We start from the raw sequence: 60,948 nt of genomic DNA on the forward strand, positions 1-60,948 counted from the left end.
CACCATCCCCACCGTCAAACATGGAGGTGGAAACATTATGCTTTGGGGGTGTTTTTCTGCTAAGGGGACAGGACAACTTCACCGCATCAAAGGGACGATGGACGGGGCCATGTACCGTCAAATCTTGGGTGAGAACCTCCTTCCCTCAGCCAGGGCATTGAAAATGGGTCGTGGATGGGTATTCCAGCATGACAATGACCCAAAACACACGGCCAAGGCAACAAAGGAGTGGCTCAAGAAGAAGCACATTAAGGTCCTGGAGTGGCCTAGCCAGTCTCCAGACCTTATTCCCATAGAAAATCTGTGGAGGGAGCTGAAGGTTCGAGTTGCCAAATGTCAGCCTCGAAACCTTAATGACTTTAAGAAGATCTGCAAAGAGGAGTGGGACAAAATCCCTCCTGAGATGTGTGCAAACCTGGTGGCCAACTACAAGAAACGTCTGACCTCTGTGATTGCCAACAAGGGTTTTGCCACCAAGTACTAAGTCATGTTTTTCAGAGGGGTCAAATACTTATTTCCCTCACTGTATATGCATAGCCTTAACAGACTGTTGGGGCAAGTGATGTTCGCGAGAACCGATGAAGACCGAGACCCGTATACAAGGGGGTGGGTGGCCAACACCACGCTCGACTGTCTTTGTCTCCCCAATGGCGATGTTTACACACCGCACCAGGTACTCATTTGAGCCTGTGTCGATCTAGGGGAGGCCCCCCGCGCACACCGGAGTGAGCAGAGTGAGCAGTGTTGACCGCCGGTGAGAGAGGGGCAGCAGACAGCGTTGTTGTTACCGGCACCCCCCTCTCTCTCTCGGGCTTGGAGCTAAATATGGCAACTTGCAGGGGCTGTTCTGAAAGTGTGGACTAAAAATAACGGCGCGGGCCGTCAGCTACAAGTTGTGTGAAGGCACCAGAAACCTGCATGGAGCTCTGTTGGCTTTTGACAACTGTGTAGCGAACCACACAGTTATGTATTATCCAGACGAGGGTGAGTACTTGTGGCTGAGACGACACACACGGAATCACGCACGTCTGTCTTTGGCAGGCGTCGTGGGGTGTTAAACAAGATGTGTGTGTGTGTATGTCCGTGACCTTACACTTGACGTTACTGACTGAGCTTCCTCCTAAAAACCGTTTTACACACGCGAGGGTAGCTACACATTACAAACAAATACATTCTGTTAAAATTGAACACATTGTTGGGTGATGCTGCTGTGTTGAGTGTTAATTATGCAACGCACAATAAACACTCAACACGTTCCGTGTCAATTACACTCTGTACTTGTGTGGCCTTAATAGGAAAACATAATAGGCGACGTTTCGGGCAATGGCCCTTCTTCATCCATGTACTATGAAGAATGTCCGATGCCCGAAACAGGCCACTGGCAAATGTGGTGAGCTTTTTTTGTTTATTTTGTTCAAAAGTTAAGTTTACGCGAACACACACACGTGTACTGGGTGAAGGCCGTTTCGGTCATGGGGCCTGTTTGACCATACTTCACCACCGGTACGGGTTGGACCGGATTAAGGCTATGAGGGGCCTAAGGCTAATATGAGGGAAAAGCCTAAGTATAAATTTTGATTTAAAGCTTCCGTGACTGCAGTGATTCATATTCTTAGCTCTTTCGGTAAAGTCACGTTAAAGGGAACAACAAAATAATAAAATATATATAAAACAATAAAAATTCTCACGACGTTTCGACCATAACACAAACGGTCGTCTTCAGGTGTGTTGGTTTGCAAACGTGACTTTACCGAAAGAACTAAGAATAAGCCTAAGAATGTTATATTTATTGCCAAAAACAATTCTGAAATCATCAAAATATGTGTTTGCCTATTTAAAATGTACATATTTATTCGACTCGGTAAAGTCATCAAACATAAATCACTCACTGCACTTATTTATCAAACTTTATTTTCTTCCGAGCTTTAGCTGCGTGGCATATTAATGGTATATCGCCTCAATATCATTATCACTGTTAACACGTGTACACGATTAGCCAGACTGCCCTAGCAGGATACAATATCATATACAACGCCATACACAACAGCATGCTATACATAATACATTCACGTATCAAACTTTATTTTCATCCGAGCTGCGTGGCATATTAATGGTATATCTCCCCAATATCATTATCACTGTTAACACGTGTACACGCTGTACTCTACATAACACATTCACATAGACAACCTGCGACTCCGGAGCCGCGTGCGGCTTCCTTAATGACTGCTTGGTGACGTCATTTATTAAGGACCAGCACCGTCTCGTGTTCACGCGCATTGCGGCCCCTTGAAATATTGAGGTTTTGTTTTGCCCAATTTGAAAAAAATGGGTCTTCTTGGTATTTTGGTTTGCCGATTCCTGATAATAGACAACGCGAGCCGTGGTGGCTGCACACGTGGCATGTAATCCCGAACTGTGGAGGCAACATCGAGAGTTGATGGATCACACAAATGTTGTGAAACTCCCTTCCCGAGGGCATCATAGGTACCACAACCTGGCTTTCTAGAAAGGCAGTACATAAAAAACATGAACTCCACTTGTTCCATCTGCACGGGACAGAGTGTCGTCCTCTCGCAAGAGTGGTTTTCTCCCACACGCAAACACTCTTAAATTGGTTTAACACGTAGGCTTGCGCGACCAATGTCATGCATAATTTCGGGTTTTTGGGTTGGATCGCGTAAAAGTAAATATGCCGTTAAACCCGCCACCACCCGACACAGCCAATTAGTAAGGTTAGGTTTGTCACGTAAACAGAACGTGCCAATTCGTTACTAGTACAGCACAGTGGCTTGCTGGAGAGCAAAGCCACAACATTTACATCCTGAGCACGACGTTTCGCCAGTAATTACATTTGTGGAGAAATGCAGTCGAGGGATAGATGCAATGACGTCACTTGTGAGCCCTTCACATGCGAAGGGGGGGGGGGGCGGGATTAATGAGTTTATATAAATTACAATGGGTATCCATTGCCGGTTGGGTAATTCACAATTACAGGCTTCGTGCTGCTTGGAAGCGAATCATCAAATAATGCATTGTTTAAATGCATGCCTACACAGGTCACCATACGTAAATGGGAATTACCTATACGCAGACAATAACAGTTGCTGCTTATTTCATCCACACAAACGACAGGAGGTACAACAATGTACATGCATAATGTACGTTGATTATCATGTGAATACCCAACCAGCAATGGATACCCATTGTAATTCATATGAACTCATGAATCTCCCCCCCTTCTTCGCACGTGAAGGGCTCACCGGTGACATCATCACATCTACCCCTCTATTTAAGGAACGAAACAGGAGGATTTCTCCACAAATCTGGCTCTCCGCCTGATGATGCTAGTTGTAATTGCTGGCGAAACGTCGTACTCAGATTGTGAATGATGTAGATTTGCTCTCTGCTGTACTACTGACGAATTGGCACGTTCTGTTTACGTGACAACCCTTACCAGTTGGCTGTGCCGGGTGGTGGCGGGTTTAACGACACATTTATATTTACGCGATCTAACACAAAAAAACCTATATTACGGATTCTGAAATAGGGCAATTATACCTTAATATATAGAGAACCGCAGAACTTTAGAATTTGTTGGTAGCACAGGTTCATCGTGTGGTGGCTGCTGCCTTCCCGCTCGTCTGTGGTTCATCCTGGCGATTCTGAGTCGTCCTGTCTCCACAAGAGGGAGCAAGTAGTTCAGTTCAGTTTCAGTTTATTTTGGTATAGCCCTGTGAGCCATCCGGCTCTTGAATCGGGTGCAACCACAACAAACAAAAAAACAAAAACACGAACAAGAAAAAACATCTTAAAGTGACTGTGTGTGACTGTGCAAACAGAAAATCCATGGAAAAAAAACAGCAAAATATTCCTGAAAAAAGCACCGTACACCAACGCTGTGTGCAAAAAAATCCCAGTGGGATGCAAGTCAAACAACAACAACAACCACAAAAACTTAGATTAAGGCCATCAGTCTGACTCCGTGCTACAACAAAACAAACATGTCCAAACCAAAAAACTTTTCCAAATCACCAAAAAATAAAGCCATAATTGCAACGTAACAGTGATCACAAGGACTGTGACCGAATTTTTACAATAAACTACATAAATAACATGTAATACCAAACCCTAGAGCCATAGCTGGCTGCATGAGTTACTCCACAACAACAGAAGCATCGTTCGGAGTATCAGATTTTTCAATGCACCTTTAAGATCAGCACGCTAAATCAAAATACAGATAATACTTTGCAGCGTCATCCGGAGCGAAACATTTTATTTTATTTTACGCCAATGAATAGCAGTGGCAGCTTGGGGTGTACAACTCCTCTAGAGCAGTTTTGAGAGAATATCTCATTGGTAGCGATTCAAGTTGCAGTTTATTGGCAAAAGCATTCCAGACTCTGGGGGCGTCAAAAGCAAAGGCCCTTCCTCCAGTTTTTGTACGGCAATAGGGAATGTGAAGCTGGTAAATGAGTGAAGACCTGAGGTCAAATTTGTTCTTTGAAACAGAGAGGAGATCCAGCAGCAGGTAGTCTGCGGATTTTTTTGTAAGTACATCGTGAATAAATAAGATCTGGTGCACAAGCAGTCGAACATTAAGAGATGTTAAGTTTGACCCAATGTAGAGATCACAGTGGTGAGTCCTATATGGGCAGTTCAATGTAAATCTTAAGGCCGAGTGATAGATGGAATCAAGCTTCTTCAGTACAGTACTTGGGGCTAATTTATACACGATGTCACAGTAGTCAAGTGGAGTAGTGTGCTGCGTCACAAGACGATATTGATTTGAGAAGTTCAAGATGGTTTGTCGCATATCGCTTGTACGCTACATAACTGGAAAACTGGAAAATAGAATCGAATTATGTAAAACGCAGCTGCCAAACGACTACATAAGCGATCTGGATTTACAGGTATTCCTGTTATTGACCACATTATATTCTGGAAAACAAATATTAATGGAACATCTGACTGTTACTCAATGGATACGTATAGTTGCTGTACATTTGTCAAGGCTCATAAAAAATGTAATTTTTATCAGGCAACGTGGTGTAAACCAGTGTAGTGTTTCATATGCAGTGGGACTCCTTCATGGGATTGGTGGTCAGTCTGTAACAGACACGATCACGTATAGTTCACAGTGAGTCTGTTTTGATCATATTTATTGTCTTTAGTACAACTTTAAGTACCAAACAAGAGACGAAAAAATGTGTAAAGAGGCCGTCCATAAATGACGTCACGCGATTTTGGACGATTTTTGCCCCCCCCCCCTTCGTCACACGACGTCACAAAAAGTCAGACCCGCCCTCAAATATGACGTCACAAAGCTCTGCCCCCCCCCCCTCCCAAAAAATAAAACATGCTTCAAATCGCTTTAAACTATTGTCATTGTAGTGCGTATTTAATGTGGCGCTGCACTCTGATGTTGTAGGAGACAACATTTATTGAAAAGTCTATCTAATTAAGTAGAACGTGTTGTCTATATTTATTTAAAGTTGCGCATTTTGATGTGACGTCACATTTGTCAAACCCCCCCCCTCGTCACAAATCGTCACAAATGTCTGACCGCCCCCCCCCCCCCCTAGGTGCGTGACGTCATTTATAGACGGCCCCGTAGGTTAAGGAATAAACTGCGTCTATTTAGTTTGCTCCACCCGCTTAGTTATTACTTTAATACAGTTTGACTGTACATTCTGTTGTCACCAAGGCATTCGCGTTTAATTAATCATATTAACGTCAAAATACGATTAACGATTTATGTTTTAAAAAAAAAACGGGCTGCCCGCAAGATCTGCATGCGACTCCAGTGTCGCGGGTTGCCTCCCCTCGTACTAAGAGGACACATTAAGTCCACGGTTGGCACGACACGTGCGGCGAGAAGCACGCGGAGAGACGACAGACGTCGAGACACTTCTTGAGAGGCGCTGGAGCTTGTGGCTGCCTGATTTGTTGTGCCTGCATCGACGGTCCAGGGAAAGCTTCTATACCCAGTTTCGAGATTCTTTCAGCAGGATCCTGCATTGGTGATAATTGTCCAATTCCTTGTGCACGAGTCTTTTAAAAAAAAAAAAAAATTGGTCATTAAATTAGCGCACTTAGATGTTTTTTTGGCGCTGTGGTTCTCGTAGGGCAAAGGGAGTTTCATCAAAAAAGAAAGGATCTCTGGTTACAGACACGCTCTGCATGCAGTTGTTTCACAGTAGGCGGGGCGATGTTGCTATGCGTGCCCAGTAAACATGCCGACGTTGAACGAACGTCGGCACGTTCTTGTAAACGTTTGGCCAATGTCGACCCAATGTTGGTTCAACATTGACCCAACGTAATTTGAAAATGTTGGACCGTGACACCGGCATACGGGATCTCTTCAAAGTCTACTGAGCAGTGGCACATTATAGGGGGCGCGTCTGCCCCGGTGAATGCGGTAATACACCGGCGATGTTAACCAGGGCGTCCTGCCCGGCTGTCTGAGTTCGGATTTCAGAGGTGCGGTGTGATGAGGAGGATGAAGAAATCACGCCGGATTTATGGCAGGAGGCGTGCTGGATTGTCATTAGGTAACCCACGCACCACGACAGCATCCACAATCGACATCTCACGGTGGGAATTGCCAGACAGCACAGCCTTATTAAACTCAACTAAACTTTTTTTTTACTATTTTACCAGGTAAGAGCCACTGAGCTACGCAGCTATTTTTTTCAGACGCGACCTGGCCACAAGTGGTAAGTGCGACGAAGCGGCTTGTCGTCACGTGGACATTTATAGCGGCCAAATACTCCAAATGCGTGTTGTTGGTTCTAAACGTGGAGAGAAACACCGCAGGACCCGGAGGCAAATCCACGCCACCACGGGGAGAGAGACACGCAAACTCCACATATACAGGCGTCAGGGTATATACAGGCGTCAGGGTCGGGATAGAACCCACGAACCTCCTGCACATCAGGCGAGGTCGTTAACATCTCAACATCGCGGCGCATCACAATTTATTTTACATTTATTATAATCTAGCCGGGCGGTTAGGTTTGGCTACGTTGCACGTGGCTGTTCGTAATTCAGCATTCAAAGAGGGTTGGTGGATCACCGCATAAATGTTGCGAAACTCCCCTTGCAGTGGGTGGGCGTGGAAGATGAGCCGTACCCTGGCTCGGCCAGGAGAAGACGTTCCAGCACCTGTTCCATCTGTACGGGATCGAGCGTTGCCCCCACACATACATGAGTTGTCTCCGGGTGCGCCGGTTTCCTCCCACATGTGTGGTGACCGATAACACTTTGATATATAGAGGACCGCAGAGCTTGGGGGGGGGGGATTTGTCTCGGGCTCCTCGCCGCGTGCCGCTCAATGCGTGCCCGTTTTGTGCTCCCTGCGCGTCGCAGCTCGTACTTTGATGAGAAGGGGTTGGTGCGGCAGCAGCTGGACTCGTTCGACGAGTTCATCCAGATGTCCGTGCAGCGCATCGTGGAGGACTCGCCCCCCATCGAGCTGCAGGCCGAGGCTCAGCACGCGTCCGGCCAGATCGAGACTCCGGTGACAACGCGCGCACAACAACGCACACACAACAACGCACAACAACGCGCGCACAACAACGCGCGCACAACAACGCGCGCACAACAACGCGCGCACAACAACGCGCGCACAACAACGCGGGCACAACAACACACAACAACGCACGCACAACAACGCGCTCGCAACAACGCACAACAACGCGCGCACAACAACGCGCGCACAAGAACGTGCGCACAACAACGCGCGCACAACAACGCGCGCACAACAACGCGCGCACAACAACGCGCGCACAACAACGCGCGCACAACAACGCGCGCACAACAACACACAACAACGCGCGCACAACAACGCGCGCACAACAACGCGCGCACAACAACGCACAACAACGCACGCACAACAACGCGCGCACAACAACGCGCGCACAACAACGCACAACAACGCACACACAACAACGCACAACAACGCACGCACAACAACGCACACACAACAACGCACAACAACGCACACATAACAACGCACAACAACGCACACACAACAACGCACAACAACGCACGCACAACAACGCGGGCACAACAACGCGCGCACAACAACGCGCGCACTCGCGTTACCGAGCACCGACAGATTTGGAATCACGGGATTGACCAACCCGAGTGAGCTCGGATGTCCCCGAGTTTTCAGAACGTATGTATTATCTGTTGAACTTCTTTCACACCGTACATAGGCAACCGTCCTAAGCGGAGGTGCAGCCGTGCTAATCGGAATGCCCTTGTCCTTGGAAGTCCCCGGGTTTTCAGGCTGCGTTGTCCTTTGGATTCACAAGGCAAATTGAGTTCAGCTGTCCCCCAGGTTTCAGGATGCGTTCTCTTAACCATCGTGTTCCACCATGCGTCACGAATATTTGAACGCGTTTAGTATATTGAGATAATGTCAATGTGTTGCTCGCCGTCTCAAAATCGGAGCGGGTTCGTCGACGTCAAAAGTTAGATTCCCGTGGCCGCCCTGGTTAATACAACGTAAAAATGCTACTGCGCAGTATCCTCAGATTCTTCTAAACATCATGGTCACTGAAACATGAGATCTGATCAATAGATACAAAATCCTTTGATAATTATAAAACAGTGGACGTCCCTTTGCCAGTCCACTGCTTGATAAAGGTTTATCCACACCCATATTACTTGTGGACATTGTTCGCCCATACTGCACCACACCGGTGAGTACACAATTTGGTGAAGGAGGGGTCCAGGACCAGTTCACATTTACTCGCAACCTCCTTCTCCTCTCGAAACCAAGGACCTGGGCCATGGCCACTGCCGGGCGTTGTTTCTCCGTGGCAACCCTCGCCGTGTGAAACGCAGCCATCATCATCGTGCCCAATGCTGCACATTAACAGCAGCAGCGATCAGTCTGCACCGACTTCGAAGAGCGTACCTAAAGACCCCGCCTCTCTCTCTTAAAGCCCCCACTCTCTCTTCATTTGAAGCTTTCGTGACTGCAGGAATCCATACTCTTCGGTTCTTTCGGTTAAAGTCACGTGGGTATAAAATAAAATGAATCACGACGTTTCGGGCGCAACACCAGCGTCCATTCATCAGGTGGGAAAGCGTGCACTGCTGAATGAAGCAGACTGTTTGAAAAGGTTTGAAATGGGCGTAGCCCAAGGGTCATAAAGAAGTGGCCGGGCGAGTGATGTTAAAGTGAGAAATTAGCTTGTAACTGTAAGATAGGAAAGCGGCCTCCTCGCCTCTGTTCGAGGACCCCCTCTCTCTTAAAGGCCCCCCTCTCTCTTAAAGGACCCCCTCTCTCTTAAAGGCCCCCTTCTCTCTTAAAGCCCCCCTCCCTCTTAAATGCCCCGCCTCTCTCTTAAAGGCCCCCCTCTCTCTTAAACCCACCTCTCGCTTAAAGGCCCCCCTCTCTCTTAAAGGCCCCCCTCTCTCTTAAAGGCCCCCCTCTCTCTTAAAGCCCCCCTTTCTCGTAAAGCCCCCCTCTCTCTAAAAGCACCCCTCTCTCTTAAACCCCCCTCTCTCTTAAAGCCCCCCTCTCTCTTAAAGGCCCCCCTCTCTCTTAAAGGCCCCCCTCTCTCTTAAAGGCCCCCTCTCTCTTAAAGCCCCCCTCCCTCTTAAATGTCCCCCTCTCTCTTAAAGGCCCCCCTCTCTCTTAAACCCCCTCTCTCTTAAAGGCCCCCCTCTCTCTTAAAGCCCCCCTTTCTCGTAAAGCCCCCTCTCTCTAAAAGCACCCCTCTCTCTTAAACCCCCCTCTCTCTTAAAGCCCCCCTCTCTCTTAAAGGCCCCCCTCTCTCTTAAAGGCCCCCCTCTCTCATAAAGGCCCACTCTCTCTTAAAGCCCCCCTCCCTCTTAAATGTCCCCCTCTCTCTTAAAGGCCCCCCTCTCTCTTAAACCCCCCTCTCTCTTAAAGGCCCCCCTCTATCTTAAAGGCCCCCTCTCTCTTAAAGGCCCTCTCTCTCTTAAAGGCCCCCCTCTCTCTTAAAGGCCCCCCTCTCTCTTAAAGGCCCCCCTCTCTCTTAAAGCCCCCCTCTCTCTTAAAGCCCCCCTCTCTCTGAACAGCCCCCCTCTCTCTTAAAGCCCCCCTCTCTCTTAAAGCCCCCCTCTCTCTTAAAGACCCCCCTCTCTCTTAAAGGCCCCCCTCTCTCTGAACAGCCCCACGTCTCTCGCCTGGCTTTCCAGCGACACTGAGCTGGGCTTCGCACCTCAGCGTCACGGTCAGGTATATCCGTGCCATTGTGCGCGTTCTCATTCTTATTATTCCTCTTCTGGGTCACCGCCACGACAGCGCTCCGCCAACAGCGGCCGTATTGCCTCCACCCGTCCGCGTGGTTTTGGTGAGATGTCGAGGGAGAGTGGCGACGTTTCTCCTCCGCATTGTGAGCGTGTCGCCGTTGTGAGTGTGTCGTTGTTGTGTGTTGTTGTTGTTGTGTTGTTGTTGTGTGTCGTTGTTGTGTGTCGTTGTTGCGAGTTGTTGTTGTGTGTCGTTGTTGTTATGTTGCTGTTGTTGTTGTGTGTCGTTGTTGTGTGTCGTTGTTGTCTGTCGTTGTTGTTGTTGTTGTGAGTGTGTCGTTGTTGTGTGTCGTTGTTGTGAGTGTGTCGTTGTTGTTGTGTTGTTGTTGTTGTGTGTCGTTGTTGTGTGTCGTTGTTGCGAGTTGTTGTTGTGTGTCGTTGTTGTTATGTTGCTGTTGTTGTTGTGTGTCGTTGTTGTGTGTCGTTGTTGTCTGTCGTTGTTGTTGTGAGTGTGTCGTTGTTGTGTGTCGTTGTTGTGAGTGTGTCGTTGTTGTGTGTTGTTGTTGTTGTGTGTTGTTGTTGTGTGTTGTTGTTGTGAGTTATTGTTGTTGTGTGTCGTTGTTGTTGTGTTGTTGTTGTGTGTCGTTGTTATTGTGTGTCGTTGTTGTGAGTTGTTGTTGTGTGTTGTTGTTGTGAGTGTGTTGTTGTTGTGTGTCGTTGTTGTGAGTGTGTTGTTGTTGTGTGTCGTTGTTGTGAGTGTGTCGTTGTTGTGAGTCGTTGTTGTGTGTCGTTGTTGTGTTGTTGTTGTGTGTCGTTGTTATGAGTTGTTGTTGTGTGTCGTTGTTATGAGTTGTTGTTGTGTGTCGTTGTTGTTGTGTGTCGTTGTTGTGAGTGTGTTGTTATTGTGTGTCGTTGTTGTGAGTGTGTCGTTGTTGTTGTGTGTCGTTGTTGTGAGTGTGTTGTTGTGAGTTGTTGTTGTTTGTCGTTGTTGTGTGTTGTTGTTGTGTGTCGTTGTTGTGAGTTGTTGTTGTGTCGTTGTTGTATGTCGTTGTTGTGTTGTTGTGTCGTTGTTGTGAGTTGTTGTTGTGTGTCGTTGTTGTGAGTGTGTCGTTGTTGTTGTGTGTTGTTGTTGTGTGTTGTTGTTGTTGTGTGTTGTTGTTGTGTGTCGTTGTTGTTGTGTTGTTGTTGTGTGTCGTTGTTATTGTGTGTCGTTGTTGTGAGTTGTTGTGTGTTGTTGTGAGTGTGTTGTTGTTGTGTGTCGTTGTTGTGAGTGTGTTGTTGTTGTGTGTCGTTGTTGTGAGTGTGTCGTTGTTGTGAGTGTGTTGTTGTTGTGTGTCGTTGTTGTGAGTGTGTCGTTGTTGTGAGTTGTTGTTGTGTGTCGTTGTTGTGTGTTGTTGTTGTGTGTCGTTGTTGTGAGTTGTTGTTGTGTGTCGTTGTTGTGAGTATGTTGTTATTGTGTGTCGTTGTTGTGAGTGTGTCGTTGTTGTTGTTGTTGTTGTGTGTCGTTGTTGTGAGTGTGTTGTTGTTGTGAGTTGTTGTTGTTGTGTGTCGTTGTTGTGTGTTGTTGTTGTGTGTCGTTGCTGTGAGTTGTTGTTGTGTCGTAGTTGTGTGTCGTTGTTGTGTTGTTGTTGTTGTGTCGTTGGTGTGAGTGTGTCGTTGTTGTGAGTTGTTGTTGTGTGTCGTTGTTGTGAGTGTGTTGTTGTTGTGTCTCGTTGTTGTGAGTGTGTCGTTGTTGTGAGTCGTTATTGTGTGTCGTTGTTGTGTGTTGTTGTTGTGTGTCGTTGTTGTGAGTTGTTGTGTGTCGTTGTTGTGTGTCGTTGCTGTGTGTCGTTGTTGTGAGTGTGTTGTTGTTGTGTGTCGTTGTTGTGTGTCATTGTTGTTGTTGTGTGTCGTTGTTGTGAGTGTGTTGTTGTTGTGAGTTGTTGTTGTGTGTCGTTGTTGTGTGTTGTTGTGTGTCGTTGCTGTGAGTTGTTGTTGTGTCGTAGTTGTGTGTCGTTGTTGTGTTGTTGTTGTTGTGTCGTTGGTGTGAGTGTGTCGTTGTTGTGAGTTGTTGTTGTGTGTCGTTGTTGTGAGTGTGTTGTTGTTGTGTCTCGTTGTTGTGAGTGTGTCGTTGTTGTGAGTCGTTATTGTGTGTCGTTGTTGTGTGTTGTTGTTGTGTGTCGTTGTTGTGAGTTGTTGTGTGTCGTTGTTGTGTGTCGTTGCTGTGTGTCGTTGTTGTGAGTGTGTTATTGTTGTGTGTCGTTGTTGTGTGTCATTGTTGTTGTTGTGTGTCGTTGTTGTGAGTGTGTTGTTGTTGTGAGTTGTTGTTGTTGTGTGTCGTTGTTGTGTGTTGTTGTTGTGTGTCGTTGTTGTGAGTTGTTGTGTCGTTGCTGTGTGTCGTTGTTGTGTTGTTGTTGTGTGTCGTTGTTGTGAGTGTGTTGTTGTTGTTGTGAGTGTGTTGTTGTTGTTGTGAGTGTGTTGTTGTTGTGTGTTGTTGTTGTGTGTCGTTGTTGTTGTCGTTGTTGTTGTGTGTCGTTGTTGTTGTGAATGTGTTGTTGTTGTGTGTCGTCGTCGTGCGCGTGTCACAGCCGCGGTACAGCGTCCGCTTCGAGCAGATCTACCTCTCCAAGCCCACGCACTGGGAACGCGACGGGGCCCCCGCCCCCATGATGCCCAACGAGGCGAGACTCCGCAACCTCACGTAAGCGCAACAATAACAACACGAACAAAAGTAACAACAATGACGACAATACTAATAATCACTAGGATGGTGGTTTGTTATTGAATGAGCAGATTGTTTGGTGATGCTGCCGCTGCTGATGCGTTGGCAGTGATGCACAAACATGCACGATTAACACAAATCAACTCGACATACCCATCAATAACTCCGTGTGTGGCCTGAAAAATATATGACAGATGACGTTTCGGGCTCTTCATAGGATATGGAGGGAAACGTCGCCTATTATACATTTTATTCGTGTAATTTCGCCTATTCTATGCTTTGAAGGTCACACGGCGTGATTATTGGGGGACGAGTTGAGTTGACCATTGACGGAGCTGCCCTGCTTTACACCGGGGCATCCCACGGCTCTTTAGACGCACCAAGCGACTTGAGTCGGATCTCAAATGCACGTATTTGGAAGGGCACCCCCAATGGCAGCTGTCCCTGTGTTGCATATGATGAGTCAGTACCTGGCCAGCGAGCGGGCTTCAGGCTGCTAGCAGGGGGGGCGATGACTGCTGCGATGTGAAATCCCTCTTGAATATTTTTTTTGCGGTGTAATTTTTCTATTTGGAAGAAATGTGGAGGCTGACGTCCGCACACAGTGGGCGACTCGTGTCGAATCATGTCAGCAGAGGTTTTTAACACCCGCTGTGAAGCAGCCGGCGTGCAGTATTGCTATGGGTCATGCTCACCGCAGGAATAACCAGGGCGGCTTGCCGTGTTGGAACCGCGAACCTCTGCCACAATCATCAAATATGCTACTGATTGGTCGTGTCACCGCCAATTCGTCTACAACAGGGGTTATAATATCTTATACAACATGTCTTGCAACAGTCTCGAAATTATTCAGGAATGTAACCCGCCGGACTAATCGGAGGTACAGAAGAATTTTTACTTTTGGGTTTGTAATTTGTGTTCATTAAGATGCCTTATCTGCTCCTGGTAAGGCTCCAATTTAAATAACGCTTAAAACATTAAAATAAATCACATTGCTCCTTCCAAAGTAGAAGGCCTTGAAAAAAAATGTGTACAGCGTATGTAAACCAGCTCAAGCCTCCCATAAATCACGTGACCTGTGTGGCCGCTCCTCCTCAGTGCAGCAGCAGCATCGAGACCCTGATGCAGCCTCTCCTGACCCTGTGCTCCCGATTCTCCGTTCCTTTTCCACTGTTTTCCTTTCAATCCCCATTCCTTCTCTTTTCTCTCTCTTCCATTTGCTTTCTCTATTTCCACGCATTGAATCCTTGACTCCCCTTCCAATGAGGACTACAAAGTTGCTGGTTACTCCATCGAATCTCGGTGACTCTGGAAATGGTTAAATAAAGGGTGTGCATCTCGATGGTCTTACCCCTGATCAATAAAGCACAAGCAATACAACATCAACACGAGCCTTAGTTTTTTAAATAAATGGCATCATGAATAACAAATCTCAGCAGAGGGCTTACCCAAGGATCAATAAAGCACATCCCAAAAGTCCGACGATACGAAATGCCACATCGACATCGATTGGTGCCCTGAAATAAACCAGCGAAGCATGGATGCCGCCCGTTGTGGATATTGTTCATATTGTATTAATTGTTAAAACAATGTTTGCTGGCTGGCTGGCGCATCCCACAGGGTTGAGCCGGTTCGTACGCCGCGCTGCCGTCACGACTCCCCACCCACAATCCACCTGGGCCGTGATGCGCTATCATACTGTCAAACCATATTTGAAATGAAGTTTTGCTCACTGGCTGCCAGGATGGAGGGCAGGACGGACGGTCACCATCAAGGGACGCCCCGTGCTGCTACTTTTGTGCGAAAACCAAGAATTTCCAACACCGTCGTTTGCCTCCGAATCACGACCCGTGCCGCCGTCCCCCGTGCCCCCCCCCACCCCCTGCAGGTACTCGGCCCCGCTCTACGTGGACATCACCAAGAGCGTAACGACCGCTGGCGGCGGCGAGGAGCAGCAGCAGCAGCAGCGCATGCAGACGCACGAGAAGACCTTCATCGGCAAGATCCCCATCATGCTGCGCTCCACCTACTGCCTGCTCAGCGGCCTCACCGACCGCGACCTCTGCGAGCTCAACGAGTGCCCCCTGGACCCCGGCGGTTACTTCGTCATCAACGGCTCCGAGAAGGTGCAGCGCCAACAGCGCCAGCAGCACCGGCGGCTGGGCGGTGGGGTCCGCCCGGGAGTAACCCCGGAGCGGCGTGAAGCGGTGGAGGCGAGGGTTTGGGTGGATCGCCGGGCGGGACGTAGCGAGACAAGTCGCCCGTTCCCCCACTGCTAAACCAAAGACAGTGAACCCCGTGTAGCCATTTAAGGACCAGGCTACAGTCTACATTATAGACTGCAAGTACACTCACCCAGCTTAATAATCATTGCTACAGTACTACATTGTAGACTGCCAGTCCACTCACCAAACTTAATAACCAGGCTACATATTCTTGGTTATTTCGGTAAAGTCACGTAAAAGGGAAATAATACAATTATAAAAACAAAACAATAAAATTCTCACGACGTTTCGATTGCAGCACAAGCAATCATCATCAGGTGTGATAATTGCTTGTGTTTTATTTTTATTATTTTATTATTTCCCTTCTACGTGACTTTACCGAAAGAACCAAGAATATGAATCCCTGCAGTCACGAAAGTTTTAAATCGAAACCAGGCTACAGTCTACTTTATAGACTGCCAGTACACTCACTCCGATTAAGAACCAGGCTACAGTCCACATTAGTGTTTTTTTGTTGTTTATTATTTTTATTTTAGAATTTTTATTCACTTTATTATTCATTATTATTTTTTTTCTTCTATCTACGTGACTTTACCGAAAGAACCAAAGAATATGAATACGTTTACAGACTGTTGGGGAAAGTGCTGTTAGCGAGCACCTAGTGTAGTCGGCACGGCGAGCCAGGAGGTGAGTTGCCAGCCCCATGTCCGGCCGCCTTTGTTTCCCCAGTGCTGATGTTTACCCACTGCACTAGTACTCACTGCAGGCCAAGTCGACCTAGGGCAGGCCCAAAACTGGTTCAAATATGTGTTGGCCACTGTTAATGGTCGTGAGCGAGAATCGTCGCGTTCGTAGCGCGGTGCGATAACCGCTTACAACTACCGCTCACCCTACGCTGCCAAACATCTACACACACACAGATGTACTGACGTGTGTGTACATCAGGGTTTCCCAAACTCCAGGCCTCGCGACCCACCACCACAACATCTTTCCGCTTTTATCAATTTATTCCCGAATTCAAATACAAACTCGTTCCACGCTGCACGCGCCTGATTATTGTTAAACACGTCGCATGTGACGTGCAAAGCAAATGAACGATGTTTGCATGAATATAGCCGATTAAAATTCAGATTCATACCTCTGTTTGCGTGTATGTGCACGCGTTCCGTGTGTGTGTGCACGTATTTCATGTGTTTGTGTGTGCACTTGTTCCATGTGTGCGCGCACGTGTCCCGTGTGTATCTACACACGTGTCCCGTGTGTACCTACACACGTGTCCCGTGTGTATCTACACACGTGTCCCGTGTGTACCTACACACGTGTACCGTGTGTATCTACACACGTGTCCCGTGTGTACCTACACACGTGTACCGTGTGTATCTACACACGTGTCCCGTGTGTACCTACACACGTTCCATGCGCTTCACGCACCTGGCCTGGCACAGGCGTCATGATGACCTCACACTGCCACTTAGTGGCGAATGGCGGATATTGGTGTCGGAGTTTGGGGCACCCTGGTGCAGACGTTCCGGCGGTCGCTCTGCGCTCACGCTACAGGCGCATTGGGCCCGTCCGGGTCAGGCGCCAACTTAATTTTATTTCTTCTATTTTTGCTCGCAGGTGCTCATTGCCCAGGAGAAGATGGCCACCAACTCCGTGTACGTGTTCGCCAAGAAGGAGTCGCGCTTTGCCTTCTCAGCCGAGTGCCGCTCCTGCCTGGAGAACTCGTCGCGGCCGGTCAGCACGATATGGGTCAGCATGCTGGCCCGCGGCGGACAGGTGCGCAACAATTGGGAGGAAGCACGCGCGCAGCCCAACGTTCGCACAACGTTGGCTTAACGTTGGGGCAACAGTTCGCTCGGTGTTGGGGTAACGTTGGGACAACAGGTTCCACGTTTACTCGGTGGGCACCACCATCACCCTCCCCCTGCCTGTGCCACACAATCCTAGTTAACGTGCAATAAATTGGACCAACGTAAGGCCAACGTCGACCGAACGTTGGCCCAACTGTCCCATGTTTACTAGGTGGACCCCCCCGCCACCCCGACGCGACGTGCGGTTTAGCACCAAACACGACGACACGTCGACAGCAGTGCTCAGGAGTGCGACTGTTGTTGCTCTTTTGATGGAAACTTGCATTGCGTTCCAACTTTCCCCATTATGGGGGAGCTCTGCCCGGAATTCCCACGCGCGACGGGATGGTGGGGGAGTGGGGGGGTTCCTCGTAGTACCGGAGAACGCACGGGACGCACGGGGGGGGGGGGGGGTGACGTGTGGTGCCGCTGTCGTGACGCGGAGGTGTGTGGACGCACGCAGGGCGTGCGGAAAAGCACCATCGGCCAGCGCATTGTCGGCACGCTGCCCTACATCCGCCAAGAGGTGCCCATCATGGTGGTGTTCAGGGGCCTGGGTTTCGTGTCCGACCGCGACATCCTCGAGCACATCATCTACGACTTTGACGACCCCGAGATGATGGAGATGGTGAGCGACCCGTGCAGTGGGTGCAAATGAAACCGTTGTGCCCGTGGCACCGCGCCACCAGTTGGGCGATAGGGCAGCAGACGGGGGGCAGTAAGAGGAGTTGTTAGAGGGAAGGGACGCAGGGACGAAAGTCCACGAGAGCAGCCGTTCCCAACCTGTGGTCCACGGATCCCTGGTGTTACACGAGGCTACATCCTCACCAAGGAAATGCACAATTTCAAATAACTATTAGAAGCATCCGATGGTCCGCGAAATGTTTGGACGCTGAAAAGCGGTCCGCACACTCGAACACGTTGGGAACCGCTGCCCTACAGCAGTGGTTCTCCACCTGTGGTACGCGGACCCCTGGGGGTACGTGACAATGTCCGAAGGGGTACGTTAGGTGATTTATAAATGTGTGAAATTATATCGTACATGAGAGTCAGTGAATAGTCATGTATGAAGCTGCCAAATTAATATAGCGACGGTACATTTTTTATCCATATGGTAACCTAGAAACGGCATAAAAGACCTTTCTAAAACTCATTGATCTTAAATAAAGCGGTTTCCAAGAGTAACCAGCGAGCACAAACAAATTACATCATGCTTGGAGTTACGAGCTAGTTAGGATACCTCACAAAATGGACATTTGGTTAAAATATTGATGTTCATTATTCATATTCTGGAGATGGTGAGCGGCCCGTGCATTATTCATAAAAAAAAATCATCAGAACCATGTTGGGTCAGGCAAGAGGGTACTCGGTTGAAACTAAATTCAACAAGGGAGCTACAGTAGGCAAACAAGATTGAGAACCGCTGCCCTAGACCAACATAGAGGAGGGCACAGCTCAAAATGAGCAGCAGGAGGAGAAGGAGAGGAGTTCCAGGCAGGAAGAGGAGGAGTGGGGGGTGAAGGAATGACTGGACTAAGACGTCGGGGATGAGAGGGTGGTGATGATAAGAGGGGAGGGGAAAGAGCGAACAGAAGTGAACTGCGTGAAGGGGGAGCAGCGTCTGTTTTCACAGGAAGAAAGGAATTTCTGCAGTCCTCTATATATTAAGATGTTTTCAGCCAATTAATGAGCTGTTTATACACGTGGGAGAAAACTGGAGCGATCTTGACTCAAAGCTTTCGTTACTTCAGGAATTCATATTCTTTGGGTCTTTTGGTAAAGTCACATAGATAGGTTCAAAGAAAATAACAAAAAACTACGACGTTTGGATCTGCAACACAAGCGGTCGTCATCAGGAAAAAGGGGTGAGCTTTTAAAGGCAAACTGTTTATAAAGGTTTGAAATGGGCGTAGCCCAAATGTCAGCAGCCAATGATAATGTGAGTGGTGAGCAGCGACCGCGACGGTGGTGGGTTTTCCACCAATCAAAGGGCTGCCAGGTAAAAATGTGCATGTGTTTGCTCATGATTTGGAAATCTTTTGCTATGTATGTAAAAGTGATGGTTTTGATTGGGTCCCAACGGTTGGGGTGATAGCGTTACGTATTGTGTAGTCAGAATATCCATTCATCTTGAGAGCTTGGTGTACGTGTTCCAGTTCACTGCCTCGGTGATGATGGTCGGAAATACATCGAGCTCTATGGTGTAGAGTTTTGACGAGGGAATTCTTCTAAAAAGATCCCACCATCACCTTGCCAAACATAGCAGGGGTCACCAACATTTTTTCCAAAAATCATGAGTAAACAGAAGATCCAGGTTCGATTTAACACAGTACATAAAATTCGTGATCTGATCCCATCTGTGAAAGTTGTGATCCCTGACATGCAATACCCCAGCGTCTACAAACTAAGCTGTGTCTGCAGCAGTCGTTAAATTGTGGAAACTAAGCAACGTGTCTCGGACCGTGTTCGTGAACATAAGGCAGATCTGAAACACGGTAGGACCAATACCTCAGCCGTGGCTGATCGCTGCTCTGTGATCTTCCATTAACATGCTATTCTCTGACATTAACACAGCTACCTCAGTGCGCTCGCCGTGGAGGCCGCTCAACGATTTTACATTAATATGCTAATTTTTACCTGCCAGCCCTTTGATTGGTGGAAAACCCACCACCGTCGCGGTCGCTGCTCACCTCTTGCATTAACATTGGCTGCTGACATTTGGGCTACGCCCATTTCAAACCTTTATAAACATTTTGCCTTTAGAGGTTAACCCCCTTTTCCTGATGATGACCGCTTATGTTGCGATCGAAACGTCGTAGTTTTTTGTTATTTTCTTTTAACCTATCTGCGTGACTTTACCGAAAGACCCAAAGAATATAAAAACTGGAGCACCCAAAGTATACCTGAGTGTGGGAGGAGGGGAAGCAACACTTTATCCCCATACCGAAGGGACAGACGAGATGTAAGTGCTGGAACGGGAGCCTTTCCTCATCTCATCAGGGGGTTTCTCTCGCACGAGACCTTGGGGTCTCCGAGTCTGCAAAGCTTGTCTTAAACCTTACCATCACACTTCCGTTCACTCAGCTCGCAGCTAATTCAACTAAAGGCTATCAGTGTTGATTTTACTACTCCATCATTTATTAGCATTTAGCCAATGAGAGGCACTTTGTCAATATAATTATTGTTGTTATTGTTGTTGATTGTCGTCGCAATCGCCGCCTCCGATTATACCCACCCCCCTCCTGCCCCTTGCTTCTCGCAAAAGCTGAAGCCCTCCTTGGACGAGGCGTTCGTGATCCAGGAACAGAGCGTGGCACTCAACTTCATCGGCTCCCGCGGGGCCAAGCCAGGTGTCACCAAGGAGAAGCGCATCAAGTACGCACGCGACATCCTGCAGAAAGAGATGCTGCCCCATGTGGGCGTCAGCGACTTCTGCGAGACCAAGAAGGCGTACTTCCTCGGGTCAGCTACTCTTGTTATCATTATAATAAAAGTGATGTCAACTTGTATGCTGCCACCGCCACCAGACAGACCCCGTATTATCGCGCTATCGGAGAGGGAGGATGACTCAGAGGCGCGAGAAGGAGCCACAATCGGTTCAATCCTCTGGTAGATCACGTGATTTCCGTGTGGTCACCCCGACTCCTTCCCTCCCGTCTCACCGCCACAGCCCCCTATGAGAACAGACGCTCCTCCTCTGTGCAGCTCACTTCTGCTCGCTCCTTCCTTCTCCCTCCCTCCCTCCCTCCCTCCCTCCCTCCCTCCCTCCCTCCCTCCCTCCCTCCCTCCCTCCCTCCCTCCCTCCCTCCCTCCCTCCCTCCCTCCCTCCCTCCCTCCCTCCCTCCCTCCCTCCCTCCCTCCCTCCCTCCCCTCCCCTCTCATCCCCAACATCTTAGCTCAGTAATTTGCTCTCCCCCCCCTCCTCCCCTTCGTGGCCAGCACATCTTCCTTCTTCCTGCTACTCATCTTGAGCCATATCATCCTCTTTGTCCATCTTGGAGACCTCTGTCCCGGCATCGCTTCCCTCTCCCACTCATCTTGCCCCCCGGTCTGGTGCCGTATTGCACAACTGGCTCGACTTCCAGTTGTGGGGTGCCATGTGTGAGCTGTTTTACAGTAAGCATAATTTTTTTGACAGAGCACCCTGTACGTCGCGGTAAGAAACTTACATTGCATCTCATCTCGACATATTTTTAAGGGGGACACTCCCAGTGGCTCAGCACATGGCATGCAAAGTGGGCTTTCGTCTCCCAGGAGGGGGCGATGTTGTTGTTGGTTTTCCCAGTTAAGTCACTTGTGAGAAATTTTTCAGATAGGAGTCATTTTCCATAAGACGGTTTTTTTTTGTTGGGTTAGATCGTGGAAATGTATAAATGTGTCGTTAAAACCCGCCACCACCCGACACAGCCAACTAGTAAGGTTTGTCACGTAAACAGAACGTGCCAATTGGTCACTAGTACAGCACACCGGTGTGCTGGAGAGCCAAGCCACAACATTTACAATCTGAGTACGACGTTTGGCCAGTAATTACAACTAGCTTCATCAGGCGACAGCCAGATCAAATCTTGGTACCACCCAGTGGCAGCCATCCCTGTGTGACCGCTCTTGTTACTCGGTCTGCACTCCGTGTGTCCGTGTGCGTGTGTAGTAGTTACATGTGGGGAGTGGTGGTGTTGTGGTTAGCGCGCCGTGCTACAAACCCAGCGAGTCGAGTTCAAGTCTCGTTCATGACCAATAACAGTGGCGAGTATCTGAGCCGGTCCTAGGATTCCTCTACTGGACAGCTGTGAAAAAGAGCTTTATAGCTCATCGGATTCCCCCAGTTTAAATAAATATTCTGATTCTGATCTGATTATGATTCTGAGGTCGACTCAGACTTAAATGAGTACCCAGTGCAGTGTGCATAAAACACCGGCACTGGGGAGACCCAGTCGGCCTGGGCGCGGTGTTAACCACCCACCCAATCGTGTGCCGTGCCGGCCTTTTGCAAGGTGCTACTCGCCGATAGCACCTGCCCCGACGGTCTGTTGAAGGCTATACGTGGGGAAGGGCACCTTTGTCTTTGCCTCCGTGCAGGTACATGGTGCACCGCCTGCTTCTCGCGGCGTTGGGCCGGCGGGAACTGGACGACCGCGATCACTACGGCAACAAGCGGCTTGACCTGGCGGGGCCGCTGCTCGCGTTCCTCTTCCTCGGGTAGGGCGGCGCAATGTTTACAAGAGACTCTGACCGGACATCGACGACTCCATCTACGAACCCCATATCGTCGCGCAGCGTTTGTGCTGCGTGTGTATGTGTGTGTGTGTGCGTGCGTGCGTGCTTGTTATGTGCGTATGCATGTTGAACTTCTTTTGCACCGTACATTGTCGAGCGTGCTAATCGGAGGTGCTGGGGGAGCGGTAGTGCAGCGGTTTTGCACGACAGGAGTTTGATTCCCGCTCACCGCCAACAACGGTGATGATTATCTGAAGCAGTCCTGGGTCTCCCCTAGATCGACTCGGCCTAAAATGAGTTCCTGGTGCAGTGTGCAAGCATCACCGCTTGGGAGACAAAGGTGGCTGGGCGTGGTGCTGGCCACCCACCAACAAGCCTTCATAAGTGCTCGGTATCAGCACTTGCCCCAACAGTCTGTTAAGGCAATACGGGGGATCTCTTTGTATTTGTGCGCACTTTAGGCTGTTTAAAACTCTGGGGAAAGAGGTCCGAATATATGCTCAGAAGTTTATCGATCGAGGCAAGGATTTCAACCTAGAACTTGCCATCAAGACTCGGATCATCACGGACGGACTCAAGTACTCGCTGGCGACCGGAAACTGGGGAGACCAGAAGAAGGCTCACCAGGCTCGTGCGGGCGTCTCCCAGGTGCCGGCATTGCCAAATTGAGCCGCAAAAACCTTCCACCACTTAACTATCTCACTATTTTTTTCTTTACCAGATAATGCACACTTTACTTTTCAAAGGCGACCTGGCTATCAAAATGAGAGCTCAACAAAGTGTCTTATGCAGGCGTTCATTGCAGCCGAATACTCTAAATGCATGTTGATTCTAAGTGTGGAGGGAAAAACTGGAGGACCCAGAGAAAAATCCACGCGACCACGGGGAGAACATGCAGACTCCAAATATACACCAGATGTGAGGGTCGGGATCGAACCCACGACCTCCTGCAAAGCAGGCGAGGTCATTAACATCTCGCCCGCCACCGTGGCACCTACTTTTTCCCACTGGCAAAACCAAACCGCGCTGGGGCCGCGCGAGCCAACCCTGCCGCGGCTCACGTTGTTTTTCGAACTTCAAAAGGAGCCGAGCCTTTCCATTGACATTGCACAACAAGTTGAGAGGAGCACGTAAGCGGCGCGGCGACGCTTCGTCCTCACGTCGTGCCGACTCACGTCACACACACGCACGTGATCACAGCGTCATTATAACCCAGCCCCCCCTGGCCTTGCTTGGCCCCGGGCCGGCGTATCGGGGTTTTGATTTTCCGGCTCGGCATGGCAGCAGACGGTGGAAAAGCCACACGTACCATGACAGTGCTACTCCAGTGCGAGTGTGGTGAAGGAGGCACCCCAGGCCCGGTTCGGACACCGCTCGCCACCGATGTTAGCCGTGGCCGCAATGTTGAACTCGGGCCTCTGGCTTCGTAGAGCAGTGATGCGCCACCGCTATCGACTTAAACACACAAATCAAACGGCGATTGCCATTCACGACTGGAATAATGAAGTCCTCAGTTTTTAACGTGCCCGCGGTGCGTCCGGTGTCGGTTGACCAGGTGCTCAACCGGCTCACGTACGCCTCCACGCTGTCTCACCTGCGGCGCCTAAACTCGCCGTGCGACCGCGGCAGCAAGCTGGCCAAACCGCGGCAGCTCCACAACACCCTGTGGGGGATGATTTGTCCTGCCGAGACTCCTGAGGTTCGTGTGCCTGCATGCACCTGCGTGTATCCACACGTGTGTGTGTGTGTGTCTTAGTCAAACCATGGCACCGAGGTCTGTCCCGTGATCTCCTACCAGCGAGCCTTCGACACGTCACGTAACCTCAAAGTACACATAGCCTGGCACGCGCGCCGTGGTGACATCACCGCAAGTTAGCGGCGAATGACGGCTGTTGTTGTTGTGGGGAGTGGTAGTGTAGTGGTTAGTGCGCTGCGCTATGACCTCGACAACCCCAGTTTGATTCCCGCTTACGGCCACCAACACCAGTGACGATTACGTGAAACAGTCCTCGGCCTCCCCTAGGTCGACTCAGCCTAAAAGAACAGGAGAGTCAGAGATACGTGGTGCATATGCCATCCATCTCGGTGAACTCATAGCACCTGGGTCACCTTTGTCAAGATCGTCTTCTGTGGAGGAGACTCGTGAAGGACGCTACTGGTCAGTTGGAGGCAGTTGCTCTCCAGCAGCAACGGAGTACGGAGGAGCAATGCTCACAACAACGATCGGAGTGCCGGGCGGCTAAAACGTAGAGAGGTGGCCCAGGGGGAGCACAGGTGGTGCATCTGCCAGTCATCCCAGTCAGCCAACCCATGGCACCTGCTGGGTCTGTTCCGTGACCTACCAGCAGCGAGCCTTCGACACCTCCACGTTATGACCTAAAAGTGCACCTAGTCTGGTACAAGCACTGCGGGGACACCGCCACCACTTAGTGGCGAATGGCAGTATATGCGCTCTCTGGTCTGACACTGGTGAGACAAGGCCATACAGAAGGCTCTCTCTGGTGGTAGGTCAGTTTCAAAGACAATGCAATATATTATAATCACAGCATGTTGGTGTGCATGTTTTGCCACAAGAACGTGTGGTTAATGCAGACTCGATTCCTTACAATAGGTCTCTATTTAGTGTTTGGACACCTGTTTTATTGCCAGAAAGGGTAAAGTCTATTATCCTAATATATAAACACCCAGGTCTGTGATTCTGTCATTCTGTGACTAACGCGGCACGGATTGGTTGAAGTGCGTCACGTGACCCGGACCAAGCAGCCAACCAACGCTTGGCGGGGCTATAGAGGGGGCGGGTGAAAGTCCGCATCGAACCAAACCCCCAGCAAGGCCATCCACTTAACGACGAGAGGAAATTCACCACGAAATGTCGTCTTCAATTAAGTGTTGCAGATGTAAAATGATGTGAGCTTTTAATGAAGAAATAAAATTATTTAATTAAAAACAATACAATTCAAAATATGTTTCATTTTTACACTTCAAAACGGAGCATCGGGTGCTTGCGTGAATGTGTCGTTCGTGTGCAATTTTTTCCGTGACATTCCTGGCCGAAGGCCGTAAATGGTTGTGAGGAACAACCCCTAGTTGTTTTAATAACAGTCACTGTTGGGGTGGAGAGGAGCCCAGCCAGCCAGGAAACTGGAGGCGTAGATCATTTTTTAACCGTGCAGTTTGTACGTATTTATGTAAAACCTATTTTGCACCGTACGTAACCAAAACGTGCTAATTGTTATGTTTAGTTGTCCTTCCCCCGTACCTCCGATTAGCACGGTTGGCTACGTACGGTGCTAAAACAGTTCAATGTCCTTGCATAGTAGTTTGGTGGTTATGACGACGAAGTGGTCGTGTGGGGTTGTGTGTGGTGCGCGCAGGGCCATGCCGTGGGTCTCGTGAAGAACCTGGCCCTCATGGCCTACATCTCGGTGGGCTCCCAGCCCTCCCCCATCCTCGAGTTCCTGGAGGAGTGGAGCATGGAGAACCTCGAGGAGATCTCCCCGTCGGCCATCGCAGAGTGAGTCGTGCGTACCCCCCCCCCGCCAGCTCCCCCAGCTCCCCATCACGGTTGCTCAGCAGCAGGCCCCAAAGGCCCACAATGACAAGTGGCCAGCAAGAGACAGCACTCTTAAAGTGATGGCGAGGGTGCGAAAGACTGGGCCAGAGCATGGTCTTTTGGTTCTCTGTGCATCTGTTTACCTATCTGGATGTGTGCAACTCTGTCTATGTGTTTGTGTCTCCGTCTTGCTGTTTGTGTGTCTGCCTATGTACACTATACGTGTGTGCGTGTATGTATGTGTCTTTGTCTACCTGTATATATTTGCGTCTTTCTGTGTCTGTGTGTCTGCATATTTACACTATATGTGTGTGTCTGTGCCTGACTCTGTGTTTTTGTGGGGAGCAGTAGTGTAGCGGTTAGTGCGCGAGTTCGATTCCTGCTCAAGACCGCCAATATCAGTGTCGATTATCTGAACCGGCCCTGGGCCTCCCCTAGGTCGACTCAGCCTCAAATGAGTGAAAACGTCAGCAATGGGGAGACGAAGGCGGCCGGGCGTGGTGCTGGCCACCCACCCCCTTGAGCTATCACGTTTCGTGCCGGCCTTCATAGGTGCTCGCTAACAGCACTTGCCCGACCAGTCTGTGAAGGCTACACGGGGGATCTTTGTCTCTTTGTGTGCCTGTCTGTTAGCACGCAACACCACCTATTGTGGATTGAGTGAACGTCCAAAACATGTAACGGTACTCTACGTGTTTTGAGGCGTGTAAATATATCTCGCGTTCACGATGCCGATTGCATTCATTGATCGTGCGGTGACATATGGACGTGCAATTTGACATTGCGATTGCAGTGCAACCAAGATCTTTGTAAACGGATGCTGGGTCGGAATACACAAGGACCCCGAGCAGCTCATGACAACGCTGAGAAAGCTACGCCGCCAAATGGACATCATCGTGTCGGAGGTGAGACACGTAGATCGCTCGGTACGGGTGCGTGCCGAGCACGGGGTAGTGAACATGTATGGGCACGTGTGTTGTACATATATATCTATGGTACCTTTTTTCCAGGATCAAATATTATGAAAAATCAGAATAGGTTTTACCCTTTCTGGTAATGAAACAGGTGTTCATATGTTCAAAAACTAAATGGATACCTTTTGCAAGGCATAAAGTCTGCATTAGCCACGCATACTTGTGAAAAACTACGCAAACAAACATGCTCTGATAATATATGCATTGATGTATGGATAGGCATGTAAGTTGAACTTCTTTCGCACTGTACGTAGCCAACCGTGCTCATCGGAGGTGCGGGGGAAGGACAATAAACTAAACACAAAAAGCAGTTCTAAAGAAATTAGTTTCCAATCTAGATGATTTAAAAGTGCATAGCTCCAGTGGCTTCCTAATATTGGAAGGAAAAAGCGTTCCAGACGGCTACAGAAGTGCATCTGAAATTACGCGATGCAGTGACCGTTTTTGTTCGATGGGCAGCCAAAATCCGCTGCCGCAAGGATAAGTTCGCGTGATGGTTTACGCTCCTTGACGAGATCGGCAAGGTATTGTGGTTCATATGCACTCGATTGTTAAACGTGGTGTGGATCGCTCTCCAACAACAACATCGCTGCCGCTGGTACTGCTGCAGCAGTGATGAGTGGGCGCGTTTGTTCATCACGTGACAACTTCGGGTGGAGGAGGGCGCACGACACCCATTTCCATTTTACCCACGAGCCTACGTGTTAAAACAGAAATGAAGAGGATGAGGTTGTGATGGGTGGGCTGCGTGCGCAGGGTGGACGAGGAGGGGGATAGGGTGAGCAACTTTGAGGTTGGGAATAGAGGAGGAGGAGGAGGAGGTTGCGATGGATGGGCAGCATGCGGAGGCTGGTGGAGGGCAGGTGACCCAAGGCTGGCATTGGAGTGGCAACGAGAGATCAGCGACCAAGGGGAAGACCTCAAACCGGTGGTGTTGGTGGTGGTCATGGTAGTGTAGCAGTTAGCGCGTTGCGAGTTCGATAACCGCTCATGGCCAACACCAGTGCCTATTATCTGAACTGATCGTGGGCTTCTCCTCAGTCGACTTAGCCTAAAATGAGTACCTGGTGCGATGTGTAAAATACTTTGCCACTAGGGAGACAAAGGCGGCCGGGCGTGGTAGTGGCCACCCACCCCCTCATGTGCCATGTCAGTCCTCATAGGTGCTCGCTAACAGCACTTGCCCAACAGTCTGTTAAGACTATGGGGAGGGATCTTTGATGTAATCGTGAATCATGGAGATTGCCGATTTCGTCACACCTACATAAAATATGAATGCCAATTATTTACTCATGAAAGCCTCATCGAGTCTTAAGACTGCATTTTCCATGACCAATTATATAACCTAACATTTGTCCCGGTGCTCAGCCTCTGTCTATGGTGCCATCCGTGTTTATTGGGGATACTTTTCTTATTTTCTCCTTAAAGATTGAGTGGGGGAAAGCTAAGTTAGGGTTAGACGGGCAAATACTTGACAACCCGACTCATATCAAGTGGTTTTCACGTAATTCACTGTTTTTGGTCACACAAAGAAGTTGGAACCGCGATGGTTACGGCACCCTGGGTAGTCCCGAGAATTGAGATGAACTCTCTACTATTTCTTTATTTGGCCAGTTAAGGCCCACTGAGCGAGATAGGTCTTTTTTCAGGAGGGAACTGGCCACAAATGATAGCTCAACGAGTGGCTTATCATCATGTGGTCATTTAAAGCAGTAGCAAAATACTCTAAATGGGTGTTGATTCTAAATGTGAAGGGAAAAATCAGAGGAATCAGAGAAAAATCCACACGCCCACGGGGAGAACATGCGAAATCCAAATATACAGGTGTCAGGGTCGGGATCGAACCCACAACCTTCTGTATACCAGGCGAGGGAGTTAACATCTCGTCACCAGGCTCGTTAACTATTGGTTCTGGTGGAGTTGAGATATCTTCTGAGAAGCTTTTAAGAGATCACGGTGGCTGTTACCCGACCGTCTGGAATATGTACCAAGTACACATTAATACCATCTCCGAGACGACTTACTCTCGTGGGAAGAGTAGGCCAAATACCCTTTCAGTCGGAGGCCTTTCGGCAGGCAGTGGCCACGAGCAAATGATCGTGTGGGCTGCCCTCTTCAAAAAACACATTGATCGATCTCCACACCAGGTGTCCATGGTGCGTGACATCCGGGAGCGGGAGATCCGCATCCACACGGACGCCGGCCGCATCTGCCGCCCGCTGCTCATTGTGGAGAAGCAGCGGCTGCTTCTCAAGCGCAGGCACATCGAGCAGCTCAAGGAGCGCGAGTACAACGGATACAGGTGCCTGTCTCTCACCATGCCCACCTCTCACAGACGGATGCACGCGCCCGCACACGCGCCCACAGTGTCGTAACGGCGGGGTTGGGGTGGAGCTGGGTGGGGCATGGTGGGGTGGGCTGGGCCCAATATTGGACCATTTTTATTTAGTTTAACCCGGTGAGATGTTAACTACTTCGCCTGGTATACAGGAAGTTGTGGGTTCGATCCAAACCGTGACGCCTGTATATTTGGAGTTAGCGTGTTCTCCACGTGGTCACGTAAATTTTTCTCCGGGTCCTCCGGTTTTTGCCTGCACATTTAAAATCAAGATGTTTTTAGAGTATTTTCTATAAATTTCCACGTGATAAGCCATTTCGTTGAGCTATCATTTGTGGCCAGGTCGCTTCTGAAAAAGATCTATATAGCTCGGTGGGCCTTATCTATTAAAATAAAAATTGATTAGTTTAGCTTTGAAGAACTCAAGGGACCAAGAGTGATTTGGGGCATTCGTCTGCCAGCAGGGGCTGATGATTGATATTTGTGTCATGCCTAATTGAGGAATTTGCTGGGTTGATTGACTCTACTCTTGTAGCCGTGGTGATTACCAAGTAAAAATGTCAACGTTGGGCCAATGTTGACACGTGCTTTGAAACCATTGGACCAATGTTGACGGGATGGATTCTGGCTCCTGGTGAATTGGCGTAGAGTGCGGGCACGTGTGGTCTCAGCTGGCAGGAGCTGGTGGCGAGCGGCGTGGTGGAGTACATCGACACACTGGAGGAGGAGAGCGCCATGATCGCCATGAGCCCCGACGACCTGCAGGAGCGTGGCGTGGCCTACTGCTGCACCTACACGCACTGCGAGGTGCACCCGGCCATGATCCTGGGCGTGTGCGCCTCCATCATCCCCTTTCCCGACCACAACCAGGTACTCAGCCACAACCACACATCACCACTCAGCCACAACCACAACCAGGAACCCAGCCACAACCACACATCACCACTCAGCCACAACCACACATCACCACCAGCCACAACCACACATCACCACACAGCCACAACCACAACCAGGAACCCAGCCACAACCACACATCACCACACAGCCACAACCACAACCAGGAACCCAGCCACAACCACACATCACCACACAGCCACAACCACAACCAGGAACCCGGCCACAACCACACATCACCACTCAGCCACAACCACAACCATTAACCCAGCCACAACCACACATCACCACACAGCCACAACCACAACCAGGAACCCCGGCCACAACCACACATCACCCAGACACAACCACACATCACCACACAACCACAACCAGGTACTCAGCCACAACCACAACCAGGAACCCGGCCACAACCACACATCACCACTCAGCCACAACCAGGAACCCGGCCACAACCACACATCACCACCCAGCCACAACCACAACCAGGAACCCAGCCACAACCACACATCTGGCTGTTAACCCAGATATGAAGCCAGGATCTCAGCCCCCTGACCACTGAGCCAGCTGCCAACGCTTAAAGGAGGCAGCGTTACACTGCACGCCCCTCCGGCAACGCTTTCTCTGTGTCACAACACAGAATTCCAGCGTAAGCCTTTCAAGCGGTGCCCTCATCGCATGGTCTGCCGACGGTGGCTTCTTCTGTGTGTAATGTATGTTGAACTTCTTTCACACCGTACGGAGCCAACCGTGCTAATCGGAGGTGCGGCAGATGGACAACAACTAAACACAAACAATTAGCACGGTTGGCTACGTACGGTACAAATTAAGCTCAACAACAGTACATAGTAGTTTGGTGGTTATGACCAGTGATGGACTGGGACTAAAAATCGGCCCAGGCATTTGTAAAGACACCGGCCCAAATTCTGACATTCACCGCTTCAGTTCCTCCCCGTTTCCTCCTTGACTGCCCCTCTGCTCCGCCGTGCAGTCCCCCAGGAACACGTACCAGTCAGCCATGGGCAAGCAGGCGATGGGCGTGTACATCACCAACTACCACGTGCGCATGGACACGCTGGCGCACGTGCTCTACTACCCGCAGAAGCCGCTCGTCACCACGCGCTCCATGGAGTACCTGAGGTTCCGAGAGCTGCCCGCGGGTACGGCCGCGACGTACGACCACCGCGGGCCACAGGTGGCCTGTCAGTGCGGCTCCTGGCGTGCGGCCGTCCCGATAATCCACGAATGTGAAGACAACCCCATGACCGTGCCTGTCGAACCCAACTGTTTCAAATGTGTGGCGGCCCTCCTCGCTGATGTTTTATCGGTGAAAGCGCCCCCCCCCCCAAAAAAAAAATGAGTGATAGACACTGTCCTAGTGCCTCTCCGTGTCAGTGGCATGTGTGGTGCCTCCGTGCTGGGGATCGGGGACAGAGGAGGAGAGAGGGGGGGAGAGTGGGAGAGGAAGATTTGTCGCGGAATTTCCAATTGGTACCGGAAAAAGAATTCCGTAAATTGAGAGTAGCATGGCTTCGTTTTGGAATGATCCAAAAATAAAACCGTGGACACACGGGAAGTGATGTCACTATCGCGATGCCACGTCCAGTGCTATTCCCCCACCAGAAGTGCCGTCGCAGTAGCGTCATCGGACGCCGCCACTATTGTTGGTACAAACGCGTTTTCTTTAAAAAGCGTGAGAGGCAAATGATGAGAAAACCCTAAAACTGTCGTTAACGGCACGCGTCTGGACACGACGCATCGTCTTCGTGATTCGCTACATTTGTCAGCGATGGGAGAAATCCTCGCGCATTTCCACCAAAAAATCAGACATTCGCCAACAAACACGTAAATCGCAGGGCCTTAAACTCCACCACGTCACGGAACGGCTCGCACCCGTCAAATCTTTACTCACCACCGACGTGAGCCGTAGCGGAGAATCGGCCGGGTTCACCGGGCTACCAGGTTAACCGGGTCGCCGGGTTCACCGCGCAACGTGCACCTCTCCACCCCCAGGGCCAATAAAATGTCGCACCGCTCACGTTGATCCCATGCTGCCGCTATCACTGCTGCTGCTATCGTTGCTGCTATCACCGCTGCTGCTGTCGCTGCTGCTGCACCCCACCCCCCCCCCCCCCCCAGGCATCAACTCCATCGTGGCGATCGCCTCTTACACGGGCTACAACCAGGAAGACTCCATCATCATGAACCGCTCAGCCGTGGAAAGGGGATACTTCCGGTAAGAACAGCAGCAGCAGCAGCTGTATCTTTTTTTTATAATTGGCAAGATGAGGAGGCACAGGAACCTCCGCCACGATTGCTATGAATGCTGTAACCGATTTCCGTTATGCGTGAGGCTGTGCACACAGTTTTGGCTACGTGCATCTAGACCCTGATGCAGCCTTTTCCTCCTTTCGATCCTCATCTCTCCTGACCCTGTGCCCCCGTTTCTCCATTCCTTTCCCACCCTTTCACTCTAATTTCTCATTCTTTCTCTTTTCTAATCCATTACATCATGGACTCTGCTTCCCGCGGTGTGTAGCCGCGGATGACAAATTGCGAGTACCGAAAAAACATTTCTGCACAATACCGGATGTCGATACAAATCAATTTCTGCCACCTGGATACAGGTGGCAAGGCCCAGACTGCCCGGGTTGAACCCGGACACGTGGCAATCCTAGTGAGTGACCAGGTTTGTATAACTTTATGCACACCAGCGTGTCGCTTTGACTCAACGAGCACAACTTTCTCTTCTGGTCTGACGTCGCAGCTCTGTGTTTTATCGCTCGTACACGGACCAGGAGTCGAAGAGGAGCTACGACCAGGAGGAGGTGTTTGAGAAGCCCACGAGGGAGACCTGCCAAGGTCAGTACAAACCATGCACTCCGTGTGCTCCATGTGCACTTGTCACGTAAGGTTGGGGCTACCTCATGGACCAGCGTGGCCGGGACAGTCCCGGTTTCAGAATGACTGTTCTGCTATCCTCAAGTTTTTTTTTTATTCAAAATGTTCTGGTCTCTTGCTCGGCTACCCTGGACACCTTCCCCAATGAGTTGTTGCATCTGAAGAGATGTTCCAGGTGATATATTGGGAAACGTAAAAAAGTAAGAATGCATTATGAGACAAGGAAGGGCCAGTGGAATAGACGCAGCCCATGGGCCAACGTCAGAAAGATCCAGGTGCCGGTCCACTCACTGTGTGGCCGGGGCTAGTGGCTGAGTGGGCGTGGCTATACAAGAGTGGGTAGGGCTACCAAAGTGGTGGGTGGGGCCACCTGAGTTGTGAGGGGCTGACCGAGGGAGGGGGTGCCAGCTGGCACACCGTGCGGGTCCCCCCGGTTACCTTGGCGAGCATTAACGCGGCGAGTGTTGACGTGGCGAGTGTTGACGTGTCGAGTGTTGACGTGTGGGTGTGACGGGCGCGGGGCGCAAGGGATGCGCCACGCGATCTACGACAAGCTGGATGACGATGGGCTCGTCTCGCCGGGCGTGCGCGTCTCTGGCGACGACGTCATCATTGGCAAGACGGCGTCGCTGCCGGTCACGGACGATGAACTGGACTCGGTGGCGACGCGCTTCGTGAAGCGCGACACCAGCACCTTCCTGCGCAGCAGCGAGACCGGCATCGTGGACCAGGTCATGGTGACCCTCAACCAGGATGGGTACAAGTTCACCAAGATTCGGGTGAGGGTGTGGCATGCGCGCGCCCCGAAGCCTCGAGGCACGCGCTTTTGTTTTCCGGTGTTTGAACAGAAAAGTTGGCGGTGCGTATTCCGGAAGACGTGTTTTAGAATTTTATACATTCTAAGAATCATGTTCTGGAAGACGGCTCTGCGTAGCGGCACTGTATTTTCCCGATTATAAAGCAACCCTGTATTTCAAAATAACCCCAAAGTCTTGGGTGCCCCTTACTTTCTGGAGAATCTTATAATCCAGAGAATGTGGTAGATTACAGCTTGCATGCACACGCCAAGCCGCACTCATTACACACAAAGGGCTTGACACAAATGAACCACAATACCTTTGCCTGATCTCGTCAAGGAGCGTAAACCATCACTCGAACTCATCCTTGCAGCAGCGGCTTTTGGCTGGCCATCGAACAAAGAAGGTCACTGCATCGCGTACTTTCAGATGCGCTTCTGCAGCCGTCTGGAACGCTTTTCCTTCCAATATTAGGAAGGCACTAGAGCTATGCACTTTTAAATCATATAGATTGAAAATTTATTTCTTTAGAACTGCTTTTTGTGTTTAGTTTGTTGTCCTTCTCCCGCACCTCCGATTAGCACGGTTGGCTATGTACGGTGCAAAATAAGTTCAACATATATACATGTACATGCATGTTTACTCAGTGCCCCGCATGCACCTATACCGAGCGTTCTACGTGTCTCTCAAGTTCAACATACATACAAGCCCGACAGTCACAGGAAGCGTGCAAGTAAATGTGGAACGTTGGCCCAACGTTGACGTGTTTACTGAGCTGTTACATCCCTCTTAAATACCTTCCTAGTGAAGCACATGATCACATATGATGTGTGATCATGTTTTTTTTTTTACCAGGTGAGAACTCAATAAGAGACGAGGATGAGTCTCATTTGTAAGAGTGAATTGGGGCTTGAGGCTGCCAGTAGGGGATGTTTATTGCGGCTGTGTGTGTGATTTCAATTGAGTAATCTGCGGTGTAATTTTCGAGTTTTGCAAATGTGGACCCTGACACCGGCACACAATGGCCTACTCTTGCGAATTACGTCAGAGGATCTTTAACGTCCACTGTGAAGATGGTGCAGAGTATAATCTGCGTAAATAAACCAGCTCAAGCCTCCTCTCGTAAACCACGTGACTTCCGTGTGGTCACCCCCAATCTGAATCCCTCCCCTGTCCCTGCGACCACCCCCTGTGAGAAAAGACGCCACTCCTCTTCTGTGCAGCTCACTTCTGCTCGCTTTTTCTCTATTCTCGCTCTCTTTCCTTCCTTCTCATCGTCATCACCACCCTCTCAGCCCCGACACCTCGGCACTGTCATTCCTTCCCCTCCTCTTCCCTTTCCTGTTGCTCATCTTGAGCCGTGGCCTCCTCTTCGACCGTCTTGGGGACCTCCCTCCCGACATCGGTTCCCTTCCCTTTCTCTCTATCTTTGCTTTACTAAACGAAACTATTAAACATTTTTTTGGCTGTTTTACCAGGTAAGGCCCACTGAGCTATGTAGCTCTTTTTCAGAAGCGACCTGGCCACAAATGATAGCTTATCGAAATTGCTTATAATGTGAAAATACATACTCTAAAAGCATGTTTCTAAATGTGGAGAGAAAAACCGGAAGACCCGGAGAAAAATCCACGCAACCACGGGGAGAACATGCAAACTCCACATATACAGGCGTCAGTGTCGGGATCGAACCCATGACCTCCTGTGTACCAGGTGAGGTAATTAACATCTCGCCACTAGACTTTACCCCCCTTCCTGTGGTGGTGCCGCAGGCACAAAGTATAATTACGGTAATTACACGACCGCAGTAATAACCAGCGCGGCCGATGGATTCGAATCCGCAAACCTCTGCGATGAGTGGCAAAGGAGCCGCCTCCGGGCCCTGTCACCACCCGATCGACGCGAGGGTTCAAGTTGTGGCAACTCTGTCACCCCCGCTGACCCCCCCACCGCCCCCTCCCCTTCACACGTTCCCGCAGGTTCGTTCGGTGCGCATCCCTCAGATCGGAGACAAGTTTGCGAGTCGGCACGGGCAGAAGGGAACCTGCGGCATCCAATATCGTCAGGAGGTGTGTGGGGGGGGGGGCCCTCTTCTCTGCTATACAAGACATCCCCTCCCCCTCCCCTCCCCGCCTACACCTCCCTTGTGTTTCATAGAAAAAGTTGAGGGGTTCGTCTTATAATCCGGTAGGTGTACATGTGCATGTGACCAGATTTGTGGGGAGTGGAAGTATAGCGGTTAGCATGCCGCGCTACGAATCTGGTGTGCCGAGTTTGATTCCCGCTCATGGCCAACATCAGTGACGATTATCTGAACCGGTCTTGGGCCTTCCCTAGGTCGACTCGGCCTTAAACAAGTACCCTGTGCGATGTGTAAACATCACCACTAGGAATCCAAAGGCGACCCGGCATGGTGTTGGCCACCCACCCCCTCGTGTACCATGCCAGTCTTCATAGGTGCTCGCTAACAGCACTTGCCCCAACAGTGTTACAGTTTAAACGGGGGATATTTGTCCAACTTTATTCTTCACCGGGCACCGGGGTACGTGTGGAAGCGGCCTTGTAACTCGTCCCCCTCTCCGATCTCGCGTTCTCTGATTGAGGCCTTTGTCTGCAGCCACCTGGTCCCTAGACTGGGACCCTGCTGGGGCTATGGGAGGGTTCGGCTCAGGGAGAGAGTGAGTGGCTGGCTGGATGGATGGCTAGTTGGTCAGGGATAGCAGCTGCCGGATGGCTGGATGGTTAGGGCTAGTGCTAGTGGTTGGCTGGCTGGCTAGTTGATTAAGAGTAGGGCTAGTGGCTGGCTGGTCGGTCAGGGGTAGTCTCCCCCAGTCATAAGTCGCTTGCCCCTCCCCTCATCGTTGCATTGCGTCGCCCCTCCTAAGCGTTGTGGCCGTGTTCCTTTGGCCGCTGCCCACTGTGCAGGCCATCACCGCTTGGGGTCCTGGTGCTGAGCATTTTAGAGTTCGCGGAGCAGAGATCGTCCTCAGTTGCTGGTGCCGTCACAATTCCTGTGAACGGCGGTCGAAATATCGGCGATGGAGCCCACGATGTTTCGTCGCGCGGCAGCCCACGAGGGCTTGTGTCGTTTGCCCTCCGCAGGAAGCTTAGTGGAACAGGAACGGGAACCGTTGTGAGAAGTACCGCTATTCCCGCGTGGTGGTCTAGGAAGTGCCGGTTTGGTGTACCGGCGTATCCCGGCACTGCCTGTAAGCGATGTCCTCTCCGAATGAGCGGCTGTGGTGACGGCTGAAGCCGCTGCGTGTTGTTGTTGTCAATGCTGTTCTCGTCGTTGTTGCTGTCGTTGTTGTTGATGTCGTCGTTATTGTTGTCGTCGAGACAGTAGGAGCAGTGACCTCTATTACAGAGTGAATGCCGTGATCGCGCCGGGCGGGTTCTGCTGGCCGTGTGCGTGTGCAGGACATGCCCTTCACCTGTGAAGGACTATCTCCGGACATCATCATTAATCCCCACGCCATCCCTTCCAGAATGACCATCGGGCACATGATCGAGTGCATCCAGGGGAAGGTGGGCAACGAAGCATGCACACCAAGCCTGGCTCTGTGATCCGCTTGCTGTTGTTAACCCTTTCCTGTTCCGATGACGTACGTGTACATCATCGGTTTTGAATCCGTTTCGATGACGTACGTCATGAAAACGAAACCAGAAGAAAAACTCAACAAAAATAAATGTATCGGTACCGAAGCTCCCACAAGGTCATGCGGGAGGGGCGTATTGCACAGTTTGTGCGCCAGCTATCGTAGAGTGCGGTCGTGTCACTTCAGTTATCTGCGGCGAGTACAACGTCTTTAAAAACAACGGCACGACACCTCTCTAAATAAAATTAATACTTAGCCATTTGCGCGTTCCGAGACTGAGCAGGGAACGGGACACCACTCGCCCTGCAACTTGCAGACGTCTCAGAACGGGTTACGTTTATGCTGCTCGGGCTTTGCTTTATAAAAGTCTCACCACTGACCAATTAAATATTGAGATGTGAAGCAACGTTTAAAGACAGGTCTGTTAATCGTGGCAGTAGACGTCCAGTTTAGTGGAATGCCTGAGTGGAGCACTTTTTCTAACATCACTCACATTATGCAAATTATCTGAAAGTCCAAAAAAAAAGATCCGAATATATAAATATTAAAAGCCCACGTTTCAGATGTTTAATCGCAAGCTCATCCCACGTAGATGTAGGTCCATGAAGATTAGGAGAATGTTCTTTTCCACGACAGATGAAACCTAGACATATCGCTCAGCATTTGGTCAACCAATCAGAGCTGTGCACCATCCTGCCGTCAAGAGACTGGTACCAAGATCTCGATACTAATCACTTCCTGCCACCCGCACACAGATGCCAAATCTGGAAAGGTGGCAACCCTAATGGGTGGTTGAGTGGGTTGCTGAGTAATGAAGAAAATTAACGAGCGAGTGTAGGGTCCATAATCCCTGATTCTTTCGGTAAAGTCACGTAGATAGACAACAACATTTCGGTCACAACACACACAAAACGTCCTGTTTTCTTTTATTATTTTTTCTACGGGATTTTACTGAAATAACCACAGAGTATGGATTCCTGCAGTCACGAAAGCTTAAAATCAAGACTGAGTGTAGGGTCGTCACCTTTTCCACAAACCAAACCCTAGGTCTCCCAGATCTGTTCTGTACAGTGTAATACGGTTCAGTACAGTGCCAGCTGCCTATTCCTGGACAGGTGGTAATGCATGTGAGTGAGTGGGTGAATGAATGAGTTACTGAGTGACTTGCAAAATGAATGGGTGAATGAATGAGTGAGTTGGTGAGTGGGAGACTGAGTGACTGAGTGGGTGAGAGAGAGGTAGGATCACCACTATTTACACTGGAGACCAAACCCAAACAAATGGCTCAATCAGCATAGGTTCATTATCAACACTGTGCAGTTTACTACAATACAGTTCAACACAGCAATACGGGTACCAAGTCTCGGTACAGGTATCCCTCGATTACGAAAGGGATGCGTTCTTTAAAAAAACACGTAGAAAACTACATTTCGCAAATCGGAACGATTTACCCTACTAACCGAAAATATTTTCATCTATGTCACTTTTCACAACCCAAAAATCATAACATAAATATTTAAATGATTGAAAAATAATTAATTTAAAGCAAAAAATTCCCTTTTCTGGGAGCTCGCCAAAAGATCTGCTGCATACTCTTTGTTTTTTTTTTCGGTAAAGTCACGTAGGTAAAATAAAATAAATTAAATCACGACGTTTCGGAGGCAACACAAGCTTCCGTCTTCAGGTGGAACAGTCACAGCAAAATAGCTGCATCAAGTGAAGAGCTCTGAGACACACGAGATTATATACAGGTTGGGGGGGGGGAGCCAGGAAGGGACATGGGTGGGGGGGAGGGCTAAGTTAAGCCGCCTTTTGTTATGCTGCAGGGGGTTCAGGGGAAGCGATGGCGCGCTGCACGAAAACCCACTTGACTAAATGGAAATGGCTGTACAATTATAAGGCAGCTAAAGGATCTGCTGCATGTTGGAATGCCTGGCAAGGCGATGTGGAGTCGGTTCCTGTGGCACCGCAGGGACACCATGACGCTGTCGTGAATGGATGGCGACGGAGCCATCCCGGGTGCTGCTTGTCGTTTGATGATCTCGTGGCGGGTGGTCTGTGAAATTTCGTTCACGTGGAAATTCAATTACATTTATCGAAAACTGTCCATAATTTGTCAATTGCGTGAACGTGAAATCCCATAAACGGAACGTTCGTAAATCGACGGATGCCATCGTAAACGATTCCTGGACGCCAGGTGGCAACCCTACACCAGCAGTTCTAAACCTTGTTTGGCTACTGAATTTAAGTTTCAACCGAGTACCCGCTTGCCTGACCCAACATTGTTCTGAGAAATAAATGTATGAATAATGAATATCAATATTTTAACCAATTGCCCATTTTGTGTGGTATACTAATGTCTTGGTCTCGCGGTGCGCTGCGTTGCACCACTATCCGAGTAGTTAACCTCACATTCAATAAACCTTCAGTCAGGGTGAACATCCAACTCCAACGTATTTAAAGAATGAAACGAGGTAAAACCGATGGAAAAACACAGCACAAAATACAGCATCTGTTAATACTTGCAATATCAATACAATGAATGAACACTGCAGTATCATAACATTGTCTTAGATAATGAATCTCAACAATAGGTCCTGGATGGACCAGGCATCTACATTAGCTATACAACAGGAGAATAAGCTACTGTGTTAAATAAGGTCACTTTTGTGTAATCACCATACTGCAGCCTGAATGTAGAGTGCTGCATATAACACTGAACTGTGGATGAGATACTTTGAAGTTACGTGGGGACAAGTCTGGCTCAACTTATCCAACTACAAATAACATTCACAATAATGCAAGTGGCAGGCTTCGTTGTTAACTAGGCCCCATATTCTTCATAACAATTTAACAGCATTATAAAGGCATTTACAGCATTATAACGGCAGTCCTAATATAATAGCATTCCCAGTATTATAAGAACATAAACGAACTTACAGACAATGCTTCTTAAACTCCCACAATGAACAGATGCACCCGTCTTCACTGAGACGCTAATTGTGCCTCTATTTTGTACTCTGTGTAATGGCTGACACCCCTGCCTAGCCTCGTGACTTAGAGACCCTTAACTCGTAACTTCCTGGTCACGTGGCCAAACTCAACACCATCATATCAGGAAGTTCCTGTGTAAACACACCCTCATATCTGCCGTGGGGCAGAACACCTAACTAGCTAGGCACTGCGAAAAACTAAAAATCTTCTTGGTTCTTTCGGTAAAGTCACGTATTTTATTGTTTTATTTTATTATTTCCCTTCTACGTTACTTTACCGAAAGGACCAAGAAGATGAATCCCTGCAGTCACGAAAGCTTTAAATCGAAAAATAAAAACAAAATCAACAGAGGCCCTGCATGCGTGACGTTATTTGTTCACGCTCGCTGGTTACTCTTGGAAACCACATTTACGATGAGTGAGTTTAGAACGGTCTTTTATATCGTTCTAGTTTACCATTTGGATTTAAATTATATCGTAGTTTTTTTATATTAGCAAATTCACACATGATTATTTACCAATGACTCTCACGTATGATGTCACACATTTATAAATCACCTCACATACCCCCGGTTGAGAACCCCTGCCCTCGACGGCGGCACGGTCCCTGAACTGGCGGCGTGTCCTTCCCCGCTGCCGTTGGGCTGTGGGCGTGAGCGTCGCCCCTGACGCCCGTCTTTGGCCGCGTGCCGCGGGGGTTTGCGACCGTCCCATCCAGGTGTCGGCGAACAAGGGCGAGATCGGGGATGCGACGCCCTTCAATGACACGGTGAACGTGCAGAAGGTATCCAACCTCCTGCAGGAGTACGGCTACCACCTCCGCGGCAACGAGGTAGGCCGCGGTGCGCTCGCACGCGCCGCACGGGGCCCCCGTGTCAACGTAGGGTGGCTATATGTTAACTACCTCACCTGGTATTCAGGAAGTCGTTGCTTCGATCCTGACCTTGGCGCCTGCTGTTTATTAGGAGTTTGCATGTTCTCCTCGTGGTCGCGTGGATTTTCTCCGGGTCTTCCGGTTTTTCCCTCCACATTTATAAACATGCGTTTAGAGTATTTGGCTGCTATAAATTTCCATATTCTTTGGGTCTTTTGGTAAAGTCGTGATCGTTATCCTGATGACGATTGCTTGTTGTGATCGAAACGTCGTAGTTTAATTTTTTTAATCTTCTTTGAACCTATCTACGTGACTTTACCGAAAGACCCAAAGAATATTACTTCCTGCAGTCACGAAAGCTTTAAGTCAAGATAGAAATTTCCAATTGATGGGCCACTTCGTTGAGCTATCATTTGTGGCCAGCTGTTGCAGACGATTTGGGGTCGGTATAATTTAGGAAAGTATTGAATCGGTGCGCCGTGGGGGAGTGAAACATTTCTGCGGGTGTCCAGGAGTTTATGTGTCCAGAAGGCAGTTTGGAGGCGCAGCTTTAAGTGAGCATACGGAAACGTCTCGGGGTTAGCGTCAGCCTGGCATCCAGGAAAACACGGCGACTCGAATTTGATTCCCGCTCATGGTCAACATCGGTGACAATTATCTGAACCGGTCATGGGCCTCTTGACTCGGCCTCAAATGAGTACCTGATGCGGTGTGTAAACCTCAGCACTAGGGAGATAAAGGCAGTCGGGCTTGATGCTGGCTACCCACCCCCTAGTATGCTGTGTCAGCCTTCACAGCTGCTCGGTAACAACACTTGCCCCATAAGTGTGTTAAGGCTATACAGGGAATCTTTGTTGTGTTGGTGTTCAGGTTTAGTACCATGACCTTGTTGTTTGTGCCGTTGTGCAGGTCTTGTACAATGGCTTCACGGGCCGTAAGATCACCTCTCAGATCTTCATCGGCCCCACCTACTACCAGCGCCTCAAGCACATGGTGGACGATAAGATCCACTCACGCGCCCGGGGCCCCGTGCAGATCCTCGTGCGACAGCCCATGGAGGGGAGGTCTCGGTGCGTACATGCAAACTATCAACCCGCCCGCCCGTTTGTCCGTCAGTTCGTTTGTCCGTCCGTCAGTTCGTCTGTCCGTCAGTCCGTCTGTCCGTCCGTCAGTCCATCAGTCCATCCGTCAGTTCATTTGTTCGTCCAGCACTAGGCGCCACAAGTGTTGAGTTGGCCCCAGTCCCGACTGCTGGCCCCTCTACCCTCCGAAGGGACATTGCCCAAAACGTTATCCCGTCAAACGTGTCTGTTACAAGGCAGTGTTAACCATCGTCACTATCTGCTTCAAAAATCATCACGCACACTCCGGTCATCCTCGCAGCAGCGGCTTTTGGCTAACCATCAAACAAAGACGGTCATCGCATCACACACTTTCGGATGCGCTTGTGCGGCCGTCTGGAATGCTCTTCCAATATTAGGAAGCCACTAGAGCTATGTACTTTACATCTATATTGAAGACCCATTTCTTTAAAACTTTTGTGTTTAGTTTGTTGTCCTTCCCCCACACCTCCGATTATATATCTCGATTGGCTACGTACGGTGCGAAAGAAGTTCAACGTACACACACATACGAACCATATGCAGCCAACCGTGCCAATCGGAGGCCTCGCGTTTCACCTCGCGCAGGGACGGAGGCCTGAGGTTCGGCGAGATGGAGCGCGACTGCCAGATCGCGCACGGCGCCGCCCAGTTCCTGCAGGAGCGGCTGTTCGAGGTCTCTGACCCCTACCAGGTGCACGTGTGCAACCTGTGTGGCCTCATGGCCATCGCCAACACGCGCACGCACACCTACGAGTGCCGCGCCTGCCGCAACAAGACCCAGGTGAGCGCCGCCACCGGCTACTCGTGTCGCCATCCTGGCTCCCAAATCAATCTCTCATCTCCCCCTCTCAATCCCTCACTCCCAACTCATTCCGGCATATCCCCTTTTCAAATCCCTCACTCCCAACTGAATCGCATTAACTATGATCATGCACACGTCTGTTACCGCGACAGTTGTCCATCGGATTCCACCTACACTTCCCTTTGACGAATGTGTTTGAGTTTTGTTTTTTTACACGACAATCGAGTCCACGCGCACGTGCACGGCGTGTCTCCCCTCTCATCCCGCTGCCTCCTCGGGGCTCCCCCCCATGTGCAGATGTCGCTGGTGCGCCTGCCCTACGCCTGCAAGCTGCTCTTCCAGGAGCTGCTGTCCATGAGCATTGCGCCACGGATGATGGTCACATGACTTCGCTCACTCGCTCAACAAACACCACACGCGTACAACCACCCCGCGGCGCTGGGCATAAGAGAACGTCTAAATAGCACGGTTGGCTATGTACGTTGCGAACGAAGTCCAACATACCTACACACGTACACACATATGAAGCAAAAGACGAGCGGCCCAAGTAGCTCAAGGGGCATCCTGGGATTCACTAAAACATTAAATAGGGGTGCATAACATACCGGTTCAAATTCAAATCCTAATAAACATGCGCCAAGTAATGTAAAACAATTAATTAAGTCGTAATATTTCTTGATTATTGAAGGGTTTGTTTGTCACTGTGTAGCTACTACTAGTGTAACTATTCAAATACCAATTTAAAATAATTCTCACCAGGCCCCCACGGCGTAAACACGTGCCATCTCCAACTCGCATCGTCCACTCTGCCTCTCTACATGCCTCTCTGTGTATGTGCCATTAAGGATTATTGCCCAAGATGTTACCTATTATATAAATGCGTCTTCTTTCAAGGCCACACTGAGTCGTTATTGACGAGCGTGTCGACTTGTCTTGTTATTTGTGCTTGTGCACCACTGCCAACGCAGCAGCATCACTAAATAAAATGTTTTATCTTTCAACCAGAGAGGGTTGCTTACACGTCTGCGTGTGTGTGTTGGGAGAGGTACTATAGTGGTTAGCACGCTGCACTACGAACCCGGTGAGCCGAGTTCAATTCCCGCTCACGGAGAGACTCACCACTGTAGAAATATGGAATTTCTACCTACTGGCTCAGCAGGGCTGTAAATAGGAATGGGCATCAATGCCTCGATGCTTATGAGAGCCCATAAATCACTCTGGGAGCATTGATCTTAAAAGAGAACCCACTGTTACAATTTCAGTCACACAATACTTTTTTATTGGCTGCAAATGTGTCCCGATTTGTCACCTGGAAGACGATTAAACTCTCCGGTGTGTGCGTGCGCGTGCGTTCAAACTCACGCTGCATTCTCAACGGTGCGTACGCAACGCACGCCTTTGAGGCAGGCTGGGAGAAGGGACGTACGTACGTGCGTGCGATGGGGCCACGTGATCTGTTACATTGGGGAAGGAGCCGCGAACATCGATGCGACGGGAGCTGATAAAATAAGAGAGCGAAGCTGGCACCGCTATATAAGCATATTGGCACAAGAGGAAAGTGGAAACAAATGAGGAAATGTGCAGTGGACACCTACGGGGCATCTGCCCGTGGATGGTGACGATGGGGATGATGAAGCTTGTGCGCGTGCCCTCAAGGGAAGGGGTCGCTCGGGGTGATGTTGTAGCTGGCGTTGAAGAAGATCCCAAAGGTTCCCAGGGACGTGATCAGGAAGAAGGTGATGAAGAAGATACGATCCACGACCATCGCCACATACTGCCAGTCTTCCTTCAGCTGAAAAAAGACAAAAACACCCCCCCCCCCCGTATAGCTTTAACAGACCGTTGAGGCAAGTGCTGTTTGCGAGTAGCAGCTATGAAGGCCGGCATGGCACAAGGGGTGGTGGGTGGCCAGCACCAAGCCCGGCTGCCTTTGTCTCCCTCGTGGCCATGTTTACACATCGCACGAGGTACTCAAGTAAGGCTGAGTTGACCTAGAGGAGTCCCAAGTCCAGTTCAGATATTCGTCACCGACGTTGGCCGGGAGCGGCCATTCAACTCGGGTCCCCAGGTTCCTAGCGCAGCGCGCTTACCGCTACACCACCGCTCCCCACGCTAACCGCATGCACACGAGAGAGCGATCGCCATCTCTCAAGGCCAGCTGCCAGATCTCTTCGCTTTCCCCTGAACCTCCGACCGACGGAGAAGCGCCGTGATCTACACAGCGCGTCCCCAGAATCGTTCGGTGAGTTTTGTGTCAATAAGGCCGGCGTGTCACGTATCAATCTATTTTGTCGCCACGACGGGCCTATTAAAAATTTCTCCTGGACGGTAGCCATTCCACAGCCTGCACCCCCCACCCCCACCCAGTACCTCTGGGAGAGGGTGGTGCGTTGCGGTGTCAGGGCCGCGCTGGTGACACGGGGGCGCCATGGTGGCTAGGAGATGTTAACTACCTTGCTTGGTATACAGGAGGGCGTGGGTTCGATCCCGACCCTGACGCCTGCTGTATATTTGGAGTTCGCGTCTCTCTCCCCGTAGTCGCGTGGATTCTTCTATGATGTCTGCCTCCACATTTAGAATCCGTGTGCGTTTAGAGTACTTGCCTGCTATAAATGTCCACGTCGTGTCGATAAGCGCACGTGGTTGAGCTATCATTTGCGTTAGCCAGGTTTCTCCTGAAGAAAAGAGCTATATAACTCAGTGGGCCTTACCTGGTATGATACACAAAAACATAGTCGATAGTTTAATTTTCACCTCGTCGAACTCCTTCTGGCTGAGCATGTGCTCCGAGATGTAGTGCACGGCGTCCACCGCCGACTGCAGCTCCGGGGGCAGCACCACGTGGAGCTTGTCGGGCCCGGCAAGCTCCGAGGAGAACGGCGTCATTCCGAACCTGCGGCGGGGCACCAACACTGTCGTTCTTACGGGGCGGGAGGATCATCGCTGCAGTCGTTTCACGGCAGGTTAGGGGGCGATGTTGCCTCGCGCGTGTGTGTGAGCAGCAACATTGGACCACCCACCCCGGACGTTGGCACGTGATGGCCTACCCATATCATTTGACGTCACGGGGATCTTTAACATCAGCTGTGATGGCGCAAAGTTATTTTCATTATTCTTCTCACCACGGTTGAGACACTCCACCACCGCACTAAGGGGCCGTTCATAAATGACGTCACGCGATTTTGTGAGATTTTTTACCCCCCCTCGCCTCGTCACACGGCATCACAAAAAGTCAGACCCCCCCCCTCAAAAACGACGTCACAAAGCTCTGCCCCCCCCCCCCCAAAATAAAACATGCTTCAAATCGCTTTAAACTTTTGTCATTGTAGTGCGTATTTAATGTGGCGCTGCACTCTGATGTTGTAGGAGAAAACATGTATTAAAAAAAGTCTATTTAATTAAGTAGAACGTGTTGTCTATATTTATTTAAAGTTGCGCATTTTGATGTGACGTCACATTTCTCACCCCCCACCCCCCCCCTCGTCACACATCGTCACAAATGTCTGACCGCCCCCCCCACCCCCCCCCCCCCAGGTGCGTGACGTCACTTATGTACGGCCCCTAATAACCGGGGTGGCCTGCCAGATTCAAACCACGAACCTCCCCTTGCTCCGTGCCGCCGTCCTACTCACGAGGGCGAGGTGGGCAGCAGCAGCAGCGCCTGGCTGGGCGGCGTGCGGATGAAGTACTCGTCGTGGCAGTGCTGCTGGTGCTGCGTGAGCACGGGGAGCTTCGGGGCGAGCTCCTCCTTCTTGGGCCGTTCGATCCACAGGTACTTGGGCAGCGCGTGGATGAAAATCTGCAACGCCGCGACGGCAAAGGCGGCCACGGACACCACACGCACACAAGCACGCGGTTACGTGGCGAAGTGGGGGGGGGGGTGGCGCCACGGTGGTTAGATGTTAACTCCCTCGCCTGGTGTGCAGGAGGTCGTGGGTACGATACCAACCCTGACGCCTGCTGCTGTATATTTGGAGTTTGCGTGTCTCTCTCTCTCTCTCTCCCCGTGGTCACGTGGATTTTTCTCTGGGTCCCAGGTTTTCCCCTCCACATTTAGAAACGTGCGTTTAGAGTATTTGGCTGCTATAAATTTCCACACGACAAGCCACTTCACTGAGCTATCATTTATGGCCAGGTCGCTTTTGAAAAAGAGCTACATAGCTCAGTGGGCCTTACCTGGTAAAATTAAAAAAATGTTGAATAGTTTAAGTTGGCCAAGATTCGCAACGGCCAATCAAAATCCCCCATTGGAGCCGGGCAGTGGCAGCAGTGGTGGGTCTACGTTTGCTGCACATGGCTTGCCTATAATCCTCCAGCACTGAGAAGGCAGAAGCGGGGGTTGGTGGATCATCTTACAAATGTTGTGAAACTCCATACTACCCGTGGGCATCGAGGAGGTGCCGTGCCCTGGCTTTGCCAGGTGAAGATGGCACAACAAAGTGTGGACTACACCTGTTCTGTTAGGGTGGGAAAGTATTTCCCTCTCACACGTGTGGATTGTCTCCGGGTGCTCTGGTTTCCTCCCATAAGTACGTAAACACCCATTAATTGATCAATAGAGAAATACAGAGCTTGTGTAATTGTTGGTAGCACCGGCTCTCCGCGTGGCTGCTGCCTTCCCGCTCGTCTTTGGCTCCTCCTCGAGCGTCTGAGTCATCCTCTCTCTCTCTCTCTCTGAAAGTGAGCGACTACTTGGCATCTGTGCCGATGACTCTGGTGGTGGTAGCATGTTGTGGTAGTGGTGGCAGTTTTGGTGGTGCTGGTGGTGGTAGCATGTTGTGGTAGTGGAAGTTGCGGTGGTGGCGGTTGTGGTGACATTGGTAGGCTCTCACCCGGCGGACCCAGTAGGGCATGATGTGCGTGGCCGGCGAGCGGAAGTGCAGGTTGAGCACGATGACGGTGAGGATGACGCAGGCCGTGACGATCACCATGGTGAACATGAGGTAGTTGACGATCACGGGGACCCCGAGGGACGTCTCTGGAACCTTGTCGGCCAGCAGCAGCAGAAACACGGTGAGGGCCAGCAGCACGGAGATGCACAACCCCATCTTCTCACCTGCAGGACATAAACAGGTGACGTTTCATGTGAAGGGTTGATGGGCTGCCTGCGAGTCAACATCGCAAACAGGACTTGAACTCGCAACTTTCCGACTGCGAGCCGCTCTGCCGCTGAGCCACGTGGCCAGTCAAAGTCAACTTTTGGTGCCACGGTGGGTAGGAGATGTTAACTACCTCGCCTGGCATACAGGATAGAGGTTTTTTGGGTTAGATCGCGTAAATATATAAATGTGTTGTTAAAACCCGCCACCACCCGACACAGCCAACTAGTAAGGGTTGCCACGTAAACAGAACGTGGCCAATTCGTCACTAGTACAGCACACCGGTGTGTTGGAGAGCCAAGCCACAACATTTACAAACTGAGTACGACGTTTCGCCAGTAATTACAACTAGCTTCATCAGGCGACAGCCAGATTACTGTCGAAACGTCGTACTCAGATTGTAAATGTTGTGGCTTGGCTCTCCAACACACCGGTGTGCTGTACTAGTGACGAATTGGCATGTTCTGTTTACATGACAGCCCTTACTAGTTGGCTGTGTTGGGTGGTGGCGGGTTTTAACGACACAATTATATATTTATGCAATCTAACCAAAACAAACTCCATTATGGATGATGCTGGTCGCGAAAGCCTACGTGTTAAACTGGTATACAGGAGTTTGTGGGTTCGATCCCGACCCTGACGCCTGCTGTGTATTTGGAATGTGCGTGTCTCTCTCCCCGTGGTTGCGTGGATTTTTCTCCGGGTCCTCCGGTTCTTCCCTCCACATTTAGAATGAACATTACGTATTTAATGTATTTGGATGCAATAAATTTCCACGAGATAAGCCACTTCGTTGAGCTATCAATTGTGGCCAAGTCCCTTCTGAAAAATAAGTTAATAGCTCGGTGGGATTGACCTGGTTCGATAAAAATGTGTTTAGTTTTATTTGTATTTTTTAAAAGTAATTTGTTTAACTATCCTATACTTTGCACTCCTATCGTGTTTTTGCATTGTTTGTTGTTGTGACGTTCTGACTCGCCCCCTTACGGGACATCTGTGATAAAGAGCCTCATAGCTCATCGCATTCCTCCAGTATAATTAGATATTCTGATTCTGTTTTTGTAACGCGGGCACCGCCCACCGAAGGCGATCGCAAATTCCCGCGGGTGTCACGGACCAGGGGCCGCGTTGCGCCCGGACCACGGCCCTGTCCAGGGGCGGATCGCCTCACCTGCATCCGGGGGCAGGTAGAAGGTGAAGACGGCGCAAATGGTGATGAGGATGCAGGGCACGACGATGTTGATGATGTAGAACAGGGGCTTCCTCTCCATGATGAGGTAAAAGGTGATGTCTTGGTACAGAGGGTCCCTGGGGTTGGTGTTCTTGCGCGACGGTTTGTGCTTGATTTGCCACTCGCCGCTCACTGGGCACGCCCGGACACAGGGGGCACGGCACGCACGCGGGCAGATGTCACCTCCCGTGCCCGCTGCGGGACAGCGCCGACTCCGGGATCGTGTCGACTATGGCTCTACTGCCGCTGTGGGATCACGCCGACTGCGAGACCGCTCCCCGCTGCGGGACCGCTCCCGCTGTGGGATCGTGCTGACTGCGGGACCGCTCCCGTTGTGGGATCGTGCTGACTGCGGGACCGCTCCCGTTGTGGGATCGTGCTGACTGTGGGACCGCTCCCGTTGTGGGATCGTGCTGACTGCGGGACCGCTCCCGTTGTGGGATCGTGCTGACTGTGGGACCGCTCCCGCTGTGGGATCACGTCGACTGCGAGACCGCTCCCTGCTGCGGGACCGCTCCCGCTGTGGGATCGTGCTGACTGCGGGACCACTCCCGTTGTGGGATCGTGCTGACTGTGGGACCGCTCCCGCTGTGGGATCACGCCAACTGCGAGACTGCTCCCTGCTGCGGGATCGTGCTGACTGTGGCACCATGCCCACTGTATCCTTGACTTGATGGCACCGGCCAGTGCGAAGTTCTTAGCGGAGCGACGGAAGCCGCGTGGCCGCGTCTTCCGTTGCCGAGGACAGCGCAGGCTGTTGTGGGGCCGCTGTCGTGTGTGGAGGTGTACGGTTTGCACCGGCGGTACCTGGGAAGGTGCTCTCGTCGATGATGATGTGCCTGATCTCCTGCCTGTGCTCGTCGAGCGCATACTCCAGGTTGATCTCCGAGGTGTCATACGTGAACGACTGAAACACCATGGAGCAGTTCTGCCAATCGAAGGGGAAGTACTTCACCTGCAGGGTGCAACCGTCGGACGTCTGAGTGTCGAGATCGTTTGGTTTGTCACGTGAGATGATGATCCCGTTCGCCGGTTGCCCGACTATTTTACACGGGGGACCCATGGTGCGTTAGCGGCAAAAAGACTGCAGACAATACACGTATTTTTTTTGCAGAGAATGAGTAGCAGGGTCATTCAGGAATAATGCACACCTAACACATGAGGTATTTAACGAAATACTATGCTTGCAAATTGACAAAAACAATGCAACTTCTTTCTGGTGCCAGAGGCAGAAGGAAGTTAGGTACAGGTGCTCGTGCTGTGTTTTTGTCTAATAGGCACATAAATAGAAGGAGTGAAGGGAGAGAGCCAGCTGTTGATAAGAAGCAAGAACATTCCAGAAACGTGCAGCAGCAATGCGGAAAGACTCTTTCATATCAGAGCCGCGGCCTCCACCGCTAGGAACGGGTACACCAAGGCCGTAGCCATGGAGTCAACATTGGGGGAGACCAAATCTTCCAGGGGGTCTGGGGGTCCCCCCCCCAGAAAAAATATATAAATTTGAAAACTAATTTCCTGCCATTTCCTGCCTAAAATATTAATAAATTCACTAACACATAGGATGGACTTTTTTATATTTTATTTTTTACAATAATGTCTAATAGTGTATTGTATTACATTGCTGTTTTTTTACCTTTTCTTGTTTCATTGTATGTAATGGCAGAGATTAGGGATTAATAAAGTACAACCATAATCACAATCATATAAACAGAAATCTATTTTATAGCAATATATTGGGCGGGACATCTTGAGCATATTTGAATATTGGGGGGGATGAGGTACACCAAATAGCACACACACAGCTAAACATTATCATTGTGCGTCGTCATAGTGGAAAATACAAATCACAAAATAGATAAGACGATACGTCTCCTTCGCGTGTAAAGCGCCCTGAGCTATCTGCTCAGAGGCGACCTGGCCACACATAGTAGCTCATCACAGTGCCTCATATCATCATCACACCTGGGAATTTATTGTAGGCAGCCAAATCATAAAAAACGCATGTTTCTAAATGTGGAGGGCAAAACTGGAGCAACTTGGAGAACAATCCACTCGCAAACTCCAAATATACAGCCATGGTGTGCCTGTGTGTACGGTAGCCATGGCCCTGCGTGTATGGTAGCGTGCCCCTGCGTGTACGTTAGCGGTGTCCCTGCATATACGGTAGCGGTGTCCCTGCGTGTACAGTAGCGGTGTCCCTGCGTGTACGTTAGCGGTGTCCCTGCGTGTACGATAGTGGTGTCCCTGCGTGTACAGCAGTCGTGTCCCTGCGTGTACGTTAGCGGTGTCCCTGCGTGTACGTTAGCGGTGTCCCTGCATATACGGTAGCGGTGCCTCTGTGTGTACAGCAGTCGTGTCCCTGCGTGTACGTTAGCGGTGTCCCTGCGTGTACGTTAGCGGTGTCCCTGCATATACGGTAGCGGTGCCTCTGCGTGTACGTTACCGGTGTCCCTGCGTGTACGTTAGCGGTGTCCCTGCGTGTACGATAGCCGTGCCCCTGCGTGTACGGTAGCCATGTCACTGCGTGTACGGTAGCCATGTCACTGCGTGTACGGTAGCCATGTCACTGCGTGTACGGTAGCCGTGTCCCTGCGTGTACGGTAGCCATGTCACTGCGTGTACGGTAGCGGTGTCACTGCGTGTACGGTAGCGGTGTCACTGCGTGTACGGTAGCCGTGTCCCTGCCTGTACGGTAGCCGTGTCCTTGTACCTGCATGCCGCACGAGCTGCGGTAGATGGACGGGGGGACCCACCGCACGGCGCCCGTGTAGTCCACCAGCACGTGCACGTAGAGCCCAAAGTCAAAGTTGCCGTCGTTACTGCGAAGGGCGACAGTGCACGCACCGAGTAGCCAGGGCAGCCGCTTGCTACCCCCTCCCCCGGTAATTGTGCGGGGGGCAGGTCGTGCAGTCATGTGGCACCGCATCATCACTGCAGCGGGGCCAAGCCCGTCATTGTGCTCGAATGCAACTCAATCTTCCTCACATCTTCTGCTCTCTTAATTCAATTGTTAAAATTGTGTTTGATTCTGGTTATGCTGCGGATTTTCACCCTGCGATGTAAACTAAACTAAGACTATTGTTTTATTTTACCAGGTAAGACCCATTGAGCTATGAAGCTGTTTTTCAGAAGCGACCTGGCCACAAATAATAGCTCAATGAAGTGGCTTATCACGTGGAAATGTATAGCAGCCAAATACTCTAAACGCGTGACGTTAATTCTAAATGTGGAGGGAAAAAATCGTAGGACCCGGAGAAAAATCCACGCAACCACAGGGAGAACACACAAACTCCAAATATACAGTGAGGGAAAAAAGTATATGATCCCCTGCTGATTTTGTAAGTTTGCCCACTGACAAAGAAATGATCAGGTGCGTGATATCATTTATGGACGGCCCCTTACTGGCGAAACGTCGTACTCCGATTGTAAATGTTGTGGCTTTGCTCTCCAACACACCAGTGTTCTGTAGTAGTGTAGTGTTTATAATGACGAATACACTTCTTGTGAGGCACACTCTGTTTATTGTAAAACACAGAGGTAACGCTGCACTGACCCTTTGATACCTAGTGGCAATGCAGGTTACCGAACAGTGAGTAGTGAACACCTCTACACTAGTAACGAATTGGCATGTTCTGTCCATGTAACAAAACTTGCTCATTGGTTGTGGCGGGTTTAACGACGCATTTATATACCTGTATTATATGATACAGGTATTCTGGATAAGCCACTTCGTTACGCTCTCATTTGTGTCCAGGTCACTTCTGAATAAGAGCTATATAGCTCAATGGGCCCTTACCTGGTCAAATAAAAAGTAGTTTAGTTTCGAGCAGCGGAACTGGGCTGTGCGAAGTGAAGCACGTACTTGTTAGACAGAGCGATGTCCGGGAGCCAGACGCGCTTCGGAGACAGACGGATGGACCTCAGGTTGTCGTAGTTTCTTGGGTCCCAGGACAAGCGAGGGTCTTCCCAAGACTAACCAATCAGACGCGAGATCACTGCTGAACGTCATCATAGCAGGGCAAGTGAGCGCCACGGTGGTGTGGAGGTTGTTTTCAAGTTTCATTTACTAGGTATAGCCCTGTGAGCCATGCGGCTCTTGAGTCGGGTGCAACCGCAACAAACAAAACATGAACAGAGAACATCTTAAAGTGACGGCACGCAACAGAAACATCCGGGGATAAATCAGCAAATCTTCCAAAAAAACCCCCCACCATATTACAACGCTATGTGCAAAAATCCCAGTGTGATGCAAGGCAAACAATAACAACCATAAGACAATTCAGATTAAAATTATAAGGCCAACTCCGCACTTCCGCAAGAAACATGTCTTGTGGGTTCCATCCCAACCCTGAAGCCCCTGTATATTTGGAGTTTGCGCGTCTCTCTCCCTGTGGTCGTGTCGATTTTTCTCCGGGTCCTCCGGTTTTCACTCCACATTTAGAAGCATGAGTTTGGAGTATTTGGCTGCTATACATTTCCACGTGATAAGCCATTTCGTTGAGCTATGATTTGTGGCCAGGTCGCTTCGGAAAAAGATCTATATAGCTCAGTGGGCCTGACCTGGTAAAATAAAAGATAGTCTATAGTTTATATTTACCAAAAGAGAGAAATGTCAGCCAAAATGTATAATAATTTTGTACAAAGAAAGTAATGCGTTCAATGTTTTGTCAGAGAAAAGGCTGCGTTTAGTGTACACATTTGCAACACATACCTTGCACTCACGTAATCCACTGTGGCCTTCTGTAGGCTACTCATGTTTAAGGGGTACTAATCAGGACTTGTGAGCCACATTTAAAACATTGCACTGCATACACTGGACATTCAGCAGCAATTCCAGACGTGATTGTAATAAAGTGTGTGAATAGGTCACTGGTTCAGTAATCTACAACACGCGTGCAGAAGTGGGTATTAGCCTGTACTATATCTGCAACTTTCAGAGTGTGTGTGTGTGTGATTATAATCATGGCATAATTATGCGATCAATGTCATTTGAAATTGAAGCACTCAAGACAGTTGTGCATAAGCACACCCAGTGCAGTAACAGCGCTTGGGCACCAATTTCAGACTAGCATGGAGAAAATTACTAACAATGGCTTATTCATAGTCTTGGTTCTTTCGGTAAAGTCACGTAGAAGGGAAACAATAAAATAATAAAAATATAAAACAATAAAATTCTCACGACGTTTCGACTGCAACACAAGCAATCATCATCAGGTGTGAAAACCACAACATAGATGGACTCGTCCATCTGAACAAACTGTCAAATCGCTCTCCGTGGTGCTAACGTAAAAAAACGCCACATTTTTCAAATTTTCTTGTTGTGGTTTTCACATCTGATGATGATTGCTCGTGTTGCAGTCGAAACGTCGTGAGAATTTTATTGTTTTATATTTTTATTATTTTATTGTTTCCCTTCTACGTGACTTTACCGAAAGAACCAAGAATATGAATCCCTGCAGTCACGAAAGCTTTAAATCAAAATTTAAATGGCTTATTCGTACACTGCATCATTCGTGCCAAACACATATCAAGACGCCGGTGTGGTAGAACTTGTAACGTGGCGTTGGGGGGGGAGGGGGGGTTCGCAAGGAGGCGCCACCACCGCCAGGGTAAACCACAGACGGGAGCTTGGGGAAGGCGGCCGGAACCGGCGCGACCAACAATTGTCCGAGTTCTTTGGTGGTCCAATATTGAGATGCATGGCCAACTTCCATTTACGAGTGGCAGGAAACTTGAGCACCCGGAGAATGAATCCATCTAAGATTTATACCGCTCAGCCATATTCGGCCAAAAAAAAATAATCGGAGACGGATGCGTGGACGGCAGAGAGAAACATTAAACGAAATTAAAACTCTTAGAGAAGAGAACACAAATGTTCCTAGACCATTCTTAAAAGCACCAACTCTCACGGCTGAGCAGACTTCATTCGGCAGAGACTGTTCCAGGCACCGTGGGGGGCTGCAGATCAACAGCAGCTCCGCTCTGCTGTCCAAAGCCGAGTGGATTTCATGCACAGACAACGAACGCGACATGTCGGCGTGGGGGGGGGGGGGGTAACACTCAATCCCCACACCGATGGGATTGCGGGTGGACATTCCCACTTGCTGTGCTGCCATCAGGCCCTGGCAATAAGCCAGGAGATTGTGACCTCGACGTCCTTTCGGTGTGCGATCATCCACCAACATGGCTCATCGAGTGTGGGCGACGGAGGCTCTCACCATGTCCATGTAGACGCTGGTGGTCAGCTCCTCCTTCTTCTCGTTCTGCAACGAGTCCACGCGGGTACAAGCAGCAATGCCTCCGTGCAACTCTATTTCTGGGGTCAGATGGCGCCAGTACAATGTGTGTCGTACGCCCTGCTCCACCCGACATAGCTGATCACTTATCGAGGTGCAACGTACATACACGTTCCTATGGGGCCTTTTTGCGAGTTTTAAAACGATGAAAAACAGAACAGGCTTTACCGCCTTTCTGGCAATAAAGCAGGTGTTAAGATGTTCAAAACACCAATTTCAGGAAGAGGTCGCGTAAATATAAATGTGTCATTAACCGACCACCACCCGACACAGACAATTAGTAAGATTTGTCACGTAAACAAAAGAAACTGTTAATGTTGTGGGTTTACTCTCCCAACACACCGGTTACTGCTGAACAATCATTAAGCAGTTTCAAGTTGAATCTAAAAACTCACCTTTTTAAACTTGCTTTTACTTAAGATTATTTGATAGTGTTATTTTTTTTAATATGCCTTCGATAGTAATTTATTATAAAGCAAGTTTGTTTTGTATGGAATTTGCTTATATTCTTCTTGTGATTTAGTCTGTAAACAATGTGTTATTTTTATCTGTACAGAACTTTGAATGGCATCCTTTGCACGAAATAGTGCTATATAAATAAAAACTTGATTGATTAAACTAGTAGGTAATTGGCAAGTTTTGTTTACGTTAAAACCTTACTAATTGGCTGTGTCGGGTGGTGGCGGGCTAACGACACACATATATCCCCCCCCCCCCCCCCCATATCATAAGATGAAAACTTTGTTAATGGGCTTGTCACATGGAGGAGGGTGAACAACACACATTTTACTTACACGATCTCAGCGAAAAATCCATTACAAATCACGATAATGGTTACGAAAGCCCACGTGTAAGATCACCGTACAACGTCCCGATTACAGTGATACATTAGCAGGCGAGGCCAAACGATCACCCATGCTCAAAGGTCCGAATCGAGGATCGCAGAGACTGAGAGAGATGGAAGAAGCTTCAGGAAGCCACCATCCAGCAGTAGATTATATTCTGTTCTTGTACACGGCAATATGGTTCAAGAGCTCGATGCCAATGTCGAGGTCTGCTGCTGGCCACGATGAGAGGGCTTTAGGAGAGAGAGAGAGAGTTTATGCCATTTTGCTGTTCCTCCTCCGCTGAAGCAACACAGAATACAGTGGTTGACTATAAAGTCCATAGTTTGTATGTTTAACTTTTTGTGCACCGAACGTAGCCAACCGTGCTCATCAGAGGTGCGGGGATTGGTTGCAGAGCCACAATCGCACTACCTGTGGATTTAATTTTTCACATATGGAGGGATGTGTACATCAGCAGGGGATGTTCTGATGCGGTTGATGGTTCCACCACCGGTGTCTTCCAGGAGGAGGAATGTGAAAGCCAGGAGGTGCGATGATGTTTGGGTCTCATGAGGTGGCAACTCTATGACTAACACAAATATATCCGTCATACCAGGCTGATGAGCTGTGAGAGCGTCATACCAGGCTGGTGAGCTGTAAGTGCGTCATACCAAGCCGATGAGCCATACGAGCGTCATACCAGGCTAATGAGCTGTGAGAGCATCATACCAGGCTGATAAGCCGTATGAGCGTCATACCAGGTTGATGAGCTGTGAGAGCGTCATACCAGGCTGATAAGCCGTACGAGCGTCATACCAGGCGGATGAGCTGTGAGAGCGTCATACCAGGCTGATAAGCTGTGAGAGCGTCATACCAGGTTGATGAGCCGTGAGAGCGTCACACCAGGCTGATGAGCCGTGAGAGCGTCATACCAAGCTGATGAGCTGTGAGAGTGTCATACCAGGCTGATGAGCTGTGAGAGCGTCATACCAGGCTAATGAGCTGTGAGAGCGTCATACCAGGTTGATGAGCCGTGAGAGCGTCATACCAGGCTGATGAGCCGTGAGAGCGTCATACCAGGCTGACAAGCTGTGAGAGCGTCATACCAGGCTGATGAGCTGTGAGAGCGTCATACCAGGCTGATGAGCTGTGAGAGCGTCATACCAGGCTGATGAGCCGTGAGAGCGTCATACCAGGCTGATGAGCCGTGAGAGCGTCATACCAGGCTGATGAGCCGTGAGAGCGTCACACCAGGCTGATGAGCTGTGAGAGCGTCATACCAGGCTGATGAGCCGTGAGAGCGTCATACCAAGCTGATGAGCCGTGAGAGTGTCATACCAGGCTGATGAGCTGTGAGAGCGTCATACCAGGTTGATGAGCCGTGAGAGCGTCATACCAGGCTGATGAGCCGTGAGAGCGTCATACCAGGCTGACAAGCTGTGAGAGCGTCATACCAGGCTGATGAGCTGTGAGAGCGTCATACCAGGCTGATGAGCTGTGAGAGCGTCATACCAGGCTGATGAGCCGTGAGAGCGTCATACCAGGCTGATGAGCCGTGAGAGCGTCATACCAGGCCGATGAGCTGTGAGAGCGTCATACCAGGCTGATGAGCTGTGAGAGCATCATACCAGGCTGACGAGCCGTGAGAGCGTCATACCAGGCTGACGAGCTGTGAGAGCGTCATACCAGGCTGATGAGCTGTGAGAGCGTCATACCAGGCTGATGAGCCGTGAGAGCGTCATACCAGGCTGACGAGCCGTGAGAGCGTCATACCAGGCTGATGAGATGTGAGAGCATCATACCAGGCTGACGAGCCGTGAGAGCGTCATACCAGGCTGACGAGCCGTGAGAGCGTCATACCAGGCTGACGAGCCGTGAGAGCGTCATACCAGGCTGACGAGCCGTGAGAGCGTCATACCAGGCTGACGAGCCGTGAGAGCGTCATACCAGGCTGACGAGCCGTGAGAGCGTCATACCAGGCTGATGAGCTGTGAGAGCGTCATTCCGAGACGCACGGTGACGCGGCCCGTGGCGGTCCGTGCAGGACGCACCAGGGTCTTGTACTGCTGCACCACGAAGAGGTCCTTGAGCAGATTCTCCTCCGCCTCCAGGCCGTGCACGCCTGCAGAGCAACACTTGTTCAGAGGGCTCTTGGCCGACAAGCAGTTGCCATGCTAATGAGACACTGAACGTCGAAACTGGTGGTAGTAGTAGTAGTAATTATAACTTCCAATGGTTATGCATCGTCATCATCACGATCCACGGGGCAGGTAGCCCTTATGCGTCCACTGCACACTTCGTCATTTGTTGCCACTTTCCTCTCGGTCTTGTAGCGTCAAGCTGTCTTCTTTGGTTCTTTCGGTAAAGTCACGTAGAATGAGAATAAAATAATAAAATAACACAATACAATTCTCACGACGTTTCGGCCACAACGCAAGCGGCCGTCTTCAGGTGAAAGGAACAGACCTGTCGGGACGACAGACACCTGAAGACGGCCGCTTGCGTTGTGGCCGAAACGTCGTGAGAATTTTATTGTGTTATTTTATTATTTTATCCTCATTCTACGTGACTTTACCGAAAGAACCAAAGAAGATGAATCCTTGCAGTCACGAAAGCTTTAAATCGAAATTTAGCGTCAAGCTGGCTCAAGTAGTAGCCACATCTTTCTGGCACCAATCTCTTCGTGTCCCCGTCAAGGTAGTTCGCCCTGAGGTCTTCCTCTCTTTCCGGTTCCTTCCATTTCTCCCAACAACAACACTCTTAATGTTCCTATTTTTCTCCATCCTACGTGTGGGTGTCCACATAGCGCCGGTTTCCTCCTCATCACTGCCTGCATCATCACCCGGTTGCCTTCTTCTACCTGCAAACGTTATCTTACTTCTTCGTTGGTCACTCTTTGTAGTCCCGCTGAGATGCAGCAGCGGCAGCGGAGGCGGCCTTCTGTAGCAATACATTTCGAGTGCCAATAAATGCACGGGGCTATATATTGCTGTGCATACAGAGTACGCACATTAGAGGCGAGGGGTCACGGCATGGATGCGTGTGGCGGCGTGCCCGAGTGCAGCAGGGAGACGAACGCGCTGGGCTGGCCCTACCCTGCGAGACGCTACTCTCCTCAACGCGCTCCGGGGGTACCTCGCGGCTCCGGGGGTACTCGGTGACGATACGAAACCGGCCACGTGAGTTTCATTACCGCCCGCGGCTAAGATCGGTGAGCGAGAGGTACCCGAGCCAAGTTGGTGCGATCTCTCCCCCGCAACTCCGATTCGCGCGGTTGGCTACGCAACCGTGCGAAAGGAGTTCAACGCGCAGTGGCGTAGATGACAGTGATGCTTGTACAGGGCTATCTTTTTATTCTAAACTGGCCAATATCTAAATGCATTGAACACGTACGGGCCTGGATTCGACTGCTGTAGTGTCCAGCAGATGAACGTGACACCCCCGCGCGCGTGTTAAATGTCGTCGGTTTTTGAACAAGCATAGGGAATAATCAAAAACAGCGGCAGCAACAACTCAATTATACAGAATGTCCACAAGCCCGGCCAAACCTGGCTCAAGGGTCACACTCGAGGGAGCGAGAGACGAAGCAGTCCCCCCCCCCCCCCGGCCGTGTCTCGGACTCGACTCATCCACGCCGTGTCGGGGGTGGCTCACAGAGCCCCGGGGGACGCACGGCACCTTGAAGCGACGTGAAGACGACGAGGAGGGCCCACGCTCGCTGGCTGGTGGCCATAGCTGCGTCGTGTTTGGTGTTTCGTGGGCCTCTCGTCGGAGCTCGCGCTCGTGATGGGGGGGGGTGGGGAGGGGGGTGTACGCTATGGCGAGCCTGCTCTTGCCGCTGCTCTTGCCGCTGCTGTTGTCGTCTGCCGCGGGGTGTAGAGGAGGGAACTTTGTTGATCTATTTTTGGCCGCTGCGATTTTTGCCGGACGCGGCGTGAACCCAGCCCTGTAGCTCGTGTTGCAGGCGAGCCGCAGCAGCTGTCACTTTGTAACAAAGACAAAGATCCCCGCCCCGTATAGCCCGCAAAGGACTGCTGGGGCAAGTGCTGTTAGCGAGCACCCTTTGTGAAGGTCGACGCGGAGCCGCACGAGGGGGTGGGGTGGCCCAGCAACAACGCACGGCCGCCTTTGTCTCCCCAGTGCCGATGGCTTTTTTTTGTACACACGGCCCCCAGAAACTGAAGCGGACCCCTAAAGGAGTCCCAGGACCGGTTCTGATATTCGCCGCTTGTAAAAATTACATCGGTCAGCGAGAGCGGGAATCGAACTTGGGTCGGTGGGGCGGGCTCGGAGCGCTCCCGTGCACTCTCCACTGCCCCAGAAGCTGTGCGGTCTTCATTCTTGGCTACTCGTCGTTCCGTGCATGTTGAGAGAGCCGGGGGAGAGGGAGTGAGAGAGAGAGAGCGCCGGGAGAGAGAGTGAGAGAGAGTGAGAGAGCAGACGA

General features: G+C 50.2%; 2 protein-coding genes across 3 annotated transcripts; one reads left to right on the plus strand and one right to left on the minus strand.

Annotated features, from left to right (window-relative positions):
- Positions 1 to 833: 833 nt before the first annotated feature.
- Positions 834 to 44,052, plus strand: LOC116952599 (DNA-directed RNA polymerase II subunit RPB2-like). Its single transcript, XM_032972112.2, has 25 exons — positions 834 to 984; positions 6,482 to 6,554; positions 7,372 to 7,522; positions 12,801 to 12,913; positions 14,823 to 15,060; positions 16,780 to 16,938; positions 17,476 to 17,640; positions 20,278 to 20,474; positions 22,089 to 22,208; positions 22,688 to 22,874; positions 23,782 to 23,925; positions 25,601 to 25,740; positions 26,573 to 26,684; positions 28,901 to 29,055; positions 29,763 to 29,961; positions 30,977 to 31,145; positions 32,125 to 32,221; positions 32,753 to 32,847; positions 33,415 to 33,665; positions 35,660 to 35,749; positions 37,101 to 37,208; positions 40,991 to 41,104; positions 42,056 to 42,216; positions 42,835 to 43,030; positions 43,349 to 44,052. The coding sequence occupies exons 1-25, from the start codon at positions 966 to 968 to the stop codon at positions 43,436 to 43,438; spliced, it is 3,543 nt and encodes a 1,180-aa protein (XP_032828003.2). The 5' UTR covers positions 834 to 965; the 3' UTR covers positions 43,439 to 44,052.
- Positions 44,053 to 44,307: 255 nt separating this feature from the next.
- Positions 44,308 to 60,421, minus strand: CHRNB1 (cholinergic receptor nicotinic beta 1 subunit). 2 transcript variants are annotated; one of them, XM_032972113.2, is made up of 11 exons: positions 60,183 to 60,421; positions 58,481 to 58,626; positions 55,600 to 55,644; positions 53,244 to 53,353; positions 52,092 to 52,200; positions 50,189 to 50,336; positions 49,322 to 49,513; positions 47,884 to 48,107; positions 46,684 to 46,850; positions 45,806 to 45,944; positions 44,308 to 44,843 (listed from the first exon to the last, which is right to left on the minus strand). In XM_032972113.2, exons 1-11 carry the CDS (start codon positions 60,235 to 60,237, stop codon positions 44,703 to 44,705), a joined length of 1,476 nt encoding a protein of 491 aa, XP_032828004.1. In that variant the 5' UTR covers positions 60,238 to 60,421; the 3' UTR covers positions 44,308 to 44,702. The 2 variants fall into 2 exon arrangements, with proteins under 2 accessions (XP_032828004.1, XP_032828006.1); XM_032972115.2 differs by lacking the exons at positions 58,481 to 58,626; positions 60,183 to 60,421 and adding an exon at positions 57,118 to 57,150.
- Positions 60,422 to 60,948: the final 527 nt, after the last annotated feature.

This window comes from Petromyzon marinus, chromosome 47 (genome assembly GCF_048934315.1).
Source record: "Petromyzon marinus isolate PM22_M1 ecotype Great Lakes invasive population chromosome 47, UKy_Petmar_22M1.pri1.0, whole genome shotgun sequence".
NCBI classification, from domain to species: domain Eukaryota; kingdom Metazoa; phylum Chordata; class Hyperoartia; order Petromyzontiformes; family Petromyzontidae; genus Petromyzon; species Petromyzon marinus.

Bases quoted from the DNA above. Each gene is read 5' to 3' on its own strand.
- LOC116952599 (XM_032972112.2), top strand. The intron at 33,666-35,659 runs GTGAGGGTGTGG...ACGTTCCCGCAG, and splicing joins ACAAGTTCACCAAGATTCGG to GTTCGTTCGGTGCGCATCCC. The intron at 41,105-42,055 runs GTAGGCCGCGGT...GCCGTTGTGCAG, and splicing joins ACCACCTCCGCGGCAACGAG to GTCTTGTACAATGGCTTCAC.
- CHRNB1 (XM_032972113.2), bottom strand. From the start codon at position 60,237: ATGGCCACCAGCCAGCGAGCGTGGGCCCTCCTCGTCGTCTTCACGTCG. The intron at 58,627-60,182 runs GTGCCGTGCGTC...GTTGCTCTGCAG, and splicing joins CGTCTTCACGTCGCTTCAAG to GCGTGCACGGCCTGGAGGCG. The intron at 53,354-55,599 runs GTGAGAGCCTCC...CTGATTGGTTAG, and splicing joins CCAGCGTCTACATGGACATG to TCTTGGGAAGACCCTCGCTT.